We start from the raw sequence: 51,429 nt of genomic DNA, 5'->3' as shown, positions 1-51,429 counted from the left end.
GAATTCTAAACTATATGATTTTCCGTTATAACTATAAATCAAATGATGTTTTTATTCACCTAATTCATTATAAAGTTCATTTAACAGTTTAAAAAATTCGAAATTGAAATGGATAGTCTAGGGAACATACTGTATTAATGTACTCTTTCTCGGATACTAAACGAACACAAATTCCTTCAAATCTAACTTTAGTAACTTGGATTTTAGCTGAATTTGACTTTAATGTTAGAAAAACTTTACAAGTCATAAAATGTTTTTAAATTTTTTAGATTCAATAATTTTTCCCTTTTATTATTTACTATTGAATTTAAATCTCCAGAATAAGAAAATTAAAATGAATAAGATAAACAATTTGAAGTCAGCCAACGGGAAGGAAAACAAAATGTAAAAAATATCCTGGCTGCTAGAGTTCAAACATTGAATTAAAGAGATCGAATGAACAGTTCCATTACGCCTCATCTCATTGCAATCATGATTGATTATTATTATTATTATTACTATTGTTTTGTTATTTTTGTTATTATTATTATTATTATTATTATTATTCCCTTTAAACTGCAGTCAAGTATGTCTATAATATTCAATCCCTTTAAACTGCAGTCAAGTATGTTTATAATATTCAATCCCTTTAAACTGCAGTAAGTATGTTTATAGTATTTAATCCCTTTAAACTACAGTCAATTATGTTTATAGTATTCAATTCTTTAAACTACAGTCAAGTATGTTTATAGTATTCAATTCAATCCCTTTAAACTGCAATCAAGTATGTTTATAATATTCAATCCCTTTAAACTGCAGTCAAGTATGTTTATAGTATTCAATCCTTTTAAACTGCAGTAAGTATGTTTATAGTATTCAATCCCTTTAAACTGCAGTAAGTATGTTTATAGTATTCAATCCCATTAAACTACAGTCAAGTATGTTTATAGTATTCAATCCCTTTAAACTACAGTCAAGTATGTTATAGTATTCAATCCCTTTAAACTACAGTCAAGTATGTTTATAGTATTCAATCCCTTTAAACAAGAATCAAGTATGTTTATAGTATTCAATCACTTTAAAGTACATTTAAGTATGTTTATAGTATTCAATCCCTTTTAAAGTACAGTCAGGTATGTTTTCAGTATTTTATCTCTTTAAACTACGGTCAAATATGTTCAAAGTATTCAAACTATAATCTTTTCGATCTGTCTTTGCCTAAAATGAATGAGGAGATAGATTCAGAAATTTTATTAATTTCTGTTCAAAAACAATTCAACCGAAGGTTTTCAGATTTTTCTTTATCCACTGGAGGGTGTACTTTGATGAGAGATCTAATAGCTTATTATTTACTGGTCTCTTTAATTCAGAAGTGCGTTATAAAAAAAGATGTTGAATTTTAGCATTTATTAAATGAATAAAAAAGTCATCTATTTTTAAACTTTTGTATTTTTTTCCAGTTTGTAAATTTTAGATTATTGTTTGACTATACCAGTTTTATATATTAAGAGTAAGAGAACTCTAGCGTTAAAATTCTGTACTAAATTTAATACAAAGAAACAATACTCACACAACCTCCAAGTCCACTCATTTATATTTGGCAGACGCGGACAATCTTTGGACATTCGCGTCTGCCTTTATATTTGCATTCCTGTCAACTATATGCACACTCCTTTCATCCATATATATCCTCCTCTAATCCATAAACATCCTCCTCTCATCTATATACATCCTCCTCTCATCCATATACACACTCATCTCATCCATATAATCCTCCTCTCATCCATATACATGCCTCCTCTCATCCATATACATCCTCCTCTAATCTAATCCTCTAAAAGTGAGGAATTTCCCCAGATTCTCCAACCGTGGTGACTTTTTTTAAGGAATTTCCGAGGAATTTCTCGAGAATCATTTCCTGTAACTGATTCCTCGGAAATTCTCGAGAAATTCCCTAGAATTGGTCCCCAAGATGAGAAATTTTTGTGGGATCACAGTTTTGAGACTCAGTTTCGAGAAATTCCTGAGAAATTCTTCGGAATTTTTCCCCACGAAGTTCCTCAGAATTTCTCCAGAAATGTTCTCCGGAAATTCCTGAGAAATTCTTAGGACTTGGTCACCATGTTTACGGATTTTTAGGGGAATTTATCAAGAGAATTAGTGTAGAGAAATTCCTGGGAATTTCTCCGGAATTTCACCCCAAGAAATTCCTGAGAAATTCTCCTGACTACTTCTCCGGAAATTCCTGCAAAAAATTCTTAGGACTTGGTGACCATATTTACGGATTTTAAGAGGAATTTAATAAAAGAATTAATTTCGAGAAATTCCTGGGAATTTCTCAGGAATTTTTCTCAAGAAATTCCTAAGAATTTCTCAGGAATATTTCTCCGGAAATTCCTGAGAAATTCTCACAGAATTCACAGAATTTTCAAGTTCCGTTTTTCACCAATAGGTGTCTCTGAGGTTCTTTTCTTTTATGCACTGCCCAAACTAAATCTTTTTTTCTTTGCATCCTTATTGATAAAAAATGATAATTTACGTTAGAACCATCTTTTAAAAAAATATTTAAAAATTTTTAAACATTTTTTTTTATTTTTTCTTGACAATTCAGTTGTCTGAATAAACAAAATACATGACAACTTCAGTAAGATCAAAAACGACTATAACATTCTGACTTAACTTTATCCCTGCTGGGGTACTTGGAAACCAGGATATGCTGGGGGGGGGTCAATTTGACCCCCCCTCTAAATCCCAGGTTTTATGTCTAAATATGACATATGATACATCATTAGAAAGCTCTGTGCTCTACTTTTAGAATCTGCAAAAAAATTTGCAAATTTGCGAAAATTGAATATTTTATCGCAAAATCCAGTTAATAGTAAAAATGTTTGCAAAAAAATATTTGTCCAAAAAATGACAAATTATACATTTTTGAAAAGCCCTTGACCATGCCATTTCAAATATGCAAAATAAGAAATTCCTTGGATAGAGTTACGAGAATTTCCTCGGAATGGGTTACAAGAAATTCCTCGGACCTGGTTCCTCGGAATGAGTTACGAGAAATTCTTGGGAAAAGCTGTCTACATTTTCACCGGATTTTCCTGTGAAAGATTCCTGGGAATTTCCGCGGATTTTCCGCAAAATTGTTACTTGGGAAACATCCTCCTCTCATCCATAAACATCCTCCTCTCATCTATATACATCCTCCTCTCATCCATATACACACTCATCTCATCCATATAATCCGATCCTTTTATCCTATACTTCCTCATCTCATCATACATATACACCCTCCTCGCATCCATATACATCCTTCTCTCATCTGTATACATCCTTATACATCCTCCATATCATTCGTATATTTCCTCCTCTCATCAATATACATCCTCCTCTTGATCCATACATCCTCCTCTCATCCATATACATCCTCCTCTCATCCATATACATCCTCCTCTTATCCATACTTCCTCCTTTTATACATATACACTCTCCTCTCATCGATCATATATACATATCCTCAATCCATGCATCATCTTATTCAATCCATATACACCCTCCTCTCGGATCCTGTGTCATCCATAAACATCCTCCTGTAAAGAATTCAAAAGTTCACAATTATTGGACAAAAAAAATTGCCCAAATTCCTAGTAAAAACTTGTTAATTGATCCGAGATAAGGCAATTCAATTATGGATCTGACTCTGAAAACTTTAAATCCACCATGAAGCATGCATGCATTTAAATGACCATACATACATGTAAAGGTGTCCGAAAATAGTATATAGAAACACAGAATAGAAAACAGAAAGGGTTCATGATATTTTTGTAGTGTTGGCTTGGAGCCTAGAGAGGGGGGGGGGTGTAAACAGGTTCTATATAAGCTCGATTTGTGTATAGAGGCAAGGGGTGGAGGAGGTGGAGGGGGTGGGGGGGGTAAGGAGATCTATAGATAAGGTCGGGTTCATGAGGTGTTGAAGAGTGCACAGGGGTGAATAAAGTCGTAAATATTTAAAATTAAAGAAATGTGAAAAGCGTATCATTGTAAATGTATATTTAAGAAATTTATTCTGAAGTTTTCAATTTGTTCTTAATCTACTAAATCCCCCCCCCCCCCTTTAACAAAAAAAAAAAATTTGACCGCGGGAGACCCAGGCTGGTGATCCGTGATTGGCTGGAACAGAATCCAAGATCTTAGTTCAATTTTTCCGCGCTAGGTGCCAGTTTAACATCAATTTATTTTTAAAACTATTTAATTACAGAACGAAATTTAAGTCTAAAATGTGTTTTATTTGTTCATTATTTATCTGAAAAATATTTATTGATTTAATCTAATTTAATGAAATGCTCTAGCATTATGCTAATGCTAAATGGTAGTGAAAGTAAGTAGGAATATATATATTCTGGTATAGTCAACTTCAGTATCCTTTATAGTTTTTAAGCAATTGGACAAAGTCTGAAATATTTGTGAGCAATTACTATGCTTTCTGACCTTATAATTAAATTTTTAATAATGTTATTCCCAATTTATACCCAACTAAAATATATTATGAATATTCCTTTAGCATAGTTCTAGTTCTGGTTTTAAGTTTATCAGGATTCCCATGGTTAATATTACTTATAAAAAACTGTGACAATTAAATTTTAAAGTTCTGGGCTTTACTGGGGTAAGGGGGTACATAAACCAAACAGAATTTTTTATTTTTAATGAAAATATATATGTAGAGTCAGAAGCACTTCTTAACATATTTCTTCATAGTTTTCCACTATTTCATGGATAAAAAAGCTAGTTTAATACTAATCAGCTGATCAAAGCTTAATGGAGGGAGGGAGGACAACAACGCCAATTTGTAATCCCCATATCTGCAGGGTACTGTTGGGTACTGCCAGGTACTTTGGGGTACTGTGGGGTAGTGTGGGGGTACTGTGGGGTACTGTGGGGTACTGTGGNGACGCTTCTTGCCGTTATCGTTCGGTTGCGAGTTCGAGTTCGTAATAATTTCGTTGGGTGTCCTGGTATTGTTGGTTTCTTCTGGCGTTGCACTGGTGGCACTTAAAATTCCTAGAGCAGGGGTCAGAAAACGAAGAATAGAGGGTTGAGAAACCCCATCTTTAGGGGGATCTTTTTTTTTGTTACCATGCTTCCCCGCCATACTTTCCCGTCAATAAAGAGAAGAAAATAAGGAAGGAAAAGGGAAAAAAGAGAAGAATAATAAGGTTTTATATGAGGGGATTGTTTATAAGTACTGGTGTACTTACTTAATTTGCTGAGATTTGCAGTACAGTGTACACACTATCACTACAAAGCCGGAGCTAGTTCACTAGGTGTTTCTCGCTCGAGATACTAATATGAACTGAGAATATACTAATATGAACTGAGAAATACTAATATGAACTGAGAAGATACTAATATGAACTGAGAGATACTAATATGAACTGAGAGATACTAATATGAACATCGGCATTTGAGCTGGTGAAATCGTCTTCCTTATATTTCGAATTTATTTCAACAAATATTTATTAATACTTATTTTAATTCAAACTCTGAAATAAATGAATATAGAAAAAAATATGCCTGTTTAAGAAAGTTTTAGATAGGTATTTGCAATCATCCAGAACAAAAAGTTTTATCAAAACTAAACATTTTTAGGTTTATGGGACTTTTTAAAAAAAATGCAAAAAATTCATTTCTGACACCCCTAGGCTTAGTACGCCAATATGATTCACCAAATCCATACTGCAGTCCTTCAATTATCATACAGGGAACTTTTCATCTTCTTAAACATCCCAGGGAAAGATTTTACAGGTTCTTTCTCGAGAATCATTTCCTGTAACTGATTCCTCGGAAATTCTCAAGAAATTCCACAGAATTGGTCCCCAAGATGAGAGCTTTTGTGGGATCAAAGTTTCGAGAAATTCCTGAGAAATTCAAATTCAATTAAGACTTGGTCACCATGTTTACAGATTTTTAGGGGAATTTTTTAAGAGAATTAGTTTAGAGAAATTCCTGGGATTTTTTTTCAGAATTTCACTCCAAGAAAATACTGAGATTTTCTCCTGATTACTTCTCCGGAAATTCCTGAGAAATTCTTAGGACTTAGTCAGCATGTTTACGGATTTTAAGGGGAATTTAATAAAAGAATTAGTTTTGAGAAACTCCTGGGAAATTCTCCTGAATGCTTCTCCAGAAATTCTTGAGAAATTCTGAGGACTTGGTCAACAAGTTTACAGATTTTTAGGGGAATTAAATAAGAAAATAAGTTTCGATAAATTCCTAGGAATTACTTTATAAAGAACTTTATAAACTTTATAAAAAAATTAAGAACACTGTATAAATATCTGTATTTGTTTGACTATTGTTAACATTTATAGGCTGTTTATACTTTTTATACCCTACAACTCTATCCATGATCCATGATGGTACAACACGAACTGTATATGCTGTTTGTTGTTGTACTGTCCAGTCAGGCTTCCCAATGTAGAGTTTTATGCAACAAATGTAGCTTGGCAAGATCGTGCTATATGTTTAATCAGAAAATTGTTTATATATATATATATATATATATACCCAAGTAACAATTTTGCGGAAAATCCACGTAAATTCCTAGGAATCTTTCCTGGGAATCTGCGGAAATTCCCAGGAAAATCTTGTGAAAATGTCGACAGCTATTCTGAGGAATTTCTCATAACCCATTTCGAGGAACCAGGTCCGAGGAATTTCTTGTAGCCCATTCCGAGGAAATTCTCATAACTCTACCCAAGGAATTTCTTGTAACAATTCCAAGGAATTTCTTGTTACCAATTCTGTAGAAAAATTGGAGAAAATGTTGACAAAATTTGTGAAAATTCTTGGGAGATTCCAGCGAAAAGTTCTGCAGAACCAATTCCTGGGAATTTCCTGGAAACTAATCCCAAGAATTTCTCAAGAGTTCCTTAGGAAGATCTTGAAATATTCTCAGCATATTCCTGAGTAAATTCACTAACCAGGACTTTCGCCCATTAGTAGTGAATAACTTAACAACTATATTGCCCCTCCAACTTTATAGAAGTATAACAATCTTCCTCAGTCAGAATGTTATAGTCATTTTTGATCTTACTGAAGTTGTCATGTATTTTGTTTTTTCAGACAACTGAACTGCCCAGAAAAAATAAAATTTTATAAAGAGCAGTGATTGTTTTTCCTTTAACTGTTGTAGTATCTTTTTAGCTGATCATACATCTGTTTTCAGTTGTATTGCCTATTCAGGAATGCTCATGACCTGACAAGATGATCAGACTTGAAGGTTAAGGCTGGGTGGTAGTTAAGGGAGGATGGGTTATGCAATTATTTAAGTGTCAAGTTATCCTAAGGAATGATAATGCAGCTTTTTCCAGCTATTCTTCATTTTTATTATACTTTTTCTTACAAGTTGGAAAGTCACTGCTAAGCGAAGTTTCAAAATTCTGAGGAACCATTGTCAGAATTCCGAATTAATATGACAAATGGGATAAGAAAGGTTAGGTAAAGAGTGGATATTTTGGACAAAAGATTTCTTGATTCTTTTAAGAACATCTGTCCCTGTTAAATATGCTGGTTTGGTTTGGCTTGGAATATATTGTGGGACATCCTGTTTACAATATACTGGTTTGTTTTGGTTTGGAATATATTGTGGGACACCCTGTTTACAATATACTGGTTTGTTTTGGTTTGAAAAAGAAAATGTTTGAAATTAACATTCAAGCTGTGTCTAAACTTATATACAATACAATACAAGGACAAAACTGATACAAACTAAAATAATTCTTTTTATAAAATCCAATTCTCAAGAACTTAAATATGTATTACATTTCTCATTCCAGTCCTTTCCAAACATCCAAAAAAGGCAAAACAACAGAAACACTTTCCTGAAAATTTTAGTTGGTGTATAGAACAAAATGACCCAGGAATTTCTCGAAACTGAGTCTCCAAACTCTGATTCCAAAAACTAAGTCACACAAATTTGTTCTCAATAAAATTACCCCAAATTCTCTAAAGCGAGTCAGCAAGGATGAGAAATTTGAGAAAATTCCTCACTTTTGTCACCTGGGTAGTAAAGGTAAAAAACCCTAAAATAGCTACCGTATAATTTTAGTTAAAAAGATATGAAATATTATTACGATTTACTTTACTCCAATGAATTTAAATATTTATATCTAGACAGAGAAACAGAATAATAGACAGATAAGTAGACAACATTTGACAGCTGCCCATCAACTAACATTTCCCTTGGGACTTACATACACAGATAGAGAGACAGACAGATAGACAGATAGACATATAAACAGGTAGACAGTTAGACAGATAGAGAGACAGCCAAAAAGACAGATAGGTAGATAGACAGATAGACAGAAAGACAGATAGACGGATAGACAGATAGACAGATAGACAGATAGACAGATAGACAGATAGACAGATAGACAGATAGACAGATAGACAGATAGACAGATAGACAGATAGACAGATAGACAAATAGACAGATAAACAGATTGACAGATTAACAGATAGACAGATAGACAGATAGACAGATAGACAGATAGACAGATAGACAGATAGACAGATAGACAGATAAACAGACTGACAGATTAACAGATTGACAGATTAACAAATATACAGATAGGCAGATAGACAGCTAGCAGATAGACAGATAGACAGAAAGACAGATAGACAGATTAACAAATATACAGATAGACGGATAGACAAATAGCAGATAGACAGATAGACAGATAGACATATAGACAGATAGACAGATAGACAGATAGACAGATAGCAGATAGACAGATAGACAGATAGACATATAGACAGATAGACAGATAGACAGATAGACAGATAGACATATAGACAGATAGACAGATAGACAGATAGACAGATAGACAGATAGACAGAAATACATATAGACAGATAGACAGATAAGATCTTTAAGATCATCATTTTTTAGGACTCTCTGATGCATGCACATTACAGGGCGATGAGTGAATTTAAAAATTTCCTTACAGAACTATGGCGATAGTCATTTATTCTGTAAAAACAATTCTAAAAACAATTTATCTTATGACATTTTTTGATTGGAGGTCGTCTTCGTTAGCTAACTGGCACTCCAAGTTTTGACCTGTATGTCTCTTTTTCTGTGATTTCGCAATACACAAGAAAAATGCTTCCAGTCATTACGGCGATAGTCAATTTCTATCCAAAAAACAATTCTAAGAACAAATTCTTTGACAGTTTCTGATTGGAGGTCGTCTGCAAGTTTTGACCTATAATATACTCTTTTTCTGAAATTTATTATTTCGCAATAAGCATGCAATATGCTTTTAATTATTACAGCGATATTGAATTCTTATGTAAAAAGCAATTTTAAAAACAATTTCTTTTATGGCACTTTTTAATTGGAGGTCGTCTTTGTTAGCTAACTGGCACTCCGATTTTTAACCTTTTCTGAGATTGCTGATTTCGCAATAAGCATGCAATAAGCTTCCTATTATTACGGCGAGAGTCATTTCTAATGTTAAGAAAAATTTCTTTTATAACACTTTTTGATTAGTGGTCATCTTCTTATGCTAAACGGCACACAGATCCAGAAAAAGAGTACATTTAGGTCAAAAATATCAGTGCCAGTTATCTTAAGAAGACGACCTCCAATCAATGTGTATTGCACAAAGTACTCGTATTCTTTTTGTATTTCCTTTTTATCTTCTTTGTTTTATAGATTCATACAAATTCACGATTCAAGTTCAACGTGCTCTCCGAGCTAGTCAAACTCTTTGAGAAAAACATTGAGTTTTTATCCCTATATCTTTGCAACCAAATTTCGTAGTCCTTATGAATATTTCAAACTATTAGTATGTTAGATTATAAAATCTAAGTTTGAAATATCAAAGGTAAACAATTACACCGTCAGGTTACAAAGACATAGGAAAATTTGAGTTTGCGTTAAAGATTCCATTCCTCTCCCTTTAAATGCTCCTCTTTTTATTTTATTCCGCTCTGTCTCCATGTTCTACAATAAGGTTTTACAATATATGTGTCATTTCACTGCATAATTCTCATAACATGCTTTATTTTTGGAATTATTAAGTATGCTATATGGTACGAGGCTTTCAATAATATCAATGTTTATTATTCTTAAATCTTACTATTTTCAGTTGTTTTTTCTTTACGAAAGTAACTTGCACAATTACACATGTTAAACCTAGTTGAACGACAATATCTTCCTCATTATTGTTCAGATTAAGGTTTTAAAGGTACAAGAGCATTGTCATATTTCCATGGAGGTTCACTTAACCCAATCCCTGCTGGGGCACTTGTGCTCTACTTTTAGAATCTGAAAAAAAAAGATTTTTCTTCAAAATCCAGTTATACATAGTAAAAACGTTTGCAAAAAAATGTCCAAAAAATCATAAAATATACATTTTTGAAAAGCCCTTGACCATGCCATTTCAAATATGCAAAAAAATTTGCAAAATTTCAAATAGCCTGCAGATGTGTAATTAAGAAAAACTAAAAATGTGCAAATTTCTTTTGCAATCAAATTATCAAAATCTGACAAGTGAAATTGGGTCGAAATTGGGTCATTTAGGCAGTGTACAATATTTGGATGAAACTCGTTCACAATAACTCTGAGGCAGAAGCCCAGAGAAGTTTTGCGCAATCGGCGTAGAATTACAAAAAAGAGAAAGCCTGTTCTACGTGGACTGAGCGAAATTTTTCTGGACTTCTGCCTCAGGGTTATTATGCACAAGTTTCATCCATATCTTGAAAAGACGACATCTAGTGTCCTATCTGTTTTATTATTTAATCTATGGAAATTATGAACATGGATATATAATAAATACTTGACCACACTTATAAAGGGCACCGTGGTAATAGTATCGTATGAAGGGTCTTAAGATTCAGCCTGCGTATAAAGAGTCATCAATTTTTGAGACAGGGTCGACTTCGAAGTGCAGTCGCCACACCTTGGGTTTTAATTTTACCGCCTTACCTCACTTATAATTTTCTGTAGCTCTCTTTACATGTTCATTTTTGCACAATAACGCACTTGATGTAGGCTTTGGTCTTAAAGACGTAATAAGCAAAATTCTGATAGATTTTTGCTGTTGGAGAGTTTGCAACCTTTAAATAAAAAACAAAAAAATCCCTTTTTACAATGGGATATATCTCATTTAGTTTTTACAATGGGATATATCACATTTAGTTTTTACAGTGGGATATGTCACATTTTGTTTTTACAGTGGGATTTGTCACATTAAGTTTTTACAGTGGAATATGCCACATTTGGTTTTTACAGTGGGATATGTCACATTTTGTTTTTACAGTGGGATATGTCACATTTTGTTTTTATAATTTTAGTTCAGTTCCATTATTTGCTAATATATCCTTGCTTAAAGTTGCATGAGAGAAGTTTAGAAGTTTAAAATAAAAATTGCATGTTAAAATTATTAAAACGATTACAGGGTGAGGATTCGTAAAACTAAAAAAGGGAATTATCAGAATTTGAACTTTTTGTGATTGAGAACTGTTGAAATGTTTTTGTTATATTATACAATACGTTCATCTTCTGTTTTAATGTGTATTTTCATTTATCTTTCTATTATTATTGTCCATGTAATATAAAAAATATTTATAATAGTAGATAATAATTATGAACCAAGGTACTCTAGTTACTCACGCCGTTTACCCGCAATTGTTATTAAATTACGATTTAACTCCATTAAATGGGGGCATTGTGGTTTTAGTCTCAAGCTCTTAAGCAAATATCGATGAGAATTTTTCCAATTACTTCTTTAAACTCAAGTAAAACAATAAGTGCTTTATGTACTGCTAAAGTGTACATGTAAAGGGTTAGCATAATTGATATGTACATGTACTAATCTTTTTAACTTCGAGTTATGATGTTTATTTTATCTGCAATTTTACCCGCAAACAATAATGTTGCTGCCCCAACATTACACATATTCCAATAAAACATCGTGTATTTTCTCAGAATTGAATCTAGATTTTACGGAAATACAAGGACTCATTTATTATTTATCATTCAATCAACCCTATCATTTTCTAATTCAAACTTGATAAACAAAATAGATAATGTAGATAGAACAGAATGTTTCTGTTTGAATATTAAGAAAAATACGTCGGAAAATGATAAAGATATTTTTTTTTACTTCTGACAAATCTTAATAATAACACGTAACACGATACAGAGTTATACCTGCATAGAATGAGAATACACAAAGACGACCTGAAACTCTTTCAATAGGACAATAGGTTAGACCTTTCATAAATATAAACAAAAAGATGTTTTAAAATCTGTACAGTCGTCTCTGCAGACTCATAATTTGTGGGTAACCCTGCACTAGAATCAATCTGTCCCTATACTAATCGACTTTAATTTTTTCTTTTCAAGGGGAGGGGGTTAAAAATAACAATTAGATATTACACTTTCCAATCTGAATTGTATGGTTAAATCTACCCCCCCCCTCTATCCTCCCTTTGTCCCTCTCGTTCTTGGCTTTGTACTGTGTAGTGTAGGCAGAGGGAAGTATACTTCTTATTTTGTCCGCTAGGTGTCTCACTGTTGAGTTTAGAACACCAAGATGATTAAGTGTTTCGGCGTTTTGAACCAGAATATCAAAAGTTTAGTTTCTAAAATTTATCAGCGATAAAATTTTATGATAAATCCTATTAAATTTTATAAATATTTGTGTTCATACCTATTAAATATGCAGACACTGAGATTCAAATAAGCCTAAGTTAAGATCATTGTTACCGTATAGTGCATTTAGACATATAAGGGTAATTCTGTGAGCTCAGAGTACTATCTGTGCTGTAAGCTGGTGAAATACTAATATGAATCTGGGGACGGCGGTATAGGCCCCAACACGGAAACGGATCAAAAAATTATTATTGTGGCATTTCCGTTTTCTAAGAAATTCGAGGAAATCCCTCATAAGTTCAGAATTGTTGAGGGATTTCCGAATATTTTGTATCCATTTCCCAATATTTAGAGTTGAGCTTTTAAACTTTAAAATATCGAATAAATATATATCAAGGTGACGTGGCAGAATTGAAGCTCTTCTTGCCGCGTCTCTGTATCCGGCTCAGACTCAGATCGTCTTCCGCCACATCCTCTTTTTTTTGATCAATTTCCTCATATTTTTAGGTCCGTTTCCTCATATTTTTGATCCGTTTCCGCTTTTTTAAAAACTTTAAAAATCTCAATTTGTTGATCGGTTTCCTCAAATTTTAGATCCGTTTCCTCATATTTTTGATCCGTTTCCGCTTTTTTAAAAACTTTAAAAATCTCAATTTGTTGATCGGTTTCCTCAAATTTTAGGTCCGTTTCCTCATATTTTTGATCCGTTTCCGCTTTTTTCATAAACTTTAAAAATCACATTTTGTTGATCGGTTTCCTCAAATTTTAGGTCCGTTTCCTCATATTTTTGATCCGTTTCCGCTTTTTTCAAAAACTTTAAAAATCACATTTTGTTAATCAGTTTCCTCAAATTTAAGGTCCGTTTCCTCATATTTTTGATCCATTTCCGCTTTTTTAAAAACTTTGAAAATCTGAATTTGTTGATCGGTTTCCTCAAATTTTAGGTCCGTTTCCTCATATTTTTGATCCATTTCCGCTTTTTGCAAAAATTTAAAAATCTCAATTTGTTGATTGGTTTCCTCAAATTTTAGATCCGTTTCCTCATATTTTTGATCCGTTTCCACTTTTTTCATAAACTTTAAAAATCACATTTTGTTGATCGGTTTCCTCAAATTTTAGGTCCGTTTCCACATACTTTTGATCCGTTTCCGTTTTTTTAAAAACTTCAAAAATCTCAATTTGTTGATCGGTTTCCTTAAATTTTAGGTCCGTTTCCTCATATTTTTGATCCTCATTAGTTAACAATCTCAATTTTATTAAGACCGTTAACGGCTCTATCCGTTAATGGTACCTTTATTACAAAATTAACAGCAAAAATTTTATTAACCCCCCCTATAGTAAAACAAATATTTTTAAAGTTGGAAATCAAAAAATACTTCGAACTCAAAAATATGTTTTCAATTTTAGCGTAATTTCTAAAACTGATAAATGAGAAATGTGGATATTTAAAATTTCAAACTTGCTAGAAAACAATTTTTATACAGGGCTCCTCGTCTTAGCATTTCCAAAATGCGCAGTTGTCTGTTTTTAAAATTACCAGAAATCATTGCTTTAGGTTACAATCTATAAATTTGTAAAACCAAATTTGTTTCTCTTATTAAGACCAGCTCGCCACATTTTGGAAGCGTTAAAATATTGTAAAACTATTTTAGATACGATTTCAGTTTTTCAAAGAGATCTATTATAGTTACTCAATCAAACATCCAGTTTTTTGAAATCTCAAAAACATACAAAAAGTACTCGTATTTACTCATGAATGTTTTTTGTATTCATATAAATTCATGCTACATTATAGTTCAGTGCAGCTGCAATTTTTCTTTCATTTCGACTTTTTATTTTATTCCGCTCTGTCTCCAAGTTCTATAATAAGGTTTTACAATATATGTGTCTTAGAGAATTTATTTCACTGCATAATCCTATCAAATGTTTTTATATTCTGGAATATTTAACAAACTGTTCGTTGGGTTTTTAAACACGTTATTGGATACAAGGTTTTCAATAATGTATGAATTAGATATCAATGTTTATCATTTGATAACTAATTATTTTCATAAATTGGTGTTGTTCTTCAAAAATGACTTGCGCATTTCTACTGAAGGAAAACATGTAGGAATTATCTAATTAAACATTTTAAACAATAACTTCCACATTATTAATCAGATAAAGAAGTTAAGAGTATATTTTAGTTCCATTATTATTAGAGATTTGTTAATATATCCTTGTGTGCCCCCCCCCCCCTCCTGCAAAATCTTTCATTTACGGGCCTAAATGAAACAGTAATTTCAGCTTAATTTCAATTCTTGGAGAAACAAATATCTCATTAGTTTAGTTTTTCATTTAAGTTACAATTTCATTGTATGCCAACTTACTTTTTCAAGATTAAGAAATATTATTAATCAATACTATTCTGAATTCTTCATGATTCTTATTTTCAGGGATAAATAGTGAAACCATTAAAGAAATGTATTGAAATAACTATTGAATTAATTAATATTGGAAATATAATGGGTGAATCATAATCTTTCATTTCAACTTAATTCCGATATATGTCAAGTCCTGAATATTCTCAGAATGAAATCTAGATTTCAAAATACAATGATTCATTTATTATTTATCATTCAATCAACCCTCTCATTTTATATAATTTAAACTTGATGAACAACAATATATAGATAATGTAGATAGAACAGAAGGTTTCTGTTTTAAGAAAAAATAAACTGCACTTTAAATATGTAAAGATTGTACTTGATATAGTTATTATTAAAATACATTGGTTTTTTAAATATGTAAAGATTGTACTTTATATAGTTATTATTAAAATACATTTGTTTTTCAATTATAATTTCCTAACTCTTATTTATATCATTGCAATCATAATGGTTAAAAATGATTTTTTGGTTGTTAAGTCCTTTTCTTGTTAAATTGGCCACCTGGGGACAGATGGGGTGGCGTGGTTGTCGTATGGAATCCCATAATAAGAATCCCGTTAACTAAAGCATTTGAAGTTTTGTCTGTTTATTTTCTAGTTAAAATTATTATGATAAAAGTGTCCGAACTGAAATCTGAAAAATTCGGATCCGCAGAGCTGACCAATCAGTCAATATTATTTACAGCTATCAATCAATCAGCTGTCTCAATTATGTCCCCTTTCCAATATTTTAAACCAAAAACGTTATAGAGACAGGGTTACCCGCAAAGGATGAGACTTGAGATACGATTGTATGAAATTTTTATATAGTCTGTTTCCTCATATTCCTGATTCTCTGCAACTATAAACTTGTTTTTATCTATCCAATTCATAGAAATTTTATAAATAATACTAGATATAGAAAAAATGTTCACTGACTTTTATGAAAAGCTTTTTGGAGAAAAGGCCATATGTTGGGGTATTGTAATTTGTAAAGGTGTGAAAAACAGCCTTATATCTGAATTTAGACGATTAGAGGTTGCGTGAATAATGTTTGAACCATAAATTCAAAGTTACCCAAGCACAAAGGATGAGACTTCAGAAACAACTGTCCAGATTTTTTAGTCGTTTTTCATAGATTCGTGGTATTCTGTAGATGAACATTTATTTCAATCTTTGCTTGATCATTGTTCAATTATTTTAATAATATTTGAAAAAGTTTCAGGTCGTCATTTGGTCTCATTCTTTGTAGGTAACCCTAGATCAACGATTAAAAATACATAATTCAGGGGTTGGTTAATTTGCAGGTAGGGGAGGGAGAGTTAACTATAAGGGTATTAGACTATCATGGATGAATGGGGGGGGGGGTCGTCCTAGAAGGAGAAATTGAACTAACCTCTACGGCTAGGGCTGGGCACGTTCCAACTTTTTCAAGCGTTTTGTTAACGGTTTTGTTAACGGTTTTGGTAACGGTTTGTTCAAAATAAATTCAGTTAGCCGATAATTCTAAAGGTAAGAACGGAACGATCGTTTAGTAAACGGTATTTTCCGTTTTTTTATATTATCATTAGTTAACAATCTCAATTTTATTAAGACCGTTAACGGCTCTATCCGTTAATGGTACCTTTATTACAAAATTAACAGCAAAAATTTTATTAACAGTCAATGAATTCTTTATTGGCAAGTCGTTTATGGTCTATTGCAATTTTAACTGCATTAACAGTATTAACGGCAAAAAAATTGTTAACGGTTAATGAAATTGTTATCTGCAGTTGGCACAGCCATTAAAAGTCTATTGCAATATTATTAATGGCGTTATCAGAGAAAACAATTCGCTTACAGTTTATTAACACAGAAGAGAAATTTAATAACATCAAAACACATTAAAAAACATTTACTTAAAAAAAGTTTCATGCAGAAAAAGAAAAACTACAAAATTCACTGTTTTTAAAACAAAATTCGTTTTGTTTTTGTTTTCACCCGTTAATTTTTTTTTTCAAAACAGCTAATCCGTTTTGTTAACAATTAAGAAATTAACGGTTTTTGCCTGTGGTTAATGGACTCTTTCGTCAATTTTTGAAAACCTCAGAGTTAACGGTACTTTGCCCAACCCTTTCTACGGCTTACAAGAGCTTACAAGGGAATTAAAGGAAATGTAAATACTAAATAAAAGGAATGAAGCCAGATTAATGCAATATTTTAAATACCTTTCTTTACCTACTTGAAATATAAAACTATAGATTAAAGTTTAAACCTTACATTTTTTTCATAAATAACTGGAGAGTTTAAAGATTTTAAAGAGGGAGGACATTTTTGTAAAGGAAGGTTGAGGGGTGCTGAGAAGTGCTATATCAGTAGAAGGATATGGGGGGGGGGGTAGAGATGTCAACGATACTGTAACGTAACATAATTCTGTAAATCAAAATGTTTTATAACTTTTCCTACTAAATTGGCTAGTCTAACGTTTGAATAAACGTAAGGTTATGAGGGCTGAGTTTTAATTTCAAAACTGTGACAATAATTCTGCCAATCAAAACATTTTAAAATTTGCTCACCTATTAAAGTAAGAGCTGACTGATGCATATAACAGCAAAGACTAATGGTTTATCGTTTCAAATTTATAGGAAATAAGTTTATGCCACAAACTTATAGTTTTTCGATCACTATATCTTTGAAGGGCTGACTTAAATAGCTTTGATTTTAACATAAAAGAAATAGCAAAACATTTTTGTTAAAATAATAAAATATTTTGAGATACAAAGATATCTGGCATAAAATTCCTTAGTTTAGAAATTTCTATAAAGTGAGAACAAAACATCTTTTTCAAAATAATAAAATATTTTGAGATACAGAAATATCTTGCATTAAATTGCTAAATTTTTATTTTTTTATAAAGTGAGAGCAAAACATCTTTTTCAAAGTAATAAAATATTTTGAGATACAGCGACATCTAGCATTGAATTGCTTAGCTTTGATATTTCTATAAAGTGAGAGCAAAACATCTTTTTCAAAATAATAAAATATTTTGAGATACAGTGACATCTAGCATTAAATTCCTTAGTTTTGAAATTTACATTCAGTCTTCTGCCAACACTGAGAGTCTATGAAATGTGATCCACAAAACTTTTGCGATGGCAGGAATAAATACTTTCCCTGTTATCCTACAGTTACAGGCTGTCCCACATCATATTAGATTTTGTTATATCTATAAATTGCGATTTCTGGGACAAATCAGAAAATTTATAAAGAACAAATCATTTAAAAACATTGTATATTGCTAATATAAAGATCTGCATGCAGAAAATACTAGAATTTTCGAGTGCCATGTGCACATTTTGGAGTTAAAGCTTGAAGAAAATATGATCGCTCTGTATTTAACAAGTGCAGAGGAGCTGGGATATGGGCTAAGATGGTTCCATGGAAGCTGCGAATGGGTAACCTTCTCATCAGTAACCAAACCTGTCGCTGCCGCGTCCTCAACCCCTGCACCAAGAAGGAGAAAGAAACCTTAGGGTGAAAAAGGACAGGAAGAGGAAGGAGGCCTGGTTGGAGAAGAGAAGGCAGGGGAAGGAAAAGCATTCTCAGACAGGAGAAATATATACCCCTGAAGAGGCCTGGTTGAATTATACTGCTGAATTAGTATCCTACACCCAAATTGCTAATTAATTGAAAAAGAAAAATATGTTCAATAGCTTAAAAAATAGCTTACATTCCTACGAAAATTTACCCTTGGTGATACCTATACGAAATGTATACATACACAAAATGTTACCTAAACAAAATGTGACCTAGACAAAATGTTACATAGACAAAATGTTACCTAGACAAAATGTTACCTATACAAAATGTTACCTAGACAAAATGTTACCTAGACAAAATGTTACCTAGACAAAATGTTATCTAGACAAAATGTTACCTAGACAAATTTAGTTTCCAGTCAAAGCTGGGTTGCCAAGCTAGTTTACTATTTATCAGGAGAATTGGGGATTTGGGGGAAGGGGGTTAGTGTTAATTCAGATGTTTTAGTTCTTTTAGATTTCAGGATTATTTTTTTCTTTTTCTATATTCTAGAAAGCTCTATCTTTCAATGAAACTCAAAGTTTAATTTAAATTTTAGCTTTTCCTGACCAATGATTAGCACATTACCAAATCTTACTTACTAATGATTATAACTAACTAACCAAAGGATTTAGTAATTACAAATATTTTGTTTAATATCATAAACGGAATTTTAAATATATTTTAGGAGTAATTTATGAATATTCCATGGATAATTTAGGAATATTCTTGGGATAATTTAGGAATATTTTAGGGATAATTTAGGAATATTCCATGGATAATTTAGGAATATTCTAGGGATAATTTAGGAATATTCCATGGATAATTTAGGAATATTCTTGTGATAATTTAGGAATATTCTAAGGATAATTTAGGAATATTCTATGGATAATTTAAGAATATTCTATGGATAATTTAGGAATATTCCATGGATAATTTAGGAACATTCTGGGAATAATTTAGGTATATTCTAAGGATAATTTAGGAATATTCTAGGGATAATTTAGGAATATTCTAGGGACATTTAAGGGATATTTTAGGAATTTTTTAGGGACATTTGAAAAATATTCTAGAGATATTTTAGAAATAATTTTAGGAATATTCCAGGAATAATTTAGCAATATTCTAGGGATAATTTAGGAATATTTTAGGAATATTCTAGTGATATTCTAGTGATATTATAGGAATATTTTAGGAATATTATAGTGATATTTTAGGGATATTATAGGAATATTTAAAGAATCTTTTTGGGATATTTTAGGGATATTTTTGGGACATTTTAGGAATATTTTAGGGATATTTTAGGAATATTTTAGGGATATTTCAGGAATATTCTAGAACTATTTTAGAAATATTTTATGAATATTTTCTAGATATTATAGAGAAATAAAGATATTAAAAGATGAACATATTTCCCGAGTTTTTTTGTTACCTTCTTATGATCTTATTCTTCAAGATAAAAACTGAAAATTCCCTCCCTAGAGAGAACAGATTACGTCCGAGATTTCCAGAATTTTATTAGCGCAAACAAGAATTGTGTGTGTATGTAGCGCAAACAAGAATTGTGTGTGTATGTAGCGCAAACAAGAATTGTGTGTGTTTATGTAGCGTAAACAAGAAGTGTTTGTTTATGTTGCGCAAACAAGAAGTATTTGATTCTATAGCGCAAACAAGAAGTGTTTGTTTATGTAGCGCAAACAAGAATTGTGTGTTTATGTAGCGCAAACTAGAAGTGTTTGTTTATGTAGCGTAAACAAGAACTGTTTGTTTATGTAGTGCAAACAAGAACTGTTTGTTTATGTAGTGCAAACAAGAACTGTTTGTTTATGTAGCGCAATCAAGAACTGTTTGTTTGTGTAGCGTAAACAAGAACTGTTTGTTTATGTAGCGTAAACAAGAAGTGGTTGAACTATGTTTACGTAAGATTTAAAAGCATTTTTAAAATTAATGAAAGTCTTTTTTCGTCTTTAGGCTAAAAGCAAATGCAAATAACAAATTTTTCAAAAAATTATTCAAATTATTTTTTTAACTTAATTTTTTGTGTTATGTTACATTATATTAGAATATTTGTTTTTACGGTTTTTTAAGCTATCTTTTTCTTCTTTTATAAGGCCGAGCATAAGTGTACATAGTAAATTCTAAAAAAAAGTCTTTTTTGCTTGTTTTTTTATAACTTAAAATAACAAAATTTCTCTAAAATATTTTTATGAATGTTTATTTCTGTTTTATATTTTTATTGTACAAACAGATTTATTTAAAGAGTTTTGCTTCTTTTCTTTCTTTTCTTTTATATAAGTTTTCCATCATACAAACTAAACAAAAGTCTTGTTTATAGATAGAGAAGATGGAGAGTGAGGGAAAAAATGCAATATGGAAGATGGGAAGTGAGAAAAAAAATGCGTTAAGGAAAAATAAAAGTGAGGGGGAAAATGCATTAGGGAGGATGGGAAGTGATGGGGTGAATACAGGAGGGATTGGTAATGCATACATGCGCGCAAGAAGTAGAAAGTAGAGGAAAGAATGTGCTTGAGGAAAAATGGGAAGTGAGGAAAAGAATGCATAAAGGAAGTAGGGGAAGTAAAAGAGAGAAAACATATGAGGAAAGGTGGGAAGAGAAGGAAAGAATGCATGAAGGATGGGGGAAGGGAAGGAAGTTAAAAAGACAGGAGGAGAGGAAGGAAGATAAATAATGAAAGGTAAAGAATGGAAGGAAAAGAACTCATGACAGTACCATTTATTTTCAATTTTCTATCTAGAAAGGAGATAATAAAAAATATTTTTAAGTTTTAGATAAAAAGAAAACAGCTCCATCGTTTTGTTTTCATGAATTAATGAAGGATATAAATCGGGTGAGTAACTCAAAAATGGAGGTTCATTTAAATTAACGTGGACGATCCTTTAAAACTTAAAGTTTAGTTTGTTATCCTTCCATATATCCTTGATAAATGTGGCTGAAATGATTCCCTATCTAAAATCCTATCTCAGGAAATGGACCATTAGCTGGAACCAAGCAAGGGTAGGGATAAGCAAACCAATTGTTTTTTGCTTTAAAATTCCAAAATAAGCTGATCTGAAAAACAAAAAAGTTTATTGCTCGTTTTTTTAATTTGAAACAAGCATTTCAGTGGTATGAAAAATAGAAAAAAAAATTTTTTGGCAAAAAAGTAATTGAAACTATGAACATTATTTTTTTCTTATCAAAAACTCGTTCATGGTTTTAGGCAAAACTGTAATAAATATTGTTACCATTTAAAAATGCTTGAAGTTGAGAGAAATATAAAGCCTAGGACTCTATTTACACATGAAAAAAGAACATAAAATGGTTGATACTAATGAATCCAAGAAAGCCGGAGCCTCTTATCAGCCTTTAACATCTTCTTCCGCCATGATATGTCAGGTTATCCTTCCTCCTTTCGATTCTTCATGACGACTAACATTTCGGTTTTAGCCCAGGCCAATCCTATGTCCTCCTTGCTCGGGGTTCATATCAATTGGTTTGAATTCGAATTCGAACTAGGATTCCGGCTTAACAGTGGTATTGGTTTCCCATGCGCTCAAACATGTGTTCTAAGCATCTTTTCTGGGCTGGCATTTTTTAACGGACAAATATCTCTACACCTTATACCAAGGCGACTTATCATCCGCCCCACTTTCTGTCTGACCTATAGCTATATACCAAGAGCTACTAAGCTGCCATGCTTGTAGGTCGGACTACTTGCAATCCGTGCTTAGCTCCGGTTCCATGTGAGGACTGAAGGGGTTGCATCAATAGAACTATCCGATCTGAGCTTAGGTCCGGGTCTGTATTAGAACTGAAGGGGTTACATCAATGGAACTATTCTTATTCTGAGCTATTAAGCTCATATTGGTTACCATATCAAATTCATTTATTTTTTACAAAAATTATCATAAATCTCTAAATACACAGCATTTCAGATATCCTGGCTTATAGGCTGCAATAAGCCTTCAATTTCGTAACATTTCTTTAATTCTTTATATAGCTAGTATTTTGGTTGGCTATAAGGCTCATCACTCTTTTGAACCACTGATCAAAACAGACATAAAGCTTAGAGCTCGGTTTAATAGCGTAGTTAGACAGGCAATGTGGATAAAATTAATCTTTTATGCAGTAGTCCTCCATCTTTTTAAATAGAAATTGTGGTTGTGAATAGCTCCCATCTTTGTGTTGAGTTGTTATATAGTTCTTATATTATCCAGCCCATTAAACCGCAAGTGCACTTTGTGCAACGCCCATTTCCCGTCAAATGTAAAATGTCAAATTGCCATTATTCTCAATTCTAATCTACAGAATTCAAAATATTCTAGTTTTAAAATTCCGCTTAACTTTTTCATGACGTACAGAGACTGGAAATATCATTTTTTCGAAAATAAGACAAAAATACATTTAAAGATGCCAGAACCAGATTTAATGAATTAGTGAGAGAAGTTTTTGTTTATGTAGCGCAAACAAAAAGTGTTTGATTATGTCGCGCAGACAAAAAGAATTTGTGTATGTAACGCAAACAAGAAGTGTTTGTTTATATAGCGCAAACAAGAACTGTTTTTTTAAATATAGCACAAAAAAGAACTGTGTGTTTATGTAGCGCAAACAAGAAGTATTTGTTTATATAGCGCAAACAAGAAGTATTTGTATATGTAACGCAAACAAGAAGTATTTGTTTATTTAGCGCAAACAATAAGTGTTTGTTTATGTAGCGCAAACAAGAATTGTGTGTGTATGTAGCGCAAACAAGAAGTGTTTGTTTATGTAGCGTAAACAAGAACTGTTTGTTTATGTAGCGCAAACAAGAAGTATTTGATTCTACAGCGCAAACAAGAATTGTGTGTGTATGTAGCGCAAACAAGAATTGTGTGTGTATGTAGCGCAAACAAGAATTGTGTGTGTTCATTCACGAGAGAATTAAAACAAAAATATTACACCTTCATGCGTGTTGAAACTAATTTATATTGTTAACTTTGAAACATTTTTTACGGTTTTATTTTTTAGTTGACCAAATACAGGGTGTCCCACATCATATTAGAGAGTTATAGCTCAAATTTTTGATTTAGGAACTAAGCAGAAAATTTAAAAACAATGAATAATTTTTTAAAAAAGTTTTTGTAGAGAATACTAGGTTTTTCCCGTAATATGTACGTATTTTTGCGTTAAAGCTTGGAGATAATCTAATATGATATGAGACACTCTGTATATAAAAAAGCACAAAAATTGTTTTAAAATCGGAAAATCATCTGGACTCCGTTTTCAGGAGTCAGGTATAGCATTGCTTTTTTGACTGCTTTGGCTTCATTTTTGCCAGAGGGTATTTCACCGGTATTGCCTTTATTAGGTTCATCTTTGACCAATGTGTTCTTAATCTAAACATAGGAAAATTGTCGAAAACGTTAACAATACATTTAACCAATTTGGATTAAACAACCAAAAATAGCAATCTTGAATATTTTTTTAAACAGTTTTCTATTCGGAAAAAGTTAAAATTAAATTTAGAGGCTGTGTAGTTCCTTTTGTTTGATTTTTTTGTGTGCGCCGTAAATTTCAAATATGGTTATTTTGGGATTAAAAAAATATTCCAGGGCAAATTTAAAAGTGGGGGACCATATTTCCTGCCCACTATACATTTGGATGTTAAAATACCTTTTTACAATTTATTTTTTGGTGGGAGTTATAAAAAAATTTTCAATTAATACCACCCCCCCCCCTTGGAAAATATCAGACACCGCCCTTGATTATAAAATTAAAAATCATTTATAAAAGTGTGAACAAGATATTTCCTATGAAGCCCAGGAAGAATCCAACTGCAAGCATAGCAAAAGGAATAACAAGATGTTCGAGGTTTAACTTTTCCTGAAAGAAAAATTTTTTGATGAAGACAATAAAAATTTGATAAAGTTAGTATTGAGCATCCGACATTTGTGCTTCGTTTTTTAAACATTTACACGGAGGGTTTTGCTTTTGACAGACTGAAAGTACAAACTCGAAATAATACAAGTTACAGAACCAAAATAATTGTGGATTAAAAGGACGGCCTCGACATTTCAGTAATCTTTTATGTTTTCAATGTTGTTTAAAAGCAAATACAGTTTAACTAGTAGTCTAAATACATGTATACAATGCAAAATTTTTGTCTTCCATGTGGACCTTAAAATATCAAACTTGAGTTTAACAGTTGTCTTTCTATTCCACAGGTATATGGGTCCCCCTGTATAGTCCTTGGCGTTATTTATTTGCTTTTAATATAATAATGCTCCTTGGAAGCTACAAAAAATTTTACACAATTGTTGAACTAATTTGTTAAATAATGAATTTTTAACAATATTGGTAAGCAACCAAAAGTTAAAATTAACTAAAAGAAACTGAGTTTTTGCCACAAGCTCTTATTTTCTAATCCTAATATCTCTGCAATCCAATGTTGTAGACTTAGATATTTCAAACTATAAATTCTGTGAGATCAAATAATCAAAGTTTTAAATATCAAAGGTTTACAAGATTAGGTTGCGAAGATATAGGAATGAGAAAATTTGAGTTTGTGGTAAAGACCCAATTCCTTTTTAATCAATATTATTTACCGTATCTGAAATCCCCTCAAAATAGAGAGTTTTTGATAAAGAATTCCAAACCTTCTGCTCTAAACCAGCCTATGTATATAAATATGTTCTTGAAGGGAGTAGACATTTTTTAGGTTTTATAGAGGTACATGTCTAACTATCAACGGTACCCTCTTTAAATCTTTGTTGTTGGAGCTTAAAACTGATTATTTACAATTTCGGATTTTCGCAGAAGAGAAAAGAAGGAATTTAAAACTATGCTGCACATATAAAAAACAAAGATAGGTTTCTATAAATGAAGGTTCAGACATGCAACTTTATGGATGAAGGGTCACTGAAGGTGTGCCTTGTAATATTTTTTCGTTTGTAATTCGCATTCACCGAAAAAAGTACAAAAGAGAAAAAGTGAAAAAATCTTTGTTTAACTGGTCAAATTGTGTTTTATTTTTACCTGTTTGCAGATTAGAATGTGCATATTCAAATCCTTTTCCCATTTAGATTGTTTCTGAACAACCATACTACCATAGTAGGATCCTATTGGTTCCTGAATATTCTTATAGTGTAAATATAAATGATAAAAACAGGATTGTTAGAAAGTCAACTTTATATAAACAATTCGTAAATAAACATGAAGATATATCAACATGGCGAGGTTTGTGTTTCCACATTTTGCAGATTTGGGACAAATTGTTTAATTTTTTTCAAATCGTTTCTAAAACCGATCATTTCGTTTTCGGAAAAAACGATCGTTTTTAAAAAACGACCCACTCGTTAAGAACTTTTAGAAAACAAAAACAAAAACGATCTTTTTAATAAAACAATTTGCGACCGTTTTTTATACGAAATTGTTTTTAAAAAACGATCGCTTTTTTTAAAAACTATCGTTTTGAAAATTAAAATTTTATTTACAATGATGTTAACGATCGTAACGAAGAGTTGTCGTTAACGATCGTTAACGAAACAACGATTTTGATAAAACGATTTTTAAAAAAAAACGATCGTTTAAAAACGATCGTTTTGTTTTCGATTTTTCGCTGTCGTTTTCATAACGAAACGAGCGTTTTTCAAAATAATTTAAACGTAAACAAATATGGATCTACAAAGTTAAAAATAACATTCAATGTCGAATTAAAAAAATGTAAATGTATTGTCGGGTCACGTGCATGAGAGACATTTTACATAATTTCCATTCAGTAAGTAATTAGGTAATTTATTTCAGATATCACGATAATAAATAAATTCATGAAGAGAAGATATTTAAAATAAAAAATCTCCAAAAACGATTTACTGATGAAGAATATGTTAGATACTCGAGATTTTCTCTATGTAGATATCATGAGAATTAAGCACTTAACGTCGAAATCTTTCACATTATTCATCAGATTAAGCTTTCAAGGTTACCGAAAAAATCGGAAATATTCCTCTTTAATTGAAGGGTCCCTTGAAATTACAGAGACAATCCCTTTAATAATTTCACCTTTGCTATATAGAAGGCCGGAGTTGATCGTTTTGAGAATGCAGGAATAAGCTGAATCAGAAATAAAGAAACATCCTAAAGAAATAGTTGTTGTTTAAAAAAAAAGTAATCATGAAAAATTAAATATGGGTATTGCTTAAATCAGAATTGAAGTGTGCATACGAAAAATGTAACAAAAATCAACAATAAACTAATTTATTGTTTAGGAACAGGGTGAGGAAATAAAAATGTGCACCGCAATAAAGTCTGATAGATGTTAAATAAGTCCTTCACATTTATCTACAATACTGCATTCTCAGCTCAACTACCATGTCTACTGTCTATAGCCACATGACACTCCCTTTAAACCATTAAAAATATAAAAATTTCAAGGTTATTTGACCACCTTTGTTATAATCAAAACTTCTCCATTCCCCTTCATTATTCCCATCATAATCTCATTCAATGGTTCCTCCTGAAAAGGAAGAAATAACATTTTTAAACCTTTTTTTGAACATGATCTATAAAATTGAAAATTAGAAAGTTTAGAGATTATGCTAATTGATAACTTATTCTTTCAAAATGTATCATGTCAAACTGAAAAAAAGTTCCGAATGGTATTACTGCGATGTGATCCGTTGCTTCTTATTATCACATCTTTACATTTACATAAAATGGAATTTGTGTTTACAACTACAAGATCAAGACATGATGTTCAGAATAGCTCCCATCTGCAAATTCTTTTAGCATGATCCGAAACGATACAAGAATTTGCCAGTCTAGATATTACTTACTTAATACAAATTGTTTTGTACCAGACCGTCTGGTGAGCCCGTTGTTTAGTGGACCCAGCGCGTTTTTGCTGGGTACACTGGGTACACATCATTATTTTTGTATCTTCAATTATCATTAATGACAGTCTGTTCTTGTCTTAGACTTTCTTTTTTTGGGAAATGAGATTGCTCTCTGAAAGGGACTGTAAGCTTAATAATTTCAAGTGACCATCCATGAAAAAATGTCAATGCCTGATATACAAAGGTACCCTTGAAAGCTTTGTCTGCTCGATTTGTTCTTTCTTTAAACTTTTCATTTTAATTTGCAGTGTCTCTATAAAAAAAACTTTTTTAAAGAAAGACTGGAGAAATTCGCAGAAATAAACACTTTTTGAATCAGGGAAACGACGGTATCTTCCGCATGTTTTGATCTAATTAAGGTGTTTGTGAAAGTTATCTTTTAAAATCTGGCACTGCCATCACATTCACAGCATGAAGGGTCACCTGAAATTACACTTTTACTTCTGTAATACTAGTGATAGTTTTTAAATCTGGCACTGCTGCCATCACAGCTTGAAGGGTCACTTAAAATTACACTTTTAGTTCTTGTAATACTAGTGATAGTTTTTATAGTTTACCAATGGATTAAAATATCTAAAATTCTCCATTTTCCTTTGCCATGGATCTCTTGATGACTTCAGGGTTTCATAGTACTGTGCAGAACTCATCAGAAGAACAACCTTGGATATTAAATTGTACAATGTACATCACAATATAGTGACAGAGAACAGATCTATTTGTATATATCCACGACTTGGAAATCTATATTTGAAGTTCAATTTGATATTGCTGATTTCATTTTTTCTTTGAAATGTGTCGAATTGGATTTAAATTTTCAGATTAAACTCTAGGAGATAACAGGAGATAACAGGAGATAACAGGAGATAACAGGAGATAACAGGAGATAACAGGAGATAACAGGAGATAACAGGAGATAACAGGAGATAACAGGAGATAACAGGAGATAACAGGAGATAACAGGAGATAACAGGAGATAACAGGAGATAACAGGAGATAACAGGAGATAACAGGAGATAACAGGAGATAACAGGAGATAACAGGAGATAACAGGAGATAACAGGAGATAACAGGAGATAACAGGAGATAACAGGAGATAACAGGAGATAACAGGAGATAACAGGAGATAACAGGANACATTCAATTCAGTCTTATTCACGATACATTCAATTCAGTCTTATTCACGATATATTCAATTCAGTCTTATTCACGATATATTCAATTCAGTCTTATTCACGATATATTCAATTCAGTCTTATTCACGATACATTCAATTCAGTCTTATTTCTTTAATAATTTCTTGTGGCATATATAAAGTTTGCATTAAAAGAATATTTAATTATAAATTGAAAGAAAAAAATTCAAATAAATATATGGATACCCTATTTTCTTCATATATTTGTTGGGCAGTCTCCAGTGGATTATCATAGGATGGTTGTAGAAGGATAGCTCTAAACTCAGTTTTGTCAATTAGCATTAGGACATTATTTTTTAACAATTTTTATAGTTAAATATTTAGACAACAACTTTTATTTGAAATATTTTGTTTATCTCTGCACTACTAATTTAATCAATTCATGTTAGAAATATTTTTGTTTGGCTTTTCTTAAACAATTCTTTAAGTAAATCAAAGTCTAAATCAAGAAAGAGAAACATTTTTAATAATTTATTTTAGCAAATAATGCAGTCTTAAGTAACTTTTGGTCTTGACTGGAGTGATTTTTAGAACTCTCACCTAAGAATTAGCAGGGTGCGCTTAGTGGTATAGTGAATGAACAACTTCATAAAAACTGTATATTAACCTTAAATTACATGAGAATGCATTGGTAAGAAAAGCAGCTCCTATCCCCCAGCTCAAGAGCAGAATACTTACAGAGTAAACTGAGAACATTCAATTTAAAGGGACTGTAAACATAATTTTAGGTAACTCTTTATTTTTGGAGAGAAATATCCGATTTATGAATGAATCACAGTCTCACAGACTACACATACTCATACACTCCACCTGGATAGGCTGAGCAGGCCTATAGTGTCCCGGCACGCCATGCTACGGCTCCATGTAATGTTTTTTGACTGACATCTCACGGCCATTTGTTGCATTCAGTTTTACAACTTTTACAGAAATACTCCAATTTTAATCATAAAATATAACGTTTATGAATATTGTCTATTTTTAAAGATTTTGCATTTCCTATTTAAAGGATCCTTAAATATCTCTGAATACAGATGTCTCCTGATTGGTCGTGTACAGTACTTGTACACAATAGAACATGTTGTGGAAAATATCGCATATTATAGATGTTAATCGATCTCTGTAACTCTCTTATCCATGGAATGAATGAAAAACCTTGATTGTCTCGATGCCAAATTTTTTAAATGAGTTTTCTCCATATAATTGTGACTTTCGCATTTATGCTGCGAAAACAAGAGAGGACATTGTTAGAACTGAATACTTTTTCAGATAGAAAAATGACGATATTTTCCACATCATTCTTCCAAAACCCTTTTTCAGCCTTAAAAGTAGTTAAAATGTTCACAAAATGTAAATTTAACAGTACAATACAATAATTGTTGTACTGTATAACAAAGTACAGCTTCGCAGTATCGCAGTTTATCAGTATTCCGGCTCACTATCTATTCCTCTATTTTATATTTTTAGTTTATATTCAGAAAATTTAAAAAGTCGTCTTAAGATTTAACCAATTTTTAATTATCTCAATTAATACAGTTTCACTTGGCAAGATACGCAATTTTTGAAATTAGAACGAAATATAATGAAATGTTTTCTTAAATTCATTTATTTCGATCAATATATATATTATATATTGATATTGATATATATATTATATACTGATAATTTTCATAATTCATTGAATATAAAAATTAGGGAATTTTTTACTAACTCTTGTTTTAAGTTCATTAAACTACAAATATTGGTTTTATTAACTTCTGTAGCTATTTTTAGTTTATATTTTACGTCAAATTAATAAAAATCATTATTGATCATAATTCTGTAATATTAAAGTGATAACCAGAATACTCTGGAATAGGAAGACGACTTTTAGAATCAAGTTGTGACTTTAAAGGTCCAATGAGCCTAAGACACAGCAATTATGCAGTATAAACACATTTCACTAAATTAGTGATTTAATAAGTGTCTAGTTAAAGTATTTGCTTTGCAGCAACTCAAATACAATTATATATTGCTATATTGTCATTTTCCTATTCCATTGTTTTCTAGTTATCATTGCTTGCTTTACAAATAATCATAATTAGTAATTGATTTATTATCTTTTATTATCATTATATTAATTATAATTAATTATAATTAATCAATTATCATCATTTTTATTATGTTCACCTCTTTTATTCTTGCTTAAAAACCACTCTGGCATTCCTTCTGCATTTATTAACATCAGCGGCATGAGCATAATAATCACATAATCATGCTAAAAAAAATTGATTATTGAAAAAAGGGCCTTAAACGAAAATTTCAAGTCTTCATTCATAAAGTAGCATGACTGGTATCCCTTTAAACTTTTGTCTTGCTAAGGCTGGATGAAGGATGAAATATCTTTTTATGTTTCACTTTACATAAAAGTGATATTTCACCTGCAGAAGTGTTACCCTTTGCACTTGATAATAAAATTTTTCTTAAACAACAATAAGTTTCATGTGAAAAATTAGAGCCTTAGCGAAAAAAGACAAATGACCCCCTACCCTCCCCCCCCCAGGCTTACTAAGGGTTCTAAACTATTAAAATTGTGTAAAAATGTGCAAAAACTAAAGAAATCGAGTCTTTGCCAAAAAATCCCTATCCATATCTTTGCAACCCAAAGTTGTACACCTTCATATTTCAAACTATGATTTCAGTGTGATCAAATAGTCTAAGGTTTCCACCATCAAGTTTCACAGATATTGGGATTAGCAAATTTGAGTTTGTGGCAAAGGCTCAATTTCCTTAAGTAATGCACTCTACCTAACAAAATTTGTTGGAGCGCCGGAGCCAAATTCAACCGAGTAGCTCGATTCTTCAGGTGTTGATGAATGATAAATTTAGTCAAGGATTTAATGCAAGGAAAGTTATTTCTGAGGTGTACGCATCTTTTGTACTGCAGTGTACTGTCTCTACTGGCGGTAATGTAAACACAAGACGGATGTCGAAACCTGACATGGGATCCATCTTTCACATAAATAATCAATGAAATATTCTAGTCATAGGAAACTATTATGTGAATTATCAAAATTATCAAAATTAAATGCTTTTAACCTCATGGGATACTAAACGAACACTGATGCATCTATTCTTGATTACAAATTCCACCAAGAGAGAACTGATTTCAATATGTACGCAGAGTATACGCAACTGCAATTAACTTTCCTTACATTATAACCTTGAATTTATCTAACAAAATTTGACGAATGACGGAATTAAAGTGCTCCAACAAGTTGTGTTGTATGAAAACTTTACATTTCTTATATTCAAGTACAAGTACAAGTTTACTTGTGGATTACCCATATATTGTACAACTACAAGTTTACCTGTGGATTACCCATATAGTTTCCAAGAAAGCTCATTCCTGCTAGAATGATACCGGTAGCTATGGTACTGAAGATCATGTATTAAAGAAACTTTATGAATATTTTCAATTGACCCTCCATGCAAAAAATGGCAATGTCCGAAACGCAATGATACCCTTGAAACCTATATTTATCAAAAAGATTGAGAACACTGTCGATTTTCTGACTTAAAAGTGTTTAACTTTAATAGTTCCTCCATTGCTTCTTATAAGCAAGAAATGCGCAAGTTCCTTTCGCAGAGAAACCGCAAATGAAATTAAATAATAATGGATATCTAATTTATATTTAATCAGACTTAGCTTGTAAAGGGTACCGGTTGTAAAATCAGACAGTGCCATCTTTGCATATACCTTTGGTCATATATATATATTTTATAAAACTTGGAACACTATGGTTTCCATTTGCAATATGCTCATTGATAGAACAAAACTTAATCTGTAGCTGGAAAAATTACAAGGTGTCCCCACGAAACATGACAGTTGGTGATAGTTTTGAATGTCTTCTTCCATATACTGTATTAGATATAGACTTATAGCAGTTAATTCAGTTTGAAAAATCTTTTACTCAAATATAATTTACTTTGAAATCAAATTTACCATAACTAGAAATTCAAGGCGCTTCGCGCCCTTCTTTCTAGCCTTAGAGGGCGCTTCGCGCCCATCTTCTAAATTAATTGTAAACATGTTCTCTTTGTGTTCATACCACAGGACATGCGACTGTTTTGTGGATTTGGACATCTGGAGGCTTAGACATTAGCAGCATTTGTTGCTAGAGTAGGCATCTGCGGCAGTATGAGTTAGTAGTTCCTGATCGGAGGTGTTCTCAAAGTTCTAAAGCTAACTGACGCTGTTCTCCACGAGTAGAGGCGGTGAAGGGGGGGGACATGAGGAGACACATTTTGAGCGGATATATTTTTATGTATTGTAAATCTTGCGCGGTCAACTGCGCTACACATTGGTAATCGTCTTCGTGTTTTCTTGAATTTGTTACATGTTGTCGGATAGGAACAAGATTCTTAACGAAAATCCAGAACCGTTGTTGAGGTCGTCCTCTATTGTCACTAGCCTCAGGGTTTTCCCGAGTAGCTTCAGCTTGACCTCAGTGGTGAGGATAACTCTTGCTTTCCCCGAGTAGGTAAGCACCTTCATCTTGTACGAGGGTCCCAGGGAGTACATGTATTGAGGTATTGTCGAAAGAGCTGACCTGGAGATGAGGCTGAGTTGACAGCCGGTGTCATACTGGATTCCTATCTTCGTCCCGCCCAGGTTCAAGGTTTCGACCAAGGGAACAGACTGGTTGGCGCTGACCTTGGGGATCGTGACAAAGTGGGCCTGGTTGTTGTGCATGCAAGCCCTTTTGTTCACAGGGACTCCATGCTGCAAGCATCCCTTGGTACACACTCTAGAGGTTCCGTTCGTGAGAGTAAGCTTACACTTAAAACTACTGCCGTGAGCCTGAGTGCAGGTGAAACAGAGGTTATTGTCAAAGATCAACTTGAGGATCTCAGGTGAGCTCAGTCTACCAGATCCACAGTATTTGCTGAGGGAAAAGTGATTGGCTTCAAACCCAATTATTGTACACATGGCGCAGGGTTTAGGAGGACGGAATCTCTGTGGGTCAGAAGAATTCGGAGGCCGCGGTTTAGGCTTAGAGGTTCCCTGTCTGACCACTTTGACCCCTATGTTTGAGAGAGCAAGGTCGAGGTCATAGTGATAAGGAGTGGATCGATAATTCTTCTCTAATTCTTCCACGAACTGTGCGAGGAACCTAAAGGTAGTTGGAGGTCGGACATTGGCTGGACATTGTTTACGGAACTTGGAGAACTGATCGTTGAAGGATGGTCTCATCTCCGACGGCAGGCTCTTCATAATGTTTTGCACCAGAGGCTGGGTGAGGGCAACGCTGTGAAGATCTTCCTCGTCCTGAAAGGTCTGCATAATCTCCAGGTTGGCTTGCAGGGTCTTGATTTTGGGGGGAGAGATCTTCAGCGACCTCCTGGACGGACTCGTAATGAGGGAGGAGGTTGAATGTTTGATTGACGTCTCTCCCGAAAATATCTATACTCCCGAATTCTTCTATCAGTTTGACCTTGAAGGTGGGCCAGTCAATGATGTTGTTGAACAGTCCTCGTTTGGCAAGGGGGATGGCGTTCTGAGTGAGAGCCACTTTAACATTATCTTCAGCTTGAGTCAGGTTGAACCCGTTCAGGATGGTTGACAACCAGGGGTAGAAATCTGCAGACTTGCCACTCCAGGCTGGTGTATCAAGCTTGGGAGGTTTGAAACTGGCGCGAGGTTGTTGAATGGGGTTGGGGAGGGGTCAGCAGTGGTGGTGGAGTGGGAGTTGATGATGTCATTTGCGGTTTGGTAACAGGCCTCGAGGTCGGAGCGATCGTACATGAAGAACTCCAGGTTGGAGTTCAATAGGAGAAGGTATTGATTGGATAAGGCCTTTAGAGCGTGAATTCGGTTCTCCTTGATTTCAGTTTTAAAAGCATTGGTGAGGANTCATTGGTTCCCATTTCCTCGGTTAGGTCGCGAACATGGTTGGTGGGTGTAGGGCATATTATGCAATCTTGCATTCTGCAAGGATTGTTTCTTGTACATCTTTGAGCTTCCTGATGAGGGGTTTCAGGAGGAAGGTCGCGCGGATCCTCGTGGAGAGGAGTAGTTGGGTTCATCTTAAGGCTTTCTTGAAACTACGACAGGTCTGTAGATCGAAATGTTGTCGGATAGGAACAAGATTCTTAACGATGAACAACGTAGACAACGGAATAACCCTCCAATCAAAATCGATAATGCAGAAAACTCTTTATTTCCTAAAAAATGAAATGTATAATGATAAATAATTATTACAAAGGTTTACAAACTTTATAAGGAAAAGATTCTTACAATCTAATTGGTGATCTGTAGGTTAAAACTGTCGGAAAGTCCTAAGACGTTATTTTATACATTAAAACTTCTGAAAGAAACGACAATTAAAATTAACGAAAGTCACTAATTCTTTGTATGAAAATATTTTTGTTTAACTTTAATCATTTCAAAATAACAAAATGGATGAAGTTCCGTGGGACAGAGTACAAAGAGAATGCGGGCTGAAATTATTTGGTTTGGCCTTTCTCCGAGAGGAGATTTTAAGTTGAAGATGACATTACATGGATGGGCGGGGGGTCTTATAGTTAATGGTTGACAAAAATACATTTGTCAATACAATGAAGACGACCTTTCTATTAATGTTTTGATTGTTAACAAGCTTTCTTCGAATTACACGTTTACAAATAATTAAAGAGAAGCTTTTTAAATTGACAGGTATGTGAATCCAGTCTATAAGCTGTTTGAAAGCTTGATATAAATTAAAACTTAAATCGAAAGTCGTCTTCATTGTATTAATATATGCTACAAAGACTGTATAAATTCCCAACTCAAAAAATTTCTGAAAAATTGTTCAGAAATCTTCTAAACTTACCCTAATCCAACAGCCCACCATAAAGCCACATCAAATACCTTTATATAATATTTTATAAAATATGTATTTTATTGTGAGTTTGTATACGTAATATTTATGAATCTTTATAACGTAATTTAAACAAAAATCATATATATATATATTTAAATAAAAGATGCACAAATTAATGAATTACCTTCACAATGTTATATGCGGGTGAAGTTTTTTCTGGATACTAAAAAAATACTAAATTACTATTCAATTCAAACAAAAATTTTAGAAAAAAATGGAAAATTAATACGAAAATTTAAATAATAATAATATTTGAACCCTTGCATAATTAGTTAATAACAAAATTTAATATAACCTTAACACTAATCGCCCCCCTCTAGTTTTTTTTACACAACTAGAAATCTTTAGGCTTTTCAGAATTATGAAATAGTAATTTAAAGGATGCCCCTCCCCCAGCCTTTATAGGGTTAAAAATGACAATAACTTTTGAAATTCAGTTTAAATTTCTAGTTAAAATGTTTTAACCTTAGACACCCAGTTTAACGTAGCTTCTCCTAACGCTGTAGTAAAAGTAGTTACAGCAGCCCTAAACAGTAATAATGTTTACAAAAATTATTTATAATTAATTGTCTTCCGATGATATGTTCTTTAGCCAAAAAGTTCTATTTATAAAATATCCTGACTATAAAAAGCTCTGTTCGCATAATGTTTATGAAATGTCTAATCTATGAAATGTCTAATCTATGAAATGTCTAATCTATGAAATGTCTAATCTATGAAATGTCTAATCTATGAAATGTCTAATCTATGAAATGTCTCGTCTATGAAATATCTAATCTTTAAACTGTTTCATCTATGAAATGTCTAATCTATGAAATGTCTCATCTATGAAATATCTAATCTTTAAAATGTTTCATCCAAGAAATTTCTAATCTCTGAAATGTCTGATCTTCGTAAAAAACTGTGTCTATGAGATTGTAACATATAGAAACGTTCTACCCATTATAGTAACGTAACTTTTGTGTGGAATATTGTTAATCTTGAAAGCTTTATATCGATATCCATGTGAACACTTTTAAATTTGAGGATAAAGGCTTAATTCCTAGATTAAAGTTATGAGAGTATAATCACCACGAGATATCAAAAAGGAATTAAACTAATACATACTTTGAAACTCCAGTTCATTTCAAGTACCAAGCCGAGTTTTAAGCAGCTAGAGCAGACTGTACAGGCTATATACGGCAAAAACCGGACGGTACACCAAATGAATCAGTCCCATGTAGAGAGATTATAGTGCATAGGTCTTCAGGAGATGGAGATAAATGCTTAATCCTAAGATTCACAACATAAAAAATCAAACTTTTGTACCTTTCTCTTAACCCTATCCCTGCTGGGGTACTTAAAAACCAGGATATGCTGGGGGTCCCATGTTTTGTGTCCAAATATGACAAATGATACATCATTAGAAAGCTCTTGTGCTCTACTTTTAGAATCTGCAAAAAAATTTGCAGATTTGCAAAAATTGAATTTTTTATCGCAAAATCCAGTTATATAGTAAAAATGTTTGCAAAAGAAAATTTGTCCAAAAAATGAAAAATTATACATTTTTGAAAAGCCCTTGACCATGCCATTTCAAATATGCAAAATTTTGCAAAATTTTAAATAACCTGATTTTTAATCAAGAAAAACTAAAAATGTGCAAATTTCCTTTGACAGGTTGTTTGCAAAAAATTTGCAATTTTTTTCCGCAAAACTTGTGCAATCCGTTTCCTTATGTCATAGGCTTTCCAAAAAGCTAAATTTTATCAAAATCTGACAAGTGAAAGTGGGTCAAAACAAAGATTTAGTTTGTTATAGGCAAAAGCAGTCATTCAGGCAGTGTGCCTGAGGACTCAGGCAGTTAGTATTAAAGCCCGGTTTTAGGCCTAAAGGGAGGGCTTTGGGTATGTAAGAAAAGTCAGAAAATTTCAACAGCCTCAGACCAACACTTTTTGAGTTATGTAAAAAAAAACTACAGGGGGAATCAAATTGACCCCCCCCCCCCCAGCAGGAATAGGGTTAAGTATCGTGGTACAAGTCACTTTATTTTCCCTAAAAGGACCTGATTCATTTGGCGTACTCTCCCTTTTGGCCTCTGTATGTGTACTGTACAGCTTGCCCTGCTCCCCTAACAGTTGGCCTGGCACTTGAAATGAACCGAATTTTATCGTAAAGTACCGGGCTGACTTTTAAGCAACTAGAGCTGACTACTTTATAGTAAACATACAGACTATATAGGGTAAAACGGGACAGGACACCAAATGAATCAGCCCCTTTTAGGGAGATTCAAACCACAAAAGACTTCTGTACCTTTCTCTTGAGTATCCGAGATAGCCGACACCAAAATCTGCTTCATCATAGATAACCTTTTAATCAATAAAAAGAGTAATGTTGGTCGTCTTCGAACTTTCTTTTGATTAAAACTAATGCCAAGGTTTTTTCAATTATTAACTGGCACAGCTCTGAAAATGTCCGAACTGTTAAAGGGAATGTACGCGTAATTTCAAGTGAACCTCAATGAAAAGATGGCAAAGCTCAATTCACAACCGTACCCTCAAAAGCTTGGTCTGTTCAATGTCAATGTTTAAAATTTAAAGGTGATTATTTTCTTTTGTGGTTTCTCTACAAAAGTTGCTTGTGCTTTTCTTCTGAAAGAAAAATATAGGAATTATCTTAATTAAATATTTTTAAACCAATAAACGATAATATCCTCCACATTGTGAATTGGGCATTTTTCACGGAGGGACATTTGAAATTAGAAATTAGTCCCTTTAAGTTGTCAGTTTTGCTTTTCCTCTTATTACAAATACAACACTGTAATGAGCAGACGGAATGAAATTATTGTCGTCTGACAATAATTTCATTTTTTTTAGAGATGAGTCAGGGTTCAAGATTATACAAATTTATTTTTATTCATATATAATATTTTAGGATGATTTTTTTTAATTCCTCCAAGTTATTGTTTTTGTAAGTTTATTTATTAATGTGATTATTACCCACCTTTCCAAATAGTCCGTTCCAGATTCCAGTTTTTGGATTTTCATTACCCCAAACCCCGAGCATATTCATAAATTTAGGCTTCAGCTTCCTCTTTTCTTAATAAAATATTTTATAAGAAAAAAATTTTGTTTGTAATATTCAATAAATACTGTTGGAATCCCAAAAATAATTTTACGCACAATTTAACCCAAGTCAAAATAAAATAAAGATATAAATCTTAAATGTTTTTAATCAAAACATCTCCACGTTGAACTGAATTTCTATTATGTAACTAACGTTGAAATCTGTTCATGTTTATGCCTAACTAAAACTTTCTAAGCTTTTAGGGCGCTTCGCGCCCATCTTTTATTTAAATTGTGAACGTGTTCTTTTTGTTTACATTGTAAAACAAAGAAGAAAAAAGTTTTGCGCATTTAAAAAAAAAAATTCACGGATTTTCAAGAATTTAATTTTTTTTTACAAAATTAAAAACCTTTAAAACACATTTTTTAAAATTTTTATCATTCATTAACCTTCCCTGTGGTCACGTGATGTTCACAAAAAATTTGGTCCAGACAGACAAGCCAAATTTATATATAGATTTTACCTATATATGTTCCTATCAGTATTCCCTCTAATGTGTCATCATCACATTTATCATTTTTCACAAAAAAACGAGGTTTTACATTGTTATACGCGATCCTAAATAAATGTGTTAAAGGGTATAGAGTGGTAGATCCGATTCACAACGGAAACCTTTAAATCATTGTTTGGTCTGAACTTATTTTTCTAACTTAATATTGATTTCTTTTTTAATGGGGGTTCTCTATATGTAACAGATTTATGCCAGAGAGAAAAAATGGTCAGAATTTAACACTTTTTCAGATTAAAGTATAACGACGACAGCCTACTCAAGGATGTCCATATGAAAGTTTAATGCAATTGTACCGTTGTGGGTCGGACATGCCATTCTATAAAAGATTACTCAAAATAACGTTTACAGTTAAAAAAAAAAAAACTGGTTTGAATTGAACGTAATACCTTACAGCTCTGTCATTCATAGATTGAATTTGGGCCAAAGCATTTTGTTTCTCAAAAACAACTTTCGAAAAATATTTAGACCATGCTCCCAGAATCAGCTCTCCGTGTATACTCCTAAAAATTATTTTAGTCTTAGATATTTGCAATTGTACGGACATTTATGAATACAATTTTTTTTAATTTGAAATTTTTGTATAATTTAATCTATAAGCATAAACCTGTATTTGAATTGTAGCGACTCTTTTGTTATTTGTAGAATCGGAGTTCCATCTTAAAAATTTATAGTTATAAATCAGTGGAAAAATAAAATCATTAATGTTCACGTCTCATTATCATATCTTTTGAACGTCAACCCTCCCCGCCTATATGGATTATTAAGGCCGAATTACCATGTAAGTAAAATTCAACATTTTTTGTTTGTTTTGTGGGTAACCCTGTATACCTGCAGGAAGATGTTCATTCTTCTGATTTACAACAATAATCAGTGTCGGCTTTAATCCATTTATCTTAATAGAGGAGATTCCATCCATCTTTGCCGAATTAAAGTTTTAATTATCAGTGAGGAAAAAATTATTGGATATAGGCCATATAGACATAGTTGAACTACTTCTAGACATAGTTGAACTAGATGCAGATAGTTAAACTACTTCTCGACATAGTTGAACTAGATGCAGATAGTTGAACTAGATGCAGATAGTTGAACTAGATGCAGATAGTTGAACTAGATGCAGATAGTTAAACTACTTCTAGATATAGTTGAACTAGATGCAGATAGTTGAACTACTTCTAGACATAGTTGAACTAGATGCAGATAGTTGAACTACTTCTAGACATAGTTGAACTAAATGCAGATAGTTGAACTACTACTAGACATAGTTGAACTAAATGCAGATAGTTGAACTACTTCTAGACATAGTTGAACTAGATGCAGAGAGCTAAACTACTTCTAACCCATACTTGTAACGTGTGACTGTGACCAAAAGTGCACTGAAGAAGGAGCTAAACTAGTCAAAATAATTTTTCAAAAAAAAAATCGTAAAAATTTCTTTAAAAGAAAAAGCCTTAAAACAACCTTAGCCCCCCCCACCTTATGCAACTTTTAAAATGGAAAAAAACTTTAACAATTTTGGGTATTTGTCTGTTTACTTGCTAATTTGCCATTAAAAATGTAGGGGGGAATCTATAATTCTAATTAAAATTAAACTTTATCTTCCTGATGTGTGAAAACGTAGAAACATGAAGATTCCAGTTTTATATTAATCTTTAAGCAGATATTGTTTCATTGGTTTTCAAAATTTCAAAATAATCTAGTAGGTCTAAAGATTTACTTATTTTATTATTTTTGCGTTTATATTACAGTTAGTATTTTTTTCACTTTTTCACTTATGACTTGTAGACTATTTGCAAATATAATAAAAGTGAGCTTTAGAACATAAATAAAGTTCTGAAAAGTACAATTTTTCAACCTGTTTTTAGTTCAAAAATAGATTCATTCGTTTTCATATATTTATCTACTATTCCTTTGTAAGGTCATTTAAATTATCAAATACTACTTTTGGATTGTCAGTCCCTGCAAGTGTTGAGTACCTGTAAAAAAATTTTAAACACTAAAATGAGATTTCCTAAATGTAAAAAAGTAAAGTATAATAACAGAAATAATGATATATATTAAAGGTTTCTACTTGTACTTACCCAGTATAGATTTCTAGGCAATTTTTCGTATTTCTTTTCAGAAAAAAATTATCTATTTTTTATATATTTTTTCTAGCAAAGTTAAGGGACTGTTGACGTAATTCTAAGTGAGCCTCCATTTTAAGATGGGCAACCCGAATTACAACGGTTCCCTTGAAATCTTAATTAGACAAAACATTCTCAAATAAAAGAAAACCATTTTCAAACGGAAAAACATTAAAAATTAAGGAACTGAACACTTGGTACAAATTTTTCCAAATTATAAATCTTTGCAACCTAATATAGACCTTTGACCTTTAACGTATGAATTCTTCTTGTACAAATAGTTCAAGCTTGAAATGTAGAAAATTATATCTTGAGGCAAAAGTGCTCAGTTTCTTAAGAATAAGATAAAGCTAAACTAAATCGTTTAAACATTTTCTGTTCTGTCAATTTTAAAAGTTTCTAACTCAGAAAAAAATATATATACTTCTATCTCATCATAATTTTTGTCCTGATAAATGATATGATCAGTTGATCAACATAAAGAAGTCCAGATGATGAATTTGATGATGATAATGATGATGATATTGAAATGACAGAGAAGAATAATATTGCTGTCCGCTTGAAGCTCCTTAAACGCATTTTTCTGTTCTTGAAGATAAAATTTAATCTTAAAACGTTGATTAAAACGTTTCCATTTTCCTTTACTAACCAAATGTACGTTAAATAGGAATCGAAATAAAATTCTAATTTTAATTTTATGACATCTGAAGAACAAAAAAATTAAATGTTTATTTTCAGGTTTTCATCTAGAAAGAAACATCTTCGTTTGTGAAAATAAAGTTCACCACAGTTTCCGGGAGGAAATTAAACTATACTTAGGTGAAAACTATTTTTAGAGGGATACCCCCTAAAATTGCATTACACTTTTATGTAAACAAAAAAAAGAATTTGATTGGAACTAAGGAATGTAATAATTTTGGTCATTTTCTGTAGGACTGAAGAGGATATAAAATATATCGAAATTAATTTCCAAACCCGAGTTTTTCTACCTTTGAGAGTAAAACCTTTTTTTTGCCAGTTTGAACAATTTACACGGAACTAAGGAAATTGTGTAAAGATAGATTTTTTTCAGCGGCATTTAGAAAAATTACGCAAAATATTATTTCTGTTGAAAATGTGTAACCCCTGCAGGCCCATTTTACTGAAAAGATAAATTTTCAAGCTGCTGGTAAAACAATCTTTTAAAAAAAGACACATAATATTTCTTCTTTATATTCCCTTGATTCCATGATTTTCTGACTACAACTGTATATTATGTATTTATGCAATACAGACCATTCTATTTTTGCCGGGATTTTTTCTTAATTTAGTTTGTTTGAGGTTCAAATTCAAGCCTTAAAGGATTCCCAAATTATACACAAGGCAGTTGCTTATATAATTTTATTTCTTTTTTAACATAAAAAACGCGAAGAAAAAAACTCTAAAATCCGCAAAATTTTGTAAAAAATCTAGAATTTGTCAGTGATAATTGAACTGGCAGTTAGCTTCACTGATTCTAAGGCGTTTATACAGATCAAGGAAGATTTATCAGTTAGCTTCACTGATTCTAAGGCGTTGATACAGATCAAGGAAGATTTATCAGTCTGATTCTAAGGCGTTTAAACAGATCAAGGAAGATTTATCAGTTAGCTTCACTGATTCTAAGGCGTTGATACAGATCAAGGAAGATTTATCAGTTAGCTTCACTGATTCTAAGGCGTTTAAACAGATCAAGGAAGATTTATCAGTTAGCTTCACTGATTCTAAGGTGTTGATACAGATCAAGGAAGATTTATCAGTTAGCTTTACTGATTCTAAGGCGTTCATACAGATCAAGGAAGGCAGCCTAAAAAACTATCTGAGGCCTTCAATCAACTCAGAGACTTTATTGAAGATCAGCTGGAGTCCAGATCACCAATTGAACATTATTAGTTATTACAATTTGTTCGACATTTTAGAGAGGAGAAAGGAATGGCTTCATCTTTGGACAATCTACAGTATGACCAACTCTGTTCCAAAGGGAAAATATTCATTTAATCTTAAACAGTACTGCAGAGTAACAATTATTCTGAAAAGCTTTGATAAAATAAAATAAAAGTTTAATGTGTTCAGCACCAGTACCATCTAGCAGTTTTTGTTGGATGCTGATTCTCCTACTCCTTATTGGGTTGTTAGAAAGACAATTGTTTGTTTGGCTTATTTATGGTGGACTAAGGCTTACAGAAATGATGGATATTTAGATAGAATTGTGTGAGAGCACATCTGAGGGAATCTATGTGACACATTCAAGGGCCAAGCAAAGAAGTGATAAACAATCCAGTAGGTGTCTGGTCCCTAGGACCGACGATAGTCTCAGTGCTAATATTGTTGACAAATAAATACATTAGAACCATTAAAGAGAAGGTCAGAAAATTTACTGTTAAAGAGGTTGCTGTCTGTTGTAGATAAGGAGAAGGAGATAACAACTGTAGAGTTGAACAGGGGGGGGGGGTGAGAGTGAGGAACTCTGGGATGAGTGTGGTGGGGAACCAGACTGTGGTTGTCACTCACCAACAATCTAGAGTCTCCAGCACCAGGAACATCAGAGAGATGTATCCCATAAAGATTGAGTCTGGAGGAAAAGTGTTTTATCTATCAAACTGTACTGAAAAGGCCACCTGTTACTGTTAGACTTTAAAAATTGATATTATGTATTTAGAAATAAATTTAAAAATGCTTGTTTTCAGTGTAAATCTTAGACATGCAATTTGAAAATCTTCTGGGATATCATTTCTCATAGTGTCCCAGGACAATTATGAGAAATAATATCCTTGAGATTTTCAAATTACAGGAAAATACACGGGATATTAATTCTCTCGAAATGGAATAAAATATTTATCTGCTGGGACCATGTTGGCTGCATAGCAGTTGTTTACTGAATGTGGATTTCTGAACAATGGCAGTGCAGTCAATACCTCAACTTTCCTTATTTACAAAACTTAATTAAATATTACAATGGTGGAGACAAATTCTCTAAATTCAAGTAAAGAGATAAATTCTGTCTATTTTCTTTCTTGTTTATTAATTATTAAAGTATGCATATCACTTTTTCATTTAGATTACGCCGATAGTCCCTTTAATTGTCACATGAAATGTAGCAAGTAGTGCAGTTATGAGATGCAATTTAAAATTAATTCTAATGAGAATATTTTTAATAAATCAATTTATTTGTCATATTGTTTGAAAGTAAGTTTCAACCATAGTTTAATAACAACACAGATAGAACACTAGATGTCTTTTTTAACTAGCTCTAGGTGATTTTCGTTCACAATAACCCTGAGGCAGAAGCCTAAAGGAGCTACGTAAGTGCTCTCTCTCTCTGTCTTTTAATTCAGCGCGGCATTGGCTTAACTCCTTTGGGCTTCTGCCTTTGGGTTATTCTGAACGAAAACCCTTAAACCTTGAAAAGACGACATATAGTTTTCTATCTGTATTTTAATTTATCTATGGTTTCAACAAACAAAAAGAAAGGTTAACACTAACTTTAATTAAAGGTTGCATTTATCGAGAAATTAAAAAATGGAACCAACTTTGGGTAAATACAAAATTTAATGTAGTGTAAACCCATCCAGAAATGTATATACGTTGGAGATTGTATTCTAGTTCATTCAACCCAAGCCAAGTTTTATCATGAGTTGAGAACTGGACAAACAAATAATAATGATTTAACCCGTTACTCTGCATCTGTTACCAACGGGGAGAGGAAATTTCCAGGGGGACGAGATTCAAACCCTGGTGACCCTTATCTGGGAAGCACGGATAACGGTGCTTTCGTCGGCAGAGAAAGCAAACTGAACGTCCATTTTGTGCCCCAGAAGAGAGTTAGTCTTGATGAAGTATTAGAGGAGAGCGGTCGATAACATCTCCAGTAGCTCCAGGAGGATAATTAGCTCCATCTATGATTCCAGGATTAACTTCGGTTGATCCTCAGTTTGTATTTTAATAATAATGTAAAATAAATGTACGTGCAAAGTTAGTGCTTTAATCGATTCAATCTGGCTTGTTATATTGAGTTTCTCTTTGCAAAGTTTCCTTTATTGAGTTCTTTATATTGAGTTTCTATTCAAGTTTATAGTAGACGGGAGAGGGGGGGACATTTGAATTATCATAAATTTTGAAACCTATTAGCCATTTAGCTAGGCAGTAAGCTTAAGTAGAGCTTCCAGATTAATATGAGGGGACATGAAATGAGAATTTGAAGAGCAGACCAAGTTATTCACCCCTGGACCAATATATTTGCTTTCAATTTATAGAAGCTAATTTTAATTTTTATGTTTCTGTATAGAATTTTTCAAAACAATTTAATAGAATTACAATGCGAGAACAAACTTCTTCAATGTTGACTTGAAAGCTAAAAAGGGATCAAAATAAAGTCTCAAATAAAACAAATTTGATAAAAGAAATGTAAAACTCATATTTTTTACATTTTGTGTTGACTGAACAATTTTGAAACACTTACAGTAAAAAAATTTTTTTTCTTTAGGTTGAAAAAATTTGTAAATAAAGAAAGCAAAAAATTCGTATTTCTTATTCTGCAAACTACGTCGAAGATACTTAAGTCTTGACTAGAACTCAACCGTTCGTTCAACCGCTACCTCTGAATTTTGTTCTCCAAAGTATATGTCTTTGGATTTTATAACGATCTTGTATTAGGCCTTTTCTTCTTTTTAATTACAGAAGAAATTACAATATTGAAATTTTGACATAAAAGCTAAAGAAGGCTTTAGAAAAAAACTCAAAAGTAAAATGAATTTTAATTGAACAATTTTAAAAGAATTACAGTGAAAAGGTTTTTTTTATTTTAAATGGAATCGACATATTGGCTTTCAATCTAGAAAAATTTATTTGAATTTTTCTGTTTCTGTATGTAGATATTTGAAAAGCTTTTTTTCCTAAATTAGAATAGGATTGTTTAAAACCTTTCAAGTTTCAATCTATGGAAGTTAATTTGAATTTTTACATTTCTCTTTGTAAATAGAATAGATTTTTTTCTAAACCTAGCTAATTCGTTTTGAAGTTTTCCTTATTTTAAATTACATTAGAAATTACAATAGAGGAATTAAATTTTCTATCAATGATTAAACCAAAAGTTTTAAGTAAAATGTATTTAAAAACAAATAAATGAAATAAATACATACAAAATTTTTAAGTATTAAAATAGTGAAAAGTTACTATTTTGTTTTCAACCTAATATAACCAATATACATGCTTAATCTGCGGAATTTAAAGTTAATTCGAACTTTTTTTCTGTTTATATAATTAAATGCCATTATTTATGAAGTTAATTCAATTCTCCTCTAAGTATACTTTTTCGTTTAAGGGACTGTAGCACTTTAAGCTAAAGAAAATTGCACGTATTCACGGTGGACTAAGCCAGTTGGGTCGGTCAAATAGGCCTAGGATTAGGCCGGGTACTGTAAAAAGTCTGAACGCGCCATGGGAGTTGTCATAGTTAGCCCTCGCAAGGGACTATGCCAAGAAAATTGACCCCTGTCGTATTTTAGAATAACATAACTCCACTAATTAAAGAGGTTCTTATATTTAAACTGATACATCTGATTTTCTCAAAATTATGAGTAAATTCAGAACTAGAGGAGATCCGAGATCACAAAGTCGTAGCAGTGATGTCGCATAGATTTTACTTTCTCTTTTTGCTTAGTTGACAGTGGTAGAGTGTTTGTAATTCAGTATGTTTTTTTAAAAAAAAGAATTTTTTATGTCCAATTCTTTAAAAGGTTTTAAATACCCCTCCTTGAATAATCTTTTTGTTTGTTTATCTTCTTGTGATTTTTACATTTTTTTATTTTTTTTATCGATTTTGATGGTTATTATATCGTTAGAACTGACGAGGGTCAACCCAGACCGAAATATATTTTCAATAAATGTGGAACTAACATCTACTTTTTTACTACAGAGGTTTGGTCCATCACCATCACTGAATTTTAAATGATATTGGTTCACTTAACCATCAATTTATGGACTAGCATGTCCGATTTATATAATGGTTACCTTTAAAGCTTTACCAGAACCAAAATGAATGAGTTATCACTATTCTTCTTTCTACAAATTTGTTTTTTTCTATTGTGTTTTTCTTTACAGTGCCTCGCGCATCTTTGCTTCAGAAACAAAATGTAGGAAATTGTCAGAATCAAACAATTTTCACGATAGCAAAACCACGATATCTTTTTTTTGTACAGATGAAGGTTTGAAGGGTACTGTTGTAAAGGCATTGAGTCTTTGCCACAAGCTCAAATTTTCTATTACCAATATCTTTGCAACCTAATGTTGTAAACCTTTGATATTTCAAACTATGAATTATGTTAGTTATTAAGTTTGAAATATTAAAGGTATACGACATTGGGTTGAAATGATATAGGGATTAGAAAATCTGAGTTTGTGGCAAAGACTCAATTCCTTTATGCTCTTCTTTAAATGAAGAATCTGTTGAGATTACTAAGAGGGTTTGAAAAGAATTTCTTTAGAAAATATTTTAATTCATTTATTCCTGTTCAGACAAAGCTGTTTCTGGTACCGTTGTGAATCAAACATGTCATTCTTTTTTAAATAGGGAATACCTCGAGAATATATCTTTAGTTCCTATTAGAAATGACAGATATATCACTAAAGATGAACTTTAAAAGGGTATATAAATCTAGATACGTATTTAATTTGCATTTGAACTAATTTGAAAATTGAAATATTAGTTGAGAGAGATTTAGAGATTTAGAAAAATAAGAATAAAAAAGAATAAGAATAAGAATACGATAAAGAAAAGCAAGAATCAAATTAAGAAGAGCAAGAATAAGATATAGAAGAAAAAGAATAAGATTTTAAAAAAAAACAAGAATAAGATTAAGAAGAACAAAAATAAGATTAAGAAGAATAAGAATAAGATATAGAAGAACAAGAATAAGATTAAGAAGAATAAGAATAAGATTTAGAAGAACAACAATAAAGATTAAAAAGAACAAGAATAAAATTAAGAAGAACGAGAATAAGATTAAGAAGAATAAGAATAAGATTTAGAAGAACAACAATAAAGATTAAAAAGAACAAGAATAAAATTAAGAAGAACGAGAATAAGATTAAGAAGAATAAGAATAAGATTTAGAAGAACAACAATAAGATTAAAAAGAACAAGAATAAGCTTAGGAAGAATACGAGTTATGTTAAGAAAAACAACAAGAATAAGATTAAGAAAAAAAATGAGATGAAGGAGAATAAGAATAAGATTAAGAAAAACAAGAATCAGATTAAGATGAATAAGAATAAGATTAATATGAACAAGAAAAAGATAAAGAAAATTAAGTATCAGATTCAGAAGAGCAAGAATTATGTTAAGAAGAGAATAAAAGAAATAGACCTGTTTTCTATCAAAATTGCTAGTTTAGAAGAACAAGAATAAGATTAAAATAACAAGATAGGAAAAAAAGGAAATAATAATTAATATAAAATAATTAAAATAATATAGAAGAACAAGAATAAGATTAGGAATAAAAAGAATACCAAAATAAACCTGTATTCTACTAAAATAATGCAGAAGNAATAAACCTATATTCTATTAAAATAATGTAGAAGAATAAGAATAAGATTAGGAATAAAAATACAGAAATAAACCTGTAATCTATTAAAATAATGTAGAAGAATAAGAATAAGATTAGAAGTAAAAATACAGAAATAAACCTATATTCTATTAAAATAATTCTTTATCCCCCCGGCTGTGGCTCTAGCCAAGGGAAGAAAATGAATTATGACAGGTGGAAAATTTATGGCAACAGAGCAGAGCGGACATTTTCCTACTTCTTATTGAATCTTGGAAATATAATCCAACAAAAAGATATTATTTTACAATTTACAAATAAGCCATGGTGCTTCGTGCCCTACTTTACAGTGCAACAATTTAAACTTTTGTGAAAGCTCTTTTTTCTAGAACCATCTAATTTTTGAAAATGTTATACCTGTAGCACAAAATCGCCAGGAAAGTATTTGCACATGTATGTATAACTTATATCCTACTTTAAATCTTGGAAATATAATCCAACAGAAAGATATTATTATGTTACAAATAAGCTAGGGTGCTTCATACCCTACTTTACAGTGCAACAATTTTAACTTTGTTAAAGCTAAATTTTTTAACGGACCATCTAATTTTTGAAAATGTTATACCTCAAATCGAAATGAGGATTTAAAATTTTAGCACAAAATCGCCAAAAAAGTATTTGCACATGTATGTATAACTTATTTCCTACTTTAAATCTTGGAAATATAATCCAACAGAAAGATATTATTATGTTACAAATAAGCTAGGATGCTTCATACCCTACTTTACAGTGCAACAATTTTAACTTTTGTTTAGAAAGTTTTGAAATATTTAGATCTCAAATTCAAATTTAAGGTATACAATTTCTCCCGAAAAGTATATGCACACGCTAGTAAATGACATATTTACATAAACTAGGTTTTTACGGCGCCCATCATCTATTTCAATTGTGAACAATGAACATGTTCTCTTTGTGTACATTGTAAAACAAAAGTCAAAAACCAACAAATTTTTGCGGATTTTATAAAAAAAAATTTGTGGATTTTCAAAATTTTCAAAAATCGAATTTTGTTAGAAGCAAATTTTGAAAATTCGATCATCCATAAACCTTCCCTGGGGTCACGCGAGGTCCCACAAAAAATTTGGGACCGATCGGTTCAGCCGTTTTGACGTTTATTGGATACAAAAAAACAGACAGACAAGCAAAGTATATTAACACTAGGCTTTTAGGGCGCTTCACGCCCATCTTCTATTTAAATTGTGAATATGTTCTTTTTGTTTACATTTTAAAACAAAGAAGAAAAATTTTTTGCGGATTTAAAAAAAAAAATCGCGTATTTTCAAGAATTTAATTTTTATTACAAAATTAAAAACCTTTAAAACACATTTTTTAAAAAGTTGTATCATTCATAAACCTTCCCTGTGGTCACGTGATGTCCCACAAAAAAATTGGTTCAGCCGTTTTGACGTTTATTGGATACAAACAGACAAGCCAAATTTATATATAGACTAGGATTTTAGGACGCTTCGCGCCCTTCTTCTATTTAAATTGTGAATATGTTCTTTTTGTTTACATTTTAAAACAAAGAAGAAAAAAATTTTGCGGATTTTTTATTTTTATTTTTATCATTCATAAACCTTTTTTAATCTTTATCATTCATAAACCTTCCCTGTGGTCACGTGATGTCCCACACAAAATTTGAGCCCGAACGGTTCAGCCGTTTTGACTTTATTGGATACAAACAAATAAACAGACAGACAGACAAGCCAAATTTATATATAGATAAATGTTTCAAGTATTTTATTAATTAAACTGGTAGGTTATGGGAATTTAAAATTTATTATCGAAGTACGGTCTTTCGAACTGTCCTTTTCTGTGGCTGTATGTACTTATTAGATGATTATTTAAAAATGAGGTTTTAAATTAAATTGCACATAAGGTTGAAATCTTATATGTTTTTAATCATAACTCCTTTAATTGAAGACTTATTGATAAAAGCAGAAATGTTTGGAATTTTTAATACGTACCCAGATAGTAAGGTCTATATATAAATTTGGCTTGTCGTGGTGTTTGGGTGTTTGTCTGTCTGTTTGTTTGTATCCAATAAACGTCAAAACGGCTGAACCGATCGGGCCCAAATTTTTTGTGTGAGGTTTACGAATGATAAAAATAAAAAATATGCGTTTTAAAAGTTTTTAATTTTGTGAAAAAATTAAATTCTTGAAAATCCGCGAATTTTTTTTAAAAATCCGCGAAATCTTTTTCTTTGTTTTAAAATGTAAACAAAAAGAACATGTTCACAATTTAATTAGAAGATGGACGCGAAGCGAATAGCCTAGTGTTTTTAAATTTTGAGACTAAGGGCAATGATGAATTATCAAATTTTGGTCAAAAAGTTTTCAAAATAGTTAAACGAACAAAAAAATATTTGATATTAACAATAAATTCAAAATTCTAAAAATGTATTTAAATAAACTTTGTTCAAATGAAAAAAATCTTTCAAAATTCCTTATACGCTCTCAGCACTCAGGCATCTCTAATTCTAATCAAACTTTATA

At 31.8% G+C, this 51,429-nt stretch overlaps 2 protein-coding genes across 2 annotated transcripts; one reads left to right on the top strand and one right to left on the bottom strand.

The window, feature by feature from the left end:
- Nucleotides 1–24,372: 24,372 nt before the first annotated feature.
- On the bottom strand, nt 24,373–40,105 carry LOC111714825 (glutamate receptor 3). Its single transcript, XM_023490028.1, has 19 exons — nt 40,018–40,105; nt 39,794–39,845; nt 39,576–39,689; nt 39,142–39,236; nt 38,556–38,650; nt 37,866–37,921; nt 36,042–36,102; nt 35,701–35,739; nt 35,526–35,563; nt 32,022–32,088; nt 30,841–30,928; nt 29,282–29,360; nt 28,861–28,930; nt 28,040–28,141; nt 27,035–27,103; nt 26,650–26,724; nt 25,624–25,716; nt 25,194–25,262; nt 24,373–24,471 (listed from the first exon to the last, which is right to left on the bottom strand). The coding sequence occupies exons 1-19, from the start codon at nt 40,103–40,105 to the stop codon at nt 24,373–24,375; spliced, it is 1,449 nt and encodes a 482-aa protein (XP_023345796.1).
- A 2,321-nt stretch (nt 40,106–42,426) lies between these two features.
- Nucleotides 42,427–43,776, top strand: LOC111714824 (uncharacterized). The gene is made up of 3 exons (XM_023490027.1): nt 42,427–42,430; nt 42,775–42,875; nt 42,919–43,776. The coding sequence occupies exons 1-3, from the start codon at nt 42,427–42,429 to the stop codon at nt 43,384–43,386; spliced, it is 573 nt and encodes a 190-aa protein (XP_023345795.1). The 3' UTR covers nt 43,387–43,776.
- Nucleotides 43,777–51,429: the final 7,653 nt, after the last annotated feature.

Source organism: Eurytemora carolleeae, unplaced genomic scaffold (genome assembly GCF_000591075.1).
Source record: "Eurytemora carolleeae unplaced genomic scaffold, Eaff_2.0 scaffold1655, whole genome shotgun sequence".
In the NCBI taxonomy this organism is placed as follows: Eukaryota; Metazoa; Arthropoda; class Copepoda; order Calanoida; family Temoridae; genus Eurytemora; species Eurytemora carolleeae.
This window is presented reverse-complemented; position numbering and strand designations above follow the sequence as displayed.

Coding starts and splice junctions, on each gene's coding strand:
- LOC111714825 (XM_023490028.1), bottom strand. CDS start 40,105: ATGGATGGAATCTCCTCTATTAAGATAAATGGATTAAAGCCGACACTG. Junction 38,651..39,141: donor ACTGATAGGAACATATATAG/GTAAAATCTATA, acceptor TATTTTATTAAG/AAAAGAGGAAGCTGAAGCCT. Junction 29,361..30,840: donor TTTAAGCAAGAATAAAAGAG/GTGAACATAATA, acceptor GAATGTTCTCAG/TTTACTCTGTAAGTATTCTG.
- LOC111714824 (XM_023490027.1), top strand. Junction 42,876..42,918: donor ATTCTAAGGCGTTGATACAG/ATCAAGGAAGAT, acceptor GCGTTTAAACAG/ATCAAGGAAGATTTATCAGT.